Raw genomic sequence first — 68,595 nt, 5'->3', positions numbered from 1 at the left:
ATAAAGAACAATTCCCAACAAGGAGAGAGTTACTAACCTGCAACAGAGAGACTCAGATACTAAACAATGTCTGTCAGTGCTTGGAGAGCCCATGTCGTTTGTTGAAGTACTGCTTGCAGTTCATCCTGAGTGAGTAACCCTTGAGGAATGGAGACAGATCCAAGGTCATGAACAACGAAGCATCTCGGACCAGTCATGTTGCTTGACGTTGGAGCCATCGAGGGCGATGGCACATGAGGGGGCATGCGAGTCGATCGAGATGACATTCTTCCTTCTGCTACCTCCTTCGCCTTACCCTTGGCCTTGGCTACACGTTGCTCGTATATCTCACCAACTTGTTTGTCTTTTATGTAGACAACTGGACCTTGAGCTTTCTCACCCGAATGAAGCATTACACGATGTTATTTCTGGAGAATGCCCATGATTAAGCGAGAAAATATCAACCACCGAGAACCATTCTTCTGAACCACACCAAGATTCATGACTTGCTTGAAGATTAATCTTATCATGTCAACGCGTATTCCACGAGCCATCTTGTAGACTAACCGTGTTCTATAAATAGAGACATGAGTCTTGTGTGTAGACGGGAGCCAGTTGTGTGCAGCGATGATCATGAGAGCGCCATAACGAGGAGAGAGATCAGCCGTAGTAAGATTCTCCCACTCCTATCGAGTCCCTTTAGTGAGAAATTCAGCCAACTCAGACTTGGAGATAGCATCAAGGGCAGTCTCTTCATCCACTTCATCTTCATTGAGTGACTCGAGATTCAGAATATCATTGATCATTGTCGGGGATTATTGATACACATGATCACGAACCTGCACCTCAACTTCCTCTGCATCTGCTTCAACCTTTGTGACAGGAAGACCGGCATAGAACTCAGCAGTGACTTGTTCAACATAGTTGCCAAGAGATGAGATTGTTGTTCCCATAGAGCCATTTTTGATGATCTCAACATAGCCCCACTGATATTTCTCTGTCGTGTCAACCAATCGTTCATCAATGATGTTCCGACGAAGAAATTGATCAATCCTCTTCGTAGCTGGTGAGACTTCAACAACATTACCTTTCTCAGAAGCTTTACGGGATCGTACATGACTGGAGACTGAGGTATTCTGAGTGACGACTTGAGAACCTAAAGCAACATTCGGTTGATCAAGAGAAGATTGTCTTGGGGTTCCTGATTTGCTTGTCTTAGAGCGCTTTGATGTTCCTAATCCCAATCTCTTCATTATTCTCTTCTTTCTTCCTTGTTTTTCAGAGATCTCTCCAGAGGAGGATGCAAGAGAAACTGTGCCATCAATCTGAGCTTCCTCTTGTATCTTCTCAACTGGCTCAGAGTTATCTTCACTCTACTCTTTCCCCTCTCCAGATCTCTCTTTTTCTTCATGACAAAGTAGCAGAAGAGAGTCAGTTATCAGATCTTGAGTTGCAGATCTGTTAGACTCAGACGACATGGTTTTGAGTGGATCGGACAGAGGCTTTGTCGCCGCTGGGTCAGACAATGTCACATTGACCTTGTTGATCTGAACTTCTTCGCGTGCAGAGGATGCGTGCTGGTCATCGCTTTCCTCCGACGGCTCTTTCTCATGAGCAGTGTTCAACGACTGAGTTCCTCAGTGATCTCCGGAAAAAAAGTCGACAACAGCAGCTTGTTCCTCGAAGGAGTTTGCTCAGATCCTCCGTCAGTGAGATGAGGCCTCGATGATTCACCTCCTGCATGTGTCCACGAAGTTACTGCAATGTCGTGTTTAGCCATCTTCTTCGTCCTTACCACCAACTGGGAAGATCCTTGTAGTTCGATTGAGAGAGATAAAGACGATGAAGAGCGTTTTTGAAGTTATACAATAACTGTGTAGGGTTTTTGAACCACTACTTCCCTTAAGGGGGAAAATCAACCAACTGTTCATAAATTGCAACTCTGGTCCGTCCCTTTTAACTCCTCTCCTATTTTGACTTGCACTTTTCAGTTTCTCTCATCCAAACTCATTACCATTCAAGCACATTCGTTAATTAATAGTGTATCATAAGAATCTCATAACAACAATCAAGCACGAATTAAGACTCACAATTGACCAATTTCTTGCTAATAATTTATAGATTTAAACATTCATTCTTTGTACCTTTCGAGAGAAGTACTGCATGACTTGGCTCAGCACTTGATTCAGGTTGCACGTATCACTCTTGTAGATTTTACGATCTGGTGCACCTGATTATCTTTTTATGGCTAACTTTCACATTGGTGTGCCTTCATCAATCCTGAGGGTTTTCAACATTTATCCTGCAAGACGTGTACCCCCTTTTCCCGTTTTTTTCATTGTTGAGCATCTTTTTATGGTTTGCTGGCTCTTAGGAAGAGGTTTATACATTCGTTCAAGCGAAACCTTCACGTCACAGAATTGACGGCACATCAAAAAGCTCTTTTCCACAACGTTCTCAGGCTCCAAACATAATTTGAATTATACGTACATCTTGAACCAGTGCTTGCACTAACATCTGCACAACTTGACTCAATGGTCAAGATTACACACTCCAATTGCATTTCTTAGAGTGATAAATCGATTGTATTCAAGAGATTTAGTGAATATATCAGCCAACTGTGAATCAGTAACTACATGTTTGATTACTACTTGATTGTCTTCAACTAATTCTCTGATGAAGTGGTGCCTGATGTCAGTGTGCTTTGTTCTTGAGTGTTGAACTGGATTCTTAGAGATATCAATAGCACTTTTATTGTCGCAGTGTACAATAAGTGGACCCGAGCGCATTACATAATCAGCCGACATTTATTTCATCCAAATGAGTTGTGAGCAACAGCTACCCATGGCGATGTAAAAGCACAAGTGGATGATGTTTCTTTCTAGGAAACAATCTCATTTCCTGACTGAGAAAGAAACAAAATTATGTATCACTCTCTACGGCAGAAGCCCAGTCTGTGTCGCAGTATCCCACCAAGTTTTTGTTTGAGTTCCTTGAGTAGTACACCCCGAGGTTCTCCGTTCCTTTGACATACTTGGTGATCCTCTTTACAGCGTTCAGGTGAGACACCTTAGGCTTTGCTTGATATCTTGCACAGACACCAACACTGAACGAAAGATCTGGTAGCAGTGAGATACAGTAGACTGCCAATCATTCCTCGATAGAGCTTTGAATCAACATCTTCTCCTGCTTCATCTCGTGCAAGCTTTAAAGCAGAACTCATAGGCGTTCTTGAGACCTTGCTGTTTTCAAATCCAAAAATTTTCACTAGACTGTGTGCATAAGCACTCTGAGATATGAACACTCCTTGATCCGATTGAACAATCTGGAGTCCCAAGAAGTACTTCAGTTCACCGCACATGCTCATCTCAAATTCTTGCGTCATGTTCTCCACAAATTCATCAACTATCGTTTGAGACGTGCTTCCAAAGATTATATCATCCACATAGATTTGAACGATGATAATTTCTTTCTCTTTCTCCATGAAGAACATGGTCTTGTCTACACTTCCTCTAATGTAGCCTCCATCCACAAGAAAACCAGTAAGCCTCTCGTACCAGGCGCGAGGTGCATGCTTCAATCCATACAATGCTTTCTTCAGTCGGTATACATGATCTTGATGAATTGGGTCCTCAAATCTCTTCGACTATTCAACATAAACTTCTTCCTGTAGCACCCCATTCAAAAATGCACTTTTCACATCCATCTGATATACTTTGAAGTTTAATATGCATGTTATCCCCAGGAACAGTCATATAGATTCCAGTCTCGCAACTGGAGCAAAGGTCTCCTCAAAATTAACTCCTTCAATTTGTGAATAACTTTGTGCTACAAGTCTTGCCTTGTTGTGAACCACTTCTCCATGTTTGTCTGTTTTGTTTTTAAAGATCCACTTGGTTCCAACAATGTTGACTCCATCAGGACGAGCCACCAATTCCCATACATTATTTTATGTGAATTGTTCTAGCTCTTCCTCCATAGAAACAATCCAATACTCGTCTCGAAGTGCTTCAACATGTGTCTTAGGCTCGATGACTGAGACAAAGCAGACGAACTGTACCATTTCTCTGAAGTTGATGACTTTTCCACGAGTTTTACGTCCTTCCTAAACTCCTCCAATAACATCTGAAACTGAGTGGTTTCGATGAACTTGCTGACTAACTTGTTAAGGAACTGTATCTTTGGTCTCACTTACTTCAGATGTTGTCTCACTAGCCCTGGGCTCTTCTTTTTCTGTGTCTTCATCTGACTCCCATTGCTCCCATGTGACAGATGACATATCGTCATAAACCACGTTCACAGATTCCATGATGATGGCTGATCGCTTGTTGAAGACCCGGTAGGCTGTACTAGTTCATGAGTAACCCCGAAAGATTCCCTCATCACTCATTGAGTCGAATTTTCTGAGGTAATCCTTGTCATTCAGTATGTAGCACCTGCAGCCAAAGACATGAAAATAACCAAGATTAGGTGTTCTTCCATTCCACATTTCATAAGGAGTTTTTGTGGTTCCTTTTCTAACATACACCCGATTGATTATGTAGCATGCAATACTAAGAGCCTCATCTGCCCAAAACCTCTGAGGTATCTTATTTCCATGAATCATTTCACGAGCCATCTCCTGTAGCGTCCGATTCTTTCACTCGACAACCCCATTCTGCTGCGGCGTCCTAGGTGATGCAAACCGATGAGCAATACCCTTTTGCTCATAGAATTCCATCATAACTCCATTTTCGAACTCTCTACCATGATCACTGCGTATCTTCCTGATTCCTCCTCTTTCATTGATGAGCTGAAGAGCCAAAATCTTAAAGCTTTCAGCAGTCTCAGATTTTTTTCTGATAAAGCGAACCCAGGGGAAACGAGTGAAATCATCTACCAGCACAAACACATACTTCTTGCCTCCAATACTTTCTGTGTGCATGGGATCCATGAGATCCATATGAATCAGATCAAGTGGTGCTGACGTTTGTACATAAGGAACCTTCTTATGTTGTACTTTTACTTGCTTTTCCTGATTGCATGCCCCACACACAAGTTTGTCATCAATCCGAAGCTTTGGCACCCCAACGAACTAAGTCTTTATGCACCAGATTCGTCATATCTCTAACATTCATATGGCCCAACCGTTGGTGCCACAGTTCAACATTCCCTTGAGCTGACATACACTTGATCTTCTTTTCCCACATGTAGCAGTTGTTGCCAACCTGATTCCTTGCAGTATAGTCACACCATACGCATTGATTGCACGACAGTCAGTTGCAGAGAACACCACTGTGAGTCCTTCATCGCATAGTTGACTCACACTTATCAGATTTGCCTTAAGTCCCTTGACGAAGTAAACATTCACTAGTTTAGGTAAGTCTTAATTACATGTAGTGCCTTTGCCTTGATGATTCCATGACCTCCATCTCCAAATGTGACCTTTCCACCATTAACTTTTGACACTCCTTCAAGATACTCAGTGTTTTCTGTCATATGTCTGGAGCATCCGCCGTCAAAGTACCATGGTTCATCCGAATCAGAATCCCCTGTGACCAACGCCATGTTTCACCTAACTCTACCGATGCCACTGGTGACTTGTCTTTGGATACAGATCAGTCTTCTTCATCCATACTTGGTTAGTTTTCCCGATTCGCCATAACTTGTGTTGTTTCCACACTTGCTTAACCCTGTTGAGGTACTTGTAGCAGAACTTCTTGTAATGACCAAACTTCCCACAGAAGAAACACCCAAACGTCTGATGCACTGTTGTTTCAGTCTTGAATTCCTCAGCATGTGCATAGCCTCCTGACACAAAGTTTGTCTTTCTTGTGACTCCACTCTGCCTCCCCGTGTAGCCTGGTCCCAAATGAGAGTTTTCAGTCCTTCCAGCACTCAGAATTTTATCCAGCTTTTTAGTTCAAGTGAGCATCTTGATAATCTTTTACTGTTGATCAATTTTTGCCTAGAGATCTGCTGTCAACTTTCTCCCAGCCACAACTTCCTATCTGAGTTCTTTAGCTTGTTTGGCAAGAATCAGTTTTTCTTTGATCAATCTGACACTCTCCTTAGCCAGTTCAGCTTCTCTCTGAAGTTCAAGTCGAAGGAGAGACAGTTCAGCTTCAAGTCTCTCTTTTTCTTTAGTGAGAGAGAGATTCTCCATGCCGAGTTTGATCAATGTTTCACAAACTTCCTTATAGCTTTCGTCCAGTTCTCTTTCTGGTTCAGCATCGCTTTCAGAACCTGACTCAAAGTCAGTTATCCCAAGAAAAGCCACAAAGTTGTTCAAATCTTCTCCACTGTCACTTTCAGAGTCACTGTCTTTGATTCCAATCATGGATCTCTCATTTTTCCTCTTTCCATCTGCCTCACACTCAGCCTGAGTATGACCAAACCCTTGGCAACCATGACATTGAATTTCCATTCTTTTCACAGTTGGACATTCGGTTCTGAAGTGACCATATCCCTTGCATTCGTAACACTTAACATCTGTCTTCTTGTTATTCTTGTCAGGTTCAGCTGTCTTTCTTCCCGAAACAAACTTCTTATGCCCTTGCTCCACCTTACGTAAGGCTCTGTCAAATCGCCTGACTAGCAGACTCACTAGATCATTATCCACAATTTCATTTTTCTCAACCGATGCTAGAGTGATTCCTTTTGCTTTCTTACCACCAGATACTTCATCATAGGTCATCTCATCAGTGTTCAAAGACACACTCATCGCTGCCTTGTATGGCATGAACTTAGCTAGCAGGCATCTCAAGAACTTCTTCACCAGCTTCCTTTCTTTGTATTTTTTTACCAAGCGTCAGAGCTTCTTGAGCTAGCGAGCTAAGCTTGGAGCTGAAGTCACCAATTGATTTGTGCTCCTCCATCTTAAGTTCCTAAAATCTGGTTTCAAGCATGTCTTTTCTAGAGCTTTGAACTTTCAGTGTTCCTTCAAAGTGTAGCTGAAGAATGTTCCATGCGTCTTTTGTTGCTTCACACCCTTGAATCAACTCAAATTGTTTTCTCACCACATTGCAATGAATGACAGTAAGAGCTCTAGCGTTAAACTTGGCCATTTTATTTTCTTCATCAGTCCAGAGCTCATTTCCCTTTGGTACATCTTTCCCATCATCACCCCTAGCAACTGGTGCTGCCCAACCAGATTCCACAGCTTTCCACGCCAACGGGTCTATACCCTTGATTGTAGCCTTCATCCGCGCCTTCCAAAAGCTGTAGTTCCCAATTTTCAGGATCACCTTTGAGTGCGACAACATCTCACGGTAGCTGTCCATCTTACTCCGCATGATCTTACCTGTTTAAACAAACACATATACCCGCTCTGATACCACTTGTTAATGTAAGATTAATGAGCTACACCAACTAGAACACACAATAACACATGGATAATTCTTTCCAAGAAATACAACTAGATTAATCCTTTTAAAAGCACATACAAGTTCTTCTTAAAAGCACATACAAGTTCATACACAGTCTATGAACCACTCAAGCTCTTAACCCCTAGACGCTTTGGTTCTCTTTATTCGGGCTTGCAAACCTTACTATTGCTAAAAGCTCTCTCTGTGTATTAAACGGCCACACAGTGTCAAGACTCCTCTTTATACTTTTTGAGGAACACCGTTGATCTAAAAATCTATCTAATGGAAACTTTCCATATATGCTCATTCAGCGAATAAACCAATTTTTTTTTTCTCTAAAATCGATTGCTTATTCTTTAATACTTCTTTTAAGATGACTTCCCAGTCAATCTTCCTTTAATGCTCTTTAACCGACTCGAACTACACCCATCTCCTCGTCTGGTATCGTAATTCATGTCGTATTTCATGAACCACTGGAGCTCCATCTTGACCATACATTTTCAAATCATTAACTTTACACGCATCCAGTGATACCATAACTTAGAGCTCGTAGGCTGCCATTCATGGATAAATAAAAGGCAATTTTATTTTTTTATTAATAGTCGGTTATATTGAAATCACGTGTAGATGTAGAGCAACCCAGACTGTATTGGCCAAACAACTTTGGGGCTTGGTAAGAAAGAAAACCATGTCTTCTACCTAAATATGGATATCTTCATTAGCATTTTCGACTGAGTACACATACTCTTCTTTCACCCTTCGTCGTTTTCATTTAATCCTTTTCTTCTTGGTGTTAAGTTAATATTAAACATGAATCATTCAAATATTGCCTTTGTTTTGTTCTATGCGAAGTTACGGACTAATAGGTAGTACTTTTGAATTCTATGTAATTTCAAGATTTGGAGCTTTATTAGAGTTCAAAAGAACACATATAATTGGAAAATCCAGAGTTAGTGTGTTAGACCACCCACGTGGAGGTGATGAAACCAAGTTTTCAACTGTTGACAATGGAGTTGTTGAAATTTTATAATATACTAGTGGTTTGCCGCGCGGAAACCTTATTTGATTGTCAACGATGTGTATTTTTGTTGTGCATGTGGATTGTATTGTTTAATTAGAGAATGTGTGTTGTTATTAGGTTAGTTATGTTCTTTATGGGTGTTTGTAGAATTTGTATGAAGTTGTTTGCCGAGCTGATGGAATAGGTTGTTTGTACGCTGTTGGGTTATATTTTGACTCGGAAAATGATTTATAGTTTGAATGTGTTTTTATCTTGAAGTGGAGTTGGAATGTTTAGTAGGGTGATATTTTTCATTTTAGCTGAAATATATAATTCTGTTGTTGTTATAAGCTTATGAAAATTACAGGCTGTATTTGTCAGGCTATGCTACATATGTGTTATGAACATCAGCTGTTAAAAATTTGGAACATCTTGTGTTTACCGAATGGAACAATGATCATTTTTCAGTCTGTTTTATTTAGTAAGATTATAGTGGAATTTTGTATACTGGACTATTAAATTTTCAAACAAAGGTTTACGGCCTCAAAATCTTTATTTGTGTGATCAGGTGTTCTGAACTTTGAACTTTTTAAAAAGTAAAATATTTGGTACGCTTTCTGCTAATTAAGAATTGCAGATATAATTTAGAATAATTTAATTAATAATGAACTAATCAAAATTTCAAGCATTAAATAGTTTTAAGATAAACTGCTTTTTCTTTATTTTATTATTTTTTTAGCATATATAATTTGAAAGAAAAGTTTTTAAAAAAAAAGCAAGGGTTAAATAACTTGACATGACACAATAATCTCAACTTTAGACAGAGTTAAATTTAAAAGCAACGAAAATAAATTTTAGTGTATCTTCAGGACATCCGTTTCGTATTTCTGTCTCTAGCTCCCTTTGTTTCTTAAGACAAGAAGTCCCACACAAGCATCCTCATCTTATTACTTATGATATTCAACCTAAAGAGATTAACGTGAAACCACAAATGTAATACTCTTAGTTTCTAAATAAGAAATGCCAAATGATATTTTCTTGCCTCTTCATAAATCAATCGAGATTCTTGAGCCATCGCAAGCTTTACTGAAATCCCTTCCCTACCAAAACCAAACATTGCAACAAATAAATAAGATGTACTCCTCTCTTTTTATGTAGGGTTTTTTCGGATAGATAATGTAATTGAGTGTTGTCAACAGTTTTTTACCTTTCAGACCGTTCTTCAAGAAATTCCTTGTCCTTGTGGGTGATCAAACTCGCGAGTCATTCCAACTAAAAGAGCCCTTTTCGTGTTCAAGTCTTTTGGTTGTCTCTACTGTCTACAGAAAACAAAAGTAAGCAAGACATAAACCTTTTTTTTTTTAAATAACACACCTTCAAAGTAAGCAAACCTGCAGGAAACATAAATGAGTGTTGTGGGATCCTTTCTGCAGTCAGTATAAAAGAGAGAATGTGAAAGCATAAGCATAAAGTAAACGTAAAAAATCAAACTTCACTGCAAAAGGATGCATGTATTACCTTATATATTGAATCCAAGATAAGGAGATCCAATTGTGACCACCAGTAACACACACTAAGCACTTTGTTACACTTTACCATACTTAGTGCTTGATGAAGAACGTGATACATGGGAGATATAAGCCACACTGGATTTTTTCTCCAAAAAAAGAAGCCAAGATAGACGTTGTATTCTCCATGCATCACTTAAAACATAAATAAGATTTGAGTCTCCACATAGATCAAGCAGCGAGGTATGATTCACTCTTTCTACAGAGGCTTTGAGAAACTTACTGGAAGTGCCGTGAATGATAAGTATGAAGCTACAATGGCTTCTCGCAATCTTCTTTGATTACGCTCCAATCCAGCTGTGTTCGCTCGCCTAACATCTTGGCCTTCTTTAAGTTTCTTCTGGACAAGATACGGGAACTTCGCCGCAAGGCTGTTTTCAGAAAAGCATGTGATCATTGCAGCTTCAATATCTAAAAAGTTCAAGCTGAATTTCCAAAGATTGCGAAGATACTATTGTTACATATTTATATGTCCATAGAAAATTGGCTTACGAAGATTGGAGTAGAATCTATATCATCAGTAGGACTGAATGGCTGGTACAGAACAAATATAATCCAAGCCATGTACATCACCAGCATGTTCATCAGTCAAAATCATCTGCAGGTTATGAAGAGTAAACCAACGATGATTTAGAATTTGGTTCATCTAAGTTTCGTTCATACATATCTGAAGACATCAAACATGCAGAATGTAGTGAAACAAAACAGAACTTCATCACAACTTACAGAATCAGCTTGAGGAATGTTGTGAAGAGTAAACTAACGAAGGACTTGTTCCTTAAATGTCTTGCCAACGTCGATCTGAATGTATTTATGTTTGCCATTGCTTTGGCAATAATCAATGAGTGAAGTGTTTCTCCTGCCATAAAAAGGACAATATTTACATAATCAAAGATTTTTTTTCGGATAGAAAATTCTGAGTTAAAACATAGAACTTGAAACATGATATGGGAATTTAAATCTAGCTTCAGTATCAGTAAGTGAATACACACCAGAAAAAAAAAGAACTAACCCCATCAAATTGACACAAAGCCGAACAGTAAGCTCGATCGAGAGCTCCAACATTGGACCGGTATCAGCAGCATTCCCTTGCGAATATAGAAGGTTTGTGACCTACATAGGATACATGATGTACATGGCGACAATTTTGGTGCCTTGGCGCTTGAGAAAAAGCTCAGCGTTGTCTCTGATTGTCTTGTAAGTTAACTGATTCGGCGGAAGAGCGCCACCTTCACCGCAGTTGAAGAAGTCACACCCCCATCTCTATCTTAGTAAACTCCATTCTCTCTCTCTCTCTCTCTCTCTCTCTCTATGTTTCTCTCTTTTACTCTGTCTGTACATGTGATTCATATTGGTAAGTGATGGCGTTTCAGAGAAGAAGACGAAACTGGTGATGATTATTGCGAGTTAAATATCAAGTAATGGGACGGCTGTACTGAAACATCTTAATTACATAGATTGAATGCCGAGGAGAAGCGGACGGTGGTCATGGGGAGGCGGTGGAAGATCATACGACAAAGGTAATAGGAATTAGGACAAATCATTGGTAAAGCCCATTCAATAAGTGAAGCCCAAAATGTAGACTCGATTAAACGTGTAATGAACAACAACGTTTCTGAGAAGGACAGTGGCGAAAAATGCCCCCGAGGACATGGAGGAAGGACGAGAGAGCATATCCTATTTTATTGTATAAGATTTAGGTGGTTTCAAGGGTGTGCAGTTTTTCGTAGTCCAACTTAACCATGTGGTGTAAATTGACTAGTTGTGGAGTTTTTTATTTTATTTTTATTTCTACCCGATAATTTGAATTCATTTATTATATAATAAAAGTTAAAAAAATAAAAATTATATCAACATTTATGACTTTTTATGATCTATAAATAGATACTCTCATTTCATTTGGATAAAAAAATATTATTTTTTATTATAATCAACTATATTAGTGTTTTAATTTTTTTTGTTAAATGGATCCTAATAATAATCATTTTAACACCTAAAATTCTTATAATATTCTGTTTAACTACCAAAATTTTAACAATTATCATTTAAAACCAAATTTCCAACCAATAAAAATTATGAAAAGTTATATTATTTTAGTTTTCAAGTTAATTACAATAATTATAAGAATATTATTAATATGTAGTTATTACATTATAAAAGATAAACATATGAATTAAAAATGGTGGGTAGGATGTTGACTTTTTTATAAAAAAATATTATAAAGGTTAAAAATGAAATGAATGTTGAATAAATTAGGTGAAAAGAAAGAAGATAAAGTGGAATGTTAAAAAGACAAAAAAGTGTTGAAAATGAAATGAGTGTTGAAACCATTGTACATGGTCTTTCAAAAGATGGAGATTGTGTCACACACAGTAGATGACATGGCAAACTTGGATTGGAAGAACCATTAGCAGCATCGCTAGCAAGGAAAGGATCTCCATTGGAAGCTTTGGTGTTGTCGATATCTTGTGAATAAATATATCAACGTAACAAGAAAGCTTAAATACTAATTCTAAGGATGTTAGATCATTCTAAGGATGTTAGAGAGGGCTAGAGCTTAAAAGAGAATAAAATCAAAAGTTTGGCACAAGTCTTGTTATGTTCTTTTGATTGTTTTCGGGTTGTGAGCTAGAGTGCAGACTTGCAGTCGATAGATCACGAGATTTGGACATATCAAGAATTGGTTTGTTTTGAGTTGTGTGTAACATTGAGTACTTCAAATTAAACAAATATGTTTAAGATTGAGTACAAGGTTCTTAATAAATAAGATACATGTTCTTAGATTTCTTGAGTGTACAAGTGAATTTGGTTTGCTGTGAACTTTCATTTGGTATTAGAGCAGGTCACCACAAGTAGAAGTTTGTCTACAATCAGGTTTAGGTCCTGCAGAATCACAATGGAAACCAATGAAAAACTCAATACTTTGCAGAAACCCGTCATGATGCTTAACGAGGGAAACTTTGGACTTTGGAAGACACGTAGGATGTACATTATTTGCGGAATAGATGAAGATGCATGGACTGCTGTTGAGTCAGGGTGGACTGCACCTAGTATGATGATGGAAGGTAAGACCTTGGCACCTAAATTAAAAGAGAGGTGGACTGAATTTGATAAGGCTGCCTCAAATTTTAATTCAAAGGACTTAACTACCATCTTCTCAGCAGTTGACTTGGACCAGTTCAAGATTATCCAAGGCTGTAAATCAGCAAATTGGAAGACGAGCTCTGGACTGATTATATGCTTAGAATATGGAGCAGTATGTTCCAATACAAGTCTGGGGTTTGGTTCCAAAACCTGAGAACATGAATGTAATTGGAACCAAGTGGATTTCAAAAATAAAACCGATGAGATGGAAATGTGATCAGAAATAAATCAAGACTAGCTGCTCAAGGTTAATCTCAAATGGAAATCATTGATTTTGATGAAAACTTTTCTCAGTGGCAAGGTTTGAGTCTATTCGTTTATCATTGAAATTGCATGTTAAAATTAATCTCTATCAGATGGATGTGAAGAGTACTTTCTTGACTAGAGTGTTGCAAGAAGAATTATATGTGGCACAACCCAAAAATTTGAACATCCACACCATCCTGACTATATAGACAAGCTTTATAGAGATTTGTATGGATTAAAGTAAGCTCCCAGAGCATGGTATGAGATGCTCATTCAATTCTTTATCAAGGCTTGTTTCAAAATAGGTCGAGTCGATGATACCTTATTCATTCAGGAGCAACAAAAAGAAATTATCATAGTTCAATATTACGTCGATGACATAATATTTAGCAGTACAACTCAGTACATGTTTTGTGAAAACCATAACAAAAGAATTTGATATGATGAGCGGTTGAGTTGCTTTCTTGGGCTGCAATTTAAACAAATGAACGATGAGATTTTTGTTAATCAAAGTACATATATGTCAAGAACTTGGTGAGATGATTCGGGATACAAACCATCAAAAGTGTATACAATCATCAAGCTCTCTTGAGGTGAAAATTGCAAGAAAGTAGATGAGAAGATTTACAGAGAAATGATTGGTAGTCCTTTTACCTTGCAGCAAGTCCACCCGACTTATGCTTAAGCGTAGGAATTTTTGCTCCTTATTCGTCATATCTAAAGTAATCACACTTACTAGCTATGAAGCAAGTGATTAAATATGTGAAAGGTACTTAGGATTTTGGACTGTATTATACGTTTGAGACTAACACAAATCTTGCAGGATATACTATGATGAAGATTGGGTAGGTTGTGTAGATGATCGAAAAAGTACTTCCGGAAGTTGTTTCTACCTTGGAAACAATATGGTTTCATGGCACAATATGAAGCAAAAATGTTTATTTCTATCCATAGCTGAGGCTGAGTTTGTCGAAGTTACTGCACACAGTTTTTATTTATGAAACAAATATTTGTCGACTATGGTATTATCTTTCATTTACAGTTTTTAAACCACATAAAAATTATAAGTATTGGAATAGTAAATAATATATAATTATAGTTTATTATTCATAAATAATTAATATATTATAAAATAAAATCTTATGAAAACAAAATAATATAAATTTTATCATTCGTGAATCAAGAGATTTAATATAAAATATTATACGTTTTAATATATTATTATAATTTATGAATGCTAAATCGTATAACTAATAATCTAATCATTCGATTAATTGTTCTAAACACTAAGCTTGAGTCACTGCCTGCATATCCTAGCACTTTTTTAACCCCGATAAATAAATAAGGGAGAATTTGCAGAATAACTAAATTTAGAATCCAAATTAAGTAAGTAGCACTAATTTGACGTAATGTCATAGATATCATTTACGTCAACTATTATCCTGTTCCACTCCTTCTTTTTGTAATCATCTGGTAACTCTGTGTTGTTGAATATGATGTGGCCAAAATAATATATAGTGAAGATCAAACCAAGACTAGTCCATTTGAACTGTAGCAATTTTATTTACCAAAGAAAGTTTTGCTGTTGGTCAATAATGAATCATTATCACATCACGTTAAAAATCTCATGTCACAGATTTATTTACCACATACTTATTCACTATATGCAATAAAATGAGTGGATAAAAAACAAATGACTTTTTAAATAAAAGTGTATTCAATTTACTGAAGTGTTTCCATTCCATATCACCAAAATATTATAAGACACTAACCCCTTCTCAACCTCTAAATAATAAACCTTATCCTAACCCACCTCCAACCCCTAAATACAATACCTTAAACCCTAATCACTAACCCTAAACCCAAATATAAACTCAAATATAGACACTAAATTCAAATATAAATTATAAACTCAAATAGAATGAAACAAAATAAATAGCATAGTACATATTGGTGAAAATATGAAATATATATAAGATTGCATGGAATAAGTTAATGTTGACCCCAACCTCAACCCATATTGGTGAAAATATGAAATGTATTTGATTGTATGAAATAAATTAATGATAACCCCAACCTCAACCTCCACTTTACAGATACTAAATCCTAAACTTAAATCACTAAACTCTAAGCCCAAATAATAAAATTTATGGAGAAGAAGAAAATGGTGACAATGTGCCTAAGATGGCGCTGATGTTGAAGGTGGAACAACAACAAAACTAATAGATATTTTGTTACATTCCTACTCTATATTTCTGTAATGGAATAGAAATTTATAATTTGAGAAATTGTTTACACATGAAACTACAAGTACATTGATCCATGATAACTATATTTGTATACACTGTATAAATTATCTATGAGGGACATTAATTTCGTCACGGTTGAGACCAATAACAAGGGTGAAGTTTTGTATGACATATTAGATTGACTTTTCTGCTAATAGACACCATATAGTTCGAAGTCCTTTTCGGTTATCAATTGACGGGAGAGAGGTAATGAACAAACATTACAGAGAAAGTATGGGACCTTGTCTGGAAGCATGGTAGAAAAGACTGCATTATATGACTAAAGCGGAGTCTATTCTATTTTAACTAATAAAGTAGTATACTATGTACAACACTTGATTCATAATGAATATTCTACTTTTCCTTCTATTCAACAACAAGAAATATTTTATTTTAACCATACCAGCATGTAGATGGTCGCAAATCTATTCCATTTTATTTGAATAACAAAGCCGATTCGAAAGTTGAATAGAAATCTCACAAAAGTCCAAACAAAAAGTCTCATACCTTTGGTGTAATGCGTTTACACATAGTGAATCTCACATGCAATATAAAAACACTTCTATTTCAGATTGTCCAAATCTTTTCAACTAGTTAATATTGTAACACAAATGATTGGAAAATTTAAGAGAACCGGAGATAATAAGACAATAATCAGAACTCACAGTGTTACATTTTTTCCGCAACTAAGTCGAATCAGCAACCACTATTACTTTAACTCAAAACTCTCATGTTCTTGCATCCTCACGACTGTTGATATCAGAATCCGAGGAACTTCCCCATCCATCACCGAGAGAGGCTTCAAATATAATTTGATGTTCCAAAAAAAAAATCTAAAAATTAGTGGTATCACTGTCTAGAAAATTGGAGAAAGAATCTGGAAAGTTAAAGAATACATGGTTGAAGGATGTAAAGAAAGGTATGTGAATATTATTTTTGTTACAAGTTTTACCTGCTAGATACAATAGTAAAAACGAAATATTATACAAAAAAAAATATATCCTGTATAGGAGTAAATTAGGAAAATTGGTCAGATAGCGAATTATAATATTTTTAAACTAGGAAAATTGGTCAGATAGCGAATTATAATATTTTTAAACGTTATACCGTTCAATTTCCCAATAAATAAATCACCATACCGATAAATAAATAAAGCACCATACGAATATTTGAGTTATTAACACAAATAGGCAATTTATGAGTTTTTATTATACTCTAGAGCACATTGTGCTACACAAACACTTTTCTGTGGTTGAAGACCAAATTATCCTCTAAAAAGAGAAACTATGGAGAGACATTTAAGTAAAATGACATTCTATGCTAGTTGGACTGGTTATAGATTTTCTTTTCTTTTTGATTTTTGAATTTCTCTTATTTTGTACGGTGGACCCGAAGGAAACATTAAACTAAGTTTATTTTTGACTTTTTTTTCTTTTCTTTTACGGTGAAACCTCCTCACCGAGAGCTTTGATTTTGACGACATAGTTGTTGACTAGGGAGATGACGACGAGATAAAAATGACCGGGGAAGAAGAAAGCCAAAGGTGAGTTCTTGTTAATCGTTTTTCATGTTTTAGGTTTAAGTCAGTTATACGAAATCTGAGATATATGTGGTGTAGTGCTTCTTGATGTGGGTTAGTGTGCAGGTTAGGAGATTATTGTTTAAGTATGTGTTTTTGTGTATATCAGGTTAGTGTGCAGCAAACGATGGAGATCGGCGAATCTGAAATCGTTGTGGTAGGGTGTATGGGGATTGAGACAATGTTTTTCTGCAATTATTATGTTTTCTCTAATTATGCTAGTCAGTCACATAAAGTGATGTTGTTTGTTCAAAAATTGTAGAGAAAAAAACATACTAAGTGTTCGACAAAATGTGTGGATATTATCAAAGATGTACATATGGACAACAAAGTATGGACAAGTAATGTAGATATTCTAAGCACACATATGTACAAGCGAGCATATGTACAACACGGAGTGTGTACATGTGTACAAATGCATTATTGTTCTGTTAGAAAGCGTACATATGAACCAAAGTACATATGAATATTATAGGTGTACACATGTACACTAATAAGCATTTTTGTTATAGTTATGTAATGCATTCATCAATGTTTCTTATCAACGCTTTTATATTTAAATATGACATTTGTTACTCGCATTTGCATTTGTTCAACACATACATCAAAATCCCACATGAACACATATTCTATACTATTCACGTGTACACCTTAGAATTGTTATCCACATGTACACCAATTACTCCACATGAATACTTTCACATGATATCCACGTGTACACGGTACACTCACATGTACAATTTTACATGACATCCACATGTAAACATATTTCATGATGGCTAAATCTTTTCACTACAACTCCTTCAGTCCAATGCTTTCAAGTTGTGTAAACTCATTGGACAACTTTAAGCCTGCAACCATGCAACACATTTTCGTCAAGGAAAGGAAAATACATATTGAACAACACTAGTGACTACTCTATTAGCATCATTAATGAACTGAAGTGAATCTTGTGAAAGTACAACGTCACTAGCAACTTTTCTTGTACATTAATAAGATAGTCAAAAAATGGTATGCAAACAAACACACAAACAGTTTAATGTAATTTCAGCCATATAAATTATTCAATAGAAATAAGCATGAAAAAATAAATTTTGAGATGTTATTCCGCATATGGAGTTGCTTCACAATTGGTTGAATGTATGTAAAAATATTCGGGACATATACAATTGTTATTAAATATCCACATGGACACCAACCAACTAGTATTTGATAAACATTTGCAAGTCTTAAAACGGTCAGAAATAGAATTGACATATACACCTACTTCATATGTTTAAAGGTAAATGTTTTGACGATGTCCACATGTACACCGTTGTAACGATATCCACGTGTACACTATATCTGGGAATCTGCCCATGTCACAATTATTTTTGGGAAAGTTATGTTAATATACCAAGCAGCAAAACAAACTTTATTAAAACTTGATTCAAGATCGAATTCTTACGAGAAGTATAAACTCAAAAGATGTGACAAACATCAATAGTATCATCGATCATATAAAAGAGGAATAACTTGATTACAAGATCAAAACTTTACAATCACAGACACCAAAATCTGCAAGCTTGAGCACTCTATCATCAACGCCAGAGAGAATTTGAATCATCCATCTCTTAATTTCCCCTCCATAGAGAATTTATCCCCTATTGATCATTTTTTTTTTTTTTTTTTTTTTCCAATCTCTTGGCATCTCGAATCATCGCGGCTGTTAAAAAAAGAGCCACGCCAGTGGCAACAAAAGAAGCGTTATTGCGGCTGTGAAAGAAGTTTAGTGAGCAGAGACTACAACTCGCCGTATTTGTAATCGTAGATTCATTTTCAATTTAAAATTTAGAAGCAATAATCCAGAGAGTATAGGATTGAAGGTTTTTGGAATTTTCTGGAAAAAAAACGTAGACAGATGAAGATGATGAAGTGGGATTAGTTGATAGAATGAATCTGAGCCATTCAGAGTAAAAGTACATCAGTAAATTCAAGGCCATGAATTAAGACAGATATATGTCTTGTCCAATGTGTCAGATTTAATTTTGGTCGTCAGATAACAGTTAGAATAAAGTGTCTTGGTAGTAGAAACTGACCTGATATAAAAAATTTAGAAAGTCTCTGAATGTAATTATTTCATAATATTTTACATATTAACTTTTGGATTATCTGGGCCTGATTCTCAGGATTGAGAGGTTCGGGCTTGTTCGGTTACATCTTATTAATAATATACTTTAGTTCTTATCACATATCACTATTTACCAAATTAAATTCTATGTATATACAAACTTCTTTTTTTTATATTCAAAATTACTTTCGTCAAACACAACCAAAACGAATGAACACAATCGTTTCCTTTTGTCTAGTTCATTCTTTAACATTCCAACGTACAAAACAGAAGACGAAAAATGAAAAGAGGATGGATAAAGCTCGATAAAGCTCTCATACGTTTTATAGTAAACATGTATCCATAAAATGACCAAGGAACGTAGTCGAAGACATTTTCACATGGAAGCAAGAAGTCCTCTCATTTCAGTAACCCCAGGAACGTTTTCACTAGGGTAAACTTTGGCTACTAGCTGCACGAAGCTCTCGTACTTGTCCAGAAACTCCTTCTGTTTTTTTCAGCAAATATGTGTTTTGATTCAAATTCAAAAAAAGTTTTAGAGCTAATGCAAATACTTTCATCAACTTCTTTTCACAGATTCAGTTTAAATTGGTACCTTGCATTTGTCCCACAAGGACGGTAGCAACTCCTCGGATGCTAGATTCTTCTGCAACTTCTTATACATCTGTGCAATCGATTTATCCACCTATCCAAAGTAGAAAGCTAGATGTTAAAAAGTCCGTAAACAGTTAAATTAATACACTACAAGTCACATTTGTTTTACCCCTGACAAGCTTGACTTTAACATCTTCCGGAGTTCCATTTTCGACAAACCGAGCTGGAATGGTATCTGAAAATGTAGAGAGTATATGTGTATCAGACTTTTAATCCTACTACAGTTTATTTTTCCGATGGAATTTCGTTAAATAAAACGCCAACAGGGAGTTAATGATAATAACTAACCTCTTCAGGGCTGATAGTATACATCAAATCTTCAATCTTTTTAGCAAACTGAAATAGTCTTTCAAATTGCTGCAGGGACAAATAACACATTAAGCAACACACAAACGGCTGTATACCTTTCACAATTAACTCTAAGCTAAGGAAACATAGATAGAAGAAGAGAGTTACGCTATTAGCTGAAACTGGGAAGCACCACTTACGTAGTATATTATCAGGCTAATGTGGCGGGTACAAGCTTGTTCATATGCTTCACTTGCCTGGTGATAGAACTTGGCTAAAGTAGGCACAACATTAGCCAGGTCATACAGGCTACAACACAAACAAAACACAGGGTTAAAACAATCCGAGGGAGAGAGAGGGAGGGAGGGAGGGAGGGAGGGAGATACCTATTCTGAAAGGCAGCATAATTTTCTAAAAGAAGAATATCTGCATATTTGGGATCTTGCTGGGCAATTTTCTCGAGGGTCACAAACATTATGCTTACCTATAAAACACCATTAGTCAGAATCATCAATCAAAGTGAGAAAGAAAACAAATTGACGTGTAAACGAAGAAGCAATCTTGTTGTTATTCAAGTCGAGAACAAACTTATAATTGATTTATACATTGTAAGTGAACTAAGATCAGGTGCAAGTTGAGGTTGTACGTTATTGGGAATGGAAAACATTATTCTTTCATTGCGTGGTTTATGTCACTTTACTGATTCAATAGAATTAGCAGTACTTACGAATTTTGTGTATGCCTGATCAACCAAATCCCTAGATTGCCCTTGTATGTACTGTTCCATACGAGTAGCAAGTGCTGCAAATCTATGAAAATGAGATAATAATGTTAAGATAACCGCAAGTAACACTAGAACGGTTTTTTTGGATCACATAGTCCATCTGACCAACAATCTTATTCGGAAAAATAGTTCAGAACCAAATTGTTTACAAGGTGGAAGGAAATACTATCCGGTTTGTACAGAAAGAAGCGAACACATCGCACTAATCTGTAGTAAAAAAAAAATTGAACTCCTGGTTACCTTGGAATATATGGTAAGACGCCCATCTGTCTTACATTACGCTCGTTTCTTTCAATCTGGTGACAAGCTTCATCCACAAACTGCAATGAAATTTGACTTGAAATGATTAGTAGGAAGAGTATACCAGGTATATAAACCAAACAATCTATGAATAAACATACCCGGCTAAATTGCATTGAAACTCTCGCCTCCAGATCTCCAAGCAAAAGGCGAACAAATCCTGCAGCATCAGCTTTCTGACCAGATAGATACCGTTCAGTTATCCCATGCATTGATATGCAACGTAGTGGATCTATTTTGTATGCCCAGTCAACAACAGCATAGAAATCCTCCTGCAGTGCCAAGAACAGATCTCTCTTTTAGTAAAAAAAAAATGAACTGCTAACCTATAGATACTAACCAAGAAAATTAACAACTGGGTTTTTCATCTAACATGGAAACATTACATCAGGGAACTCTAACCTGAATACCATCAAGTAAATCTTGAAGAGATTCATTCAATGCCGTCAGGTCTGGGGAGGTTTTACCTGCAGAATTGGACAATTGCATTGCTTTCAGAACCGTTAGACCATATAGTTTGAGGATATAGTGAAGGCTTTACAGATGGCAGACAATTTTACGTTACCAGTTTTCTTATCAGACTCATCAATGTCCATGATACCCAAATCATCATCATCATTACCATCGTCATTGTTGGGCCTTTTATCACTGCCAGCACCTCCAGGTGGAGCAAGAGCTGGTACCTCAAAGCACATGAAGTGCGCAAAAAAGGAACTCTGTAGTATTATGAAGCAAAAACGTAACATGAGGTTTGCGTTAGATGTATTTAAAGGTCAAACGGAAAATCAGAGGTTTAATAAATACCTCATCTACAAGAAGCGGGATAAATATTGTTAGCATCTTGGCATAAGCATCTGATACTGCAGAGGTGTCAGTGTTTGCATTCTGACTAGAACCCGTAGATCCTTCTAGCCAAACAGTAGGATTTCGTGATACTTTTGTGCTTGCACGAAGCTCATTTGCGAATTCACGAGCCTGTGTTTTTAAGAAACAAATATTTGGCAACATGAACTGAATATGTAACGCTCCAACAGAATGGAAGAACAGTAGAAAACAAAATGTTTGCTGCGTATCCATGCTTTAAACATTCAGTAGGTTTTAGAAGCCTTAACCAATTCAAGGTTCCAATAAATCAGTGGTCAAAAGTGAATAAGAAAAGCATATTTGTTCCTCACCTCCCGGCGAAGGAGCAAGTTCAGGGAGCTGCAGTATGCTTTTCTCAATGGTCCCAAACAGTTTTTATCAAGACTCTGCAAAAAGAAAGGAGACATCAATCACGGTACTGCATTAAGGTTATTTTTAATGACACCTCATTTCTCGGGTTTACCTTTAAATGTTGCAAAAGACGAGCATACGTTCTGCATTTATACCGCAAATCTGCATGGTCAGGCCGCTTCAGCTGACCTCTCTGTTTTGAGCATGTGTTTAAGTATTCAGAATTATCATCACTAGAGTTAATGCTAGAAAGACGAGAGTTTTACAAAAGTAGTACCTGAGAAAAGTAACTTTTGTCGCTAACCATGAAATCTACCAAACTAGCAAAGTAGTTTCTCAGGAACTCAGAAGCTCTCGTCACAAAGGTAGCTTTCAATATTTTTAGCTCTGCTCGCTTCTCTTTTACCTGAAAAGATATAGCAGAGAGTAGCCAAAATTCAGGTAGTTGTACAAAAATTAGATTCTTATGTTCTTTTCTAGCCCCAACACATTGTAATAAACAAAGCTGACTTAATGGTAAAATTATAATGATACGGAGCGTATAGGAAATATTTAAGTGCATAGACATACAGATCGCATATTAGCATATATGGGGTCTAAGTTCGGCACTTCAAGACCCTTTAAAGCTTTGGCTAACCACTCGCAAGCTTCGATATTTTGGAGCATGTCTGCTTCATCAAATGAGCCTCCTGTGAGAGATGCTGAATACTGCAATCAATAACACTTCTATTAGTGAACCACGTAGACAAATGAGAAGCAAGCACAAAACTTATGGTTAACGAACCTCAGAAGGCACACGCAGTCTCTCAATAACTTTATCAAGCTCTTCAATGAGAGCTTTGTTGTTTACAGACTGCATCTCCAATTTGTTGTTTCGAGTTTCTATCTGCATACCACAAAAAAGTGAGAGTATGTGCTGAAAAAACTAATGATCAGTCCAACACCACAAATACTTGGAATCACTTTCTACTTCTGTTAATGCAGTTATAATATCCTCATAATAAAATAAATGACCAGGAATTGTCATTTATAGGTGGTGCGTCCTTGTGACAAAAAAAAAGGTGGTACGTCCTACCGATTCAATGTCTTCCCTCATGTGTCTAAGTTTCACGTTAAATATCCCTAACCATTCATCCATGTCATCAACAATATTTGTTGCTGCCTCTAGTCCATTCAAAACCTGAAAAATATGAAGATGGCCACATAAGCAAGAAAGTCAAACGCTGATGTTACTGCCCAAATGCAAAGATTATCGTAAAATAATAATTATCAAAAAATAAATACCTCATCCACTAATGGTTCGCTTTCCAGAATTGCATGTACATTTGCCGCTTCAAGAGCTTGGAGCTCTCGCTTCAGCCTTTCAGAAAATGCCTCAGCTTCACCAATGCCCATTACATAACTGTATACGTCAGTGATATAAGTCGACTGAACATTATGATAAAACTAAGTGGAAAAGGTAACTGCATTTCCATTACTTTTTATCCCTAGCAAGCTAGATTTTAGAGAAACAATGCCAATAATTTAAACTAAATACAATCACAAATGTAAAGAAGTGATTCTATAGTTAGCATGGTGGATAGTTATGCAACTCTATGTTAGCATAAAAGTAGTGTCACAAGCTTAAGATTCACGGGGAGGAGACCTCCTTTGTCAAACATATACTGACAGGAACAAAAAGTATATGCGTAAACAAAGAGGATTTAACCGAAATGATAACTAGGTAAGAATAAGACATACGTTCCTAAGAGAGCCTCCATATCCTCTTCCTCGGCCTGAGAGACTAGTTCTTTTTCAACAGTAACTTTCAATTCACTTTCTGTTACAGCTTCAGCAACAGGCTCACCATCTTCTGTACTTCTTTGAGTAGTGACTACTGGAGTGTTATCCTAGACCAATAATACGAAAAGAAAGAAGGCTAAAGCATAACATTATTCTATGAAAAGAACTAGCGAATATGAAAGGTGAGGAAAATGACAAGTACAAGCCCATACAAAAGCCTCTTTGGGAAATAAGAAACTTAGACCAAAATTTGAAGAGAGAAGTTATAAACCGCACCTTAGCCCAAAGGGCCATCTCGACGATATCTATACCAACGACTTTCGGAAGCTTGCCCAATACGTCTTTGCATATGTTCAATATGCAAACTAAAATTCGGTTCCTATAATCACAATGGAGAAAGGTGTATCAAATGAGCAAAACTACCTAGATCAACAAAGCTTAAAATATATCCTCCACATCTTGTTGAAGTTAATATGTATGTTCCTAACTGCAGTACCTGTCATCAGTATTGCGCATGGTCCACTGAGGAGGAGCAACACTTTGACTCCTGAGATTATCAAACCCCTAAAAGACTTTGCATCAGCGAAAGCAGAGGGAACATGGAAAATACTATTTTTACAATTACACAATCAGCTATTGTATTCCATCTCTTACACTGCATGCTATGATTTCTTCAGAAAGCATACACATTTTTTTATTAGAAATCGTACGTATTGATCACTTCATTAATACCATCGAGTGATCTTACCAGGGTAAAAGTGCATCCACTTGGGTCATTAGTTATGACTTCCACTTTCGAAAGATGCTTGAGTTTGTACATTTTAGCAGGCTGGATGAACAAAGAATATGAAAAATAACATCAGTCATCAGGAACTTCAAGGAATCTGCTACCATTGTATGCCTCAATTGGATATAGAAGATTACCTCAAGGACACCTCCACTTGAATACTTCATTACTCGAAGAAATGCTTTCTTACGCTGACCCTTCGATTTAACTGTAGAAAGCAGAACACAATATCTGATGACAAAGCTTGAAACATGGATCCGTTGAAAAAACTAACTAAAAGGAATCTAGAAAACAATTATGCAAATATAATGGATAATTGAAATGTAACACTTGAATCAGAGATTTTCTAGACACAATTCCACTGAGTCCTTTTCGTCCAAGAACAGTGAAACCTTACTAGGCTTATCTCATTCTGTCAAATGATAACCAGTGGATATCGCGGATACAATGGATAATTGTAAACTGCGATCAAAGGCTCGGATCCAGAATTGCTATCAAATCGAGAGGATCGAAAGAGGGAAAAAGGAGAAGGATATGTCACCGGAAAGAGCAAGAACCCTAGGTTTGGCCATTTGGCGACCTAATTTGCCAGACTTTCCCCAGACACCGCGGCTCTTGGCGACGCGGATCGACATGACAATCGATTGCTTGGTTCCTTCGATGGCGGCCTCGCAAGCACGCCGTAGCTCCTCATCGTCCGCGCTTGATTTCGCCATAGCTCCTTCTTCGCTCTTCTTCTTGTTCTTTTAGTCGTGGATCCAGCAAAGAAAGCCTAGGAGAAAAGGAAAAGTCGAATCTGTTGTTATATGATGCAGTAAATACTAAATAACATCTGATTTTAAAAAAAATAGAGCACATATTCTTAGAAAAGTTATGTTAATTTTAGTTCTTATCATTTAAATTTTGGGCTATCAATAATTAGATTTAAACAATAGATGATCCAAATATTTATAGATAGTATAAATTAAATAGATATAATTTAATGTTGTAATACTATACCTCTATATGTTAAATATTTAAATATTTGTCAAAGTTAACTTTTAAAATTATAAAGTTTTTTTTTAAATAACAAAAATCATATTATCTAACAATGATTAATCTTTACTACCTTAAACCAATGAAAACAAATTTTAAACTATATAGTTTATTTTAAAAATTAAACAAAAATTAAATGTTTAATTATTTGCTCGATAATATAAATCTATAAAACGAAAAATTTATTTTTTTAAAAAACTTTCTAAATTTGTGAAATGTTACAATATCTTTGAATATGACAATAAAAAATATTTTACTAATCTTTATATATATAGTTACGATTTTAATAATGAAATAATAATCCAAAAATATATATATATAGAAGAAGATACAAATACATGTGAAAGTTTGAAACAATTTATTCAATGAAAAAAATATACCGTAAACCTAGTATGTTTTAAAAATTGATAGACACATATATTATAATATATACTAATTATAATATATATTATAATATATACTAATTCAGTATTGAACAAAATATTTATATAAAAATAAATGAAAATAAAAGTCTGTGCGGTTGCGCGGATCGAGATCTAGTTATTATTATTATTGTAATTGGAACAAGATGAGAAACGAGATGAGAACCCTTCTAAAATTTTATTTATTTTTATTTATTTTTTTTGGAAATTAAATTTTATTCAACCTATAAACAGGAATAAAGATCCGATTACAATCCCTATTTGAACAAAATTTTGTTCAACGAAAATCTTGGGAAACTGAGATTCTCCTTGTTGTCTCGGATACCGATAGTTTCCAAGTCGTCTCCATAGTAGCTGACTCCCGATGAACTCCTCGAGACTTGTAATCGTCACTTGTCGATGAAGTACTATGCACAAAAGAAGAGGATGTTCCAAGGGACCATTACCAAGAGGAGCTCCGAAGAACCGAGATGTACACCCCTCTAAGCCGCCACAAACCTGCAATAAAAAACGGGCTGGGATTTCCGCCACTCTCTGCCAGCAGTCTCTAACCACCTATACAGAACAACAAGCTACACACACTGCCAAGACCAATCGATCAGACACGGCACCGAGAAGTGAGCTATGAACAAATGTAGAAATCAGGATTACCAATGACTTCGAGAGCCATCCTGACACTGCAACCATCGAGAACCGAGTTACCAGAACTGATTTGTGGAGATTCCATGACATGTGTCAACGGAATGAAACCAAACCAACCCGAGAGACTGAAACTCTAAACCAGAAGCCGTCGTCTCCAGAGAGAGGAGCCGAGACAAAGAGCCGAGTGAGGGGATTCAAAGCGATGAGGCCGAGCACAAAGTAACCAAAGTTAGCCACATAAGACCACCAGATACAACAACGCACTGGACCTACACGAGTCAAACCCAACGAGAGAGAGAGAGAGAGAGAGAGAGAGAGAGAGAGAGAGAGAGAGAGAGAGAGAGAGAGAGAGAGAGAGAGAGAGAGAGAGAGAGAGAGAGAGAGAGAGATAGGCGGGGGGGGGGGGGGGGGGGTAATATGTGTTCAACCCTTCTAAAATTTTATACTACATAACATTTCATCTGGCCATTTAACAAAATCTTTTAGAGGAATCTAAAGAATATGACATTGTTACATGAAAAAGAAAACCTGGATTAAAAGAATGATGACAAATGGGAAAATAAGAGGATATGTTTCCAATGGTCTTTTCCAATGAATTCTTTAAGTCTTATGAGGAATACCATGTTCTAAAAGAATTAGATTGTATTTTTAACTTTTTTGGTAAAGTAAAGTTTACTAAGTACAAATTGAATACTAACCAGAGATATTTAAAACTAGGTGATTTTCCCGTGCTCATACACATATATAAATATTTATACAGTAAATATATTATAATAATTGATTAATAAATTTCCTTCAATTTTAAATTATTTATAATTTATATGTATGGTTTTTATTAATAATATTGTGTTGTTTTTAATCAGACATGTGATTTTGGATACGCAATAATTTTGGGATTGCTATAAGGCCTAGCTATCTTTTTCTCTTCTGTTCGTTGCAATGAAACTGACACAAAGAAATAGATAGTTGTACGATGAGGAGACCTAGAGGAATAATATATCTTTTGTTCTAAATAGACCGCAATTTTGATTAATTTTTTTATTTGCATTAAGATTGGTTGTTCTTTTAGATATGTAAATATATTTTAGTAATATCATGTATAACATTATAAATATTTTTTTGGTAAATAAAATAGAAAAATAAGTTAAATTGTTGATCGATTCAAAATTACATAAATTAATATAACAATAATATTTTGAATTCTTATGCATATATATTTTACAAATTAAATAAATTGTAACAATTAATTACTATTTTAGTTAGTTATTAATATGTTTTCAAGTTTTCCATAATTTATATGTATAAAATAATATGTTTTATTCTTGTTAGACTATTGATTTGTATATAAGAAACTTGATTAGTCCAATTACTTATTTTTGGGTATATTAAATGACATATTCATTCAAATTGAAGTATAGTTATTTTTTTATTCTTATTAAGCCAAATTTGTTGATTTTATTTATCGCTTGAGTTCAGTTTTTTTTTCATTTTAGATATGTGTAAGTATATTTTCATAATATTTATAATAATAATTTGATACAAATGATTCCCCTAATAATATTAGAAAAAATAACGTCATGATCAACAGAAAGTTGTATAAAAGAAAATAAACGGTAAAATTTGAAAGCTCATGAATGAATGTATATCAATATTTAAAATATTTTGTAAACTCTAAATCTCAGATTTTCACATCCCGGGGATCCACCAAGGTCCAGATTGCATGCGAGTTCTAAGTTCGCGAAACAGGATCTATAAGAGAGTCCAATGTAAGCCCTGGGTAAATGTTTTGTTGATTTTTATTTGCTGGTCTCGGGTGAGTGGTTGGGAGCCATGGGTCATTCCATATTGATATGGATGATCCTGATCCCACCCTTTTGATTAGTCATTTGCTTACCAGAGATCTAGTGGAAACAATACTCTGCCAGCTATATGACGGAGAATATGATCGAATCGGCTCCAGGGGTGAGGCATTCCTGTAGTACCGTCCTTTAAAAACGCGAAAAATAAAGTATTTGGCTTTTCTATCAAACGCCATAACTGCTTACCAAGCATCGCCGTATTAAAATCTGTAATATCTTTAAAACCCAAACCTCTTTCATCCTTATTTGCACATACTTTGTCCCATGATTTCCAGTGCATGCCTTTTGTATTCCCTCTAGACTCCACCAGAATTGTGCTACTGCACTCGTCGGTTTCTTTGTAGCCTTTGGTAGACGATAGCAAGACATCACATGATTTGGTAAAGTCGTAACCACTGATTTGATGACCACCTCCTTTCTTCCTTTAGTGAAAAATTTGAATGTCCATCCATTTATTCTAATGTTTAAACGTTCAGGCACAAAATTTAAGACTTGTATTTTGGAACTTCCAAGATTTTTTGGCAGTTCTAAGTAGGACCCCATTCCCCCTAAATTATGTATATCCAAAAATGTCCCTTAATTCTTGTCTGATAGATTCATCAATCTTGTGTCCAAATTGAATTGAAGATTTTTGAAAATTTATGAGTTGACCTTATACCGCCTCATATTCCTTTAAAATCTTGAGAATGGTTTAACACTCCTCCCTTTGTGCCTTGCAGAAGAAAAGACTATCATCTGCAAAGAGAAGATGAGATATCGATGGACATGCTCTGGCTACCTTCATTCATGTTAATTGTTTTTCTCTTTCAGCCTTTTTGATGTTTGCAATTAATGCCTCAGTACACATAATGAATAGATAAGGAGATAAATGATCCCCTTGACGTAAACTCCTATGTGGAATTATGAGACCCTGCGGTTGACCATTTAGTAAAACCTGATATTGAACCGATGATATACACTATATCATTAGTTTAATCCAATGAGGATCGAATCCCAAATTTGGTAGGAGGGCATGGATGAAGTCTCATTCCACCCTATCATATGCTTTACTCATGTCCGTTTTGATTGCCATATACTTTTCTTGGCATGCTTTATTGGTTCGCAAGCCATGAAATATTTCCTGGGCAATAAGAATATTATCTGATATCAATCTTCCTGCCACGAATGCCGATTGAGTTTACGAGATGAGGGAGGGGAGGCATGTTTTCAAACGTCGACACAAAACCTTCGAGATTATCTTGTACTCTACATTGCATAGGCTTATTGGCAGTAGTTCCGTCATCTTTGTAGGCCTCTCCGTTTTTGGTATCACCCAGATGTTAGTAATATTTAACCTTGAATCCATTACTCCTGAAACCAGAAAATTATTCAATATTTCCCCAAAATCTTCCTTAATCATATGCCAAAAATGTTGAAATAAAAGAGTCGTCATCCCATCCAGTCCTTCTCCGGATGCGTTATAAATAAAGATTTCCAAAACTCATCCTTCGTCGCAATCCTCAGCAGCCGTTGATTCATCTGTAAAGTAATACCCAGTGTTACTTCCGCCATAAAGCTATCAAACTCTGATAGGGAAGTAGTAGTAAATAATTCTTTGAAATAGTCTACTGCCACTTTTTCGACACCTTTATCTTACATAATCCAATTGTGGGTATATTGGATTGTATAAATATAAAGAAAGAGAATTAAAAATCAAACTAAAGATTAAGTAAAAAAGAGTTTTTAATAGTAAATATAATATTTTTAGTTCATTAAAATATCTATAGTTATGCTATTTAAAAAGATTTATTTTAATTATTTGATCAAAATATTCTTATAGTAAAATCATTTTAATAAGAATATTAGATAACCTTTTATTTTGGGTATATTGGATTGTATAAATATAAAGAAAGAAAATTAAATATTAAACTAGGTATTAAGTAAAAAATAGTTTTTAATAGTAAATATAATATTTTTTGTTCATTAAAATATCTATAGTTATGCTATTTTAAAATATTTTTTATTATTTGATCAAAATATGCTTATAGTAAAATCATTGTAATAAGAATATTAGATAACATTTTAAAATAAATACCAATTTTTGTGATTTGTTTTTGAGAATTCATGTTTTATAAGAACAGTATTTTTATAGATATTTTCTTTTAGTTTTGTTTAATTATAAAATACTTTTAGTCAACTAAAGATTATACAAAATGAATAAAACACCTCAATAATACTAATTATGAATTATTATTATTCAAGTAAAGATATCTTGGTTTATTTTATTTAAATTATTTTCTGTAACTATTTAAGAAAATAGATATATACAAGGAAAATATGTTTATACTTTGAAAATACTTTCATTTTGTTGCTTGAGATTAAGTTTTAAAGGAAATATTATTTTCTTATTATCAAGATTATTTTTCTTAACTTTTATAAAATCACATTATATATAAATATATATTTTTAATTTTTTTTTAAAAAGATTTATCGATGTTTCCTTTTTCTTATATTTTTAATTTATAAAAGAAAATTTATATTTAATATAAATTAATTATTAAAAAGGAAAATCAAATTTAATAATGGTCATTAGATGTAATATTTTTAATTAATTAAATGTACCTCTTTAATTAACCATCCTGAGAATGAATGTGAGTGCAACGCCTAGTCAACCGACTTCTCAATATTATAGAGATAACTTAGAATAACCAATTCCACTAAAAATATTTTTTTGTTCTTGTAACTTTTTCTCTATTCTTTAATTCATGACACTAGAAAAAAAAATTAAAAATGGTCTTTATCGTTAATGAAAACTATATTTTGATCCGCACACGAATGTTTTTTAATTTTTTTCTAATGAGTAAATATTTGTTTTTTATAATTGGTAATATATATTTTTGACATTTACCTATGTTTAATAACTGTTTAATATGACATTTATAAACACAATAATTTATAGTTTATATTAACTAATTTTATTTTAATATTTTTTGAACCATCAAATTTATCACCCAAATTTCTTATCATTATATGCATGGATCTCAGACCAGGTTCAGAACAACTGAACCTCACTTTGAGTAGGAAAATATTTTAATCATGTATGCTTTGTAATACAAAGCCACATTATAAATTATTATGAATTTATTGTCAAATCCATTTTTAAATTGATTGCATTGTTCTGAGTTACACGAGAATAAATGTATCTAACTTTTTGTTTTCTGGTTGATTAGCTGTTAAGTTATTAAGATAAACATGTTTTAACCGATCTGTTAACCAATAAAAAAAACTCTTTGTTAACCTTTTTTGAACTGTTAACAAATAACAAAACTCTTTGTTAACTTTTCGAATTATTGATATATCTTGAAGATAATACAATCAAATCTTCCGAATTATAATATGATTAACATCTAAATAAACATTTTCGAAATATATGATAATAATTAAATAAAATAGTTAGGATGTGTGAAAAATGGAAAGTAAAAGTTGCAATATTTTTTTTAAAACAGGTAAGTTATGTTTTGTACTTCAATTTTAATAAGATAAATTCAATTCAAAGGTAAACCGGCGAATTTTGGCTAAGATCTAGACAATCGAATTATAGAAAGAGTTAAAAATATAAGAAACTGCTGATTACACATTTTACCCTTATTAGATCATAGTAAAAAAGATTTTCATTTTCTTTAATATTTAGACAATCAAAACCAGTATTTTAAGTCAATGTATGAAATAAAATAAAATAATATATATATCAGAAAATTTGAAAATAAACTAATACAATCACAAATTTTTTTACATGTTTTGCTATACAAAAACTGAGTTAAAAATAGATATGTTGATCTAGATTTGCTAGAATATATATTATAACCCTTTTTACAAAGAGAAATATATGTTATAACTTATCTTCTACATTAAAAATAAAAATTTGTATTGTAAAGTCTTCTCAATAAGCTATATAAATATAAAATATGTCTGCCTCTATTCTAACTAAAACATTTTGTTATTTTTAACACACAATGTATATTGTAGGGTTTTTACTTAATTGCAGAAAAATCTAGAAAATGTAAACTTTTGTTCTATCTTTTACTTTATCGTTTATTTGTAGATAAAACAGCTGGATTTTACATGTATATTATGTTCTAGACAAGTTAGAATTTGTATTCCAACCTTATGTCAGCAGTCCATCTTCTTTATATCATTTTATGTTCTTAAAGCTGGAGCAAATTTGGTAAGCAATCCTAACTAATTTATTTAAACTAATATTGTTCTTGATGTTGAATTACAATGAATTATGTTGCATTCAATAATTTTTTTAATTTAACGAGGTTATATCTGGAAGTCATTGCGAATCGAGGGGAATAGAAGAGGATTCTGACATATGAATCACCGACAAAAGAAGGAAAACGGTTGAAAGATGATGGTGGTTTGGGTTTTCGGGATTTTGGTTGGTTTTACCAAGCTCTTCTTGCAAACCAAATTTTCCGAATTATACAGTAACCATATAGTTCTTTGAAGATGAAGAAGAGATGTCAAAAGGGTTTCTTACTTCCCAAACAGATCCTCCTATCTTATAAACTATCAATTTCATAAGAAAAGACGGAGACAGATCAAATTGAATAATCAAAATGATACAGAAGAATGAAACGAGTGACGATTGGTTTTTGGGTTAATGAGAAGAAGCATCGAACCAATATTTGAAAGAGGGAATAAAAATAATCGACGACATGAGGACAACAAGAATGGTTGGAAATAATTGGTCGAAATCGCCGGAGAGTTGGCCAGAATCACCGATACATGCTCCAAACACATACTATATGCGTTTTATTAATAAATTAAATACTATATGCATATTTAATCATGTAATGTTAATCTAATATTTACTAATAAACAGGAATTGGAGAATAAATTTCGTATTAAAAAAATCAATAGTTTATTGGGACAAAATAATATATTGGAGACAAATCTAATCTGGATACGTTCTAATTAGCCGAAAAGAAAATTTATGTTTAATCCAACCAGGCGCCGGCTTAGGGTAAGGGAGCGTGAGTTCTGGAGTCCAAATATTTTTTAACGAAAAATAATATTTAAAAAGAGCTCAAATTTTTTAAAATTAATTAGAGATAGGAGCTCAAAAATTTTAACCTGTCAATAGATACATGTAAAAAAACTAAAAAAATTTTTTTGCCCAAAAACCCTTTACTACTTTGAGCCGGCACTGAATCCAACCAAGGACGGTAGGAAACACTTCGAAAGTAATATTTTTCTTATTGATATATATATATATATATTATTCAAAATATCCCGATCCTGGTTTTATGTTTTCAATTTTAATTTTTTTAAGAGATTAAATTTTCATCTAAACAATAAAGACAAATTTGAATATCTAGGATGGTGACCAGATATTATCCAACAAAAGTCAAAGATATTGTCCTCGGAATAACAATTTGGTAAACATTGACCAAGAATCCAAAAACAAATGATAGTCGTCCTACTAGAGTTTTTCACTCTCGCGCCGTTCCTCCCCATCTCTGAACCCGACTCTCGGCTTGCTCAGCCTACATAATTCAAAGTTAATGAAATGATCAAACCACGACACAAAGGTGGAACATAAAGAGGATATAGAGACCAGATAAGATACCTCTTTGTTCCAATTAGTGTAGTAGATTATTCCAATCAATATAAGTGTCTGTAAGCAGATTCCAGCTACCATACCTCCCCATATTCCCTACAATTTGACAAATGAATTAGCACCAAAATGAAAAAGAACAATGCAAATACGAACTGCTTAAAAATCGATTAGACCAACCTGAACTCCGAGGTTTAATGTGAATCCCAGAACAAGACCAGCAGGAAGTCCAATAATGTAATAACACGCAAGGTTCACGTATGCCACTAGACTCTGCCACCCAGCTCCAACAGCAACACCTAAAAACACATGTCCCAAAAGTAACCACGACTCATTGTTTCCTGATCCTAATATTGCTTTTTGATTTTCTTATTTAGCTATATTGCCACCACTCATTATGAGGTACCCACCTGACAAGACAGGCTGGAGGCTGTTCAAAAGGACAGTGAAGGCCAACAATACAGCTATTCTCGTGGTTTCTGCTGCCACAGCTTCGCTAGAAGTGAAAAGATGAGGGAAACTATCTTTTGTGGCTAAGACAACAATCATACACACAACCCCGATAAGGGTTGATGTTATGGAGACAACTATCACTGCAAATTTTGCTAGATATGCATTTCCCCCACCCAGTTCATTCGAAACCCTCACACTGTAAACACCGATGAGAGTTTTAATTGTCTTTTCGTAAGGGATTATAAAAAAAAAAATGGTTAGTAATCTTACCTTATGGCAGCGTTAAACCCGATTGAAATCATTGCTGTCCAACCTTCTATGTTCATGCTGTGAAAGACCAAAACATTTTCAAAACATATTTTCATTGGAAAAAAAAAAAAAACAGAGATCATCATCACAAATGGGTTTACCAAATGGAAATGGCATCGACTGGTATCAATGGATTAGGAAGAAGACCCGTGACAACGACCAGAACCATTAGGTACCAAAACTCCAAACTGCAGAATACAACAACAAACCGGTCATACTAATAGAAATCGTGACTTGCATAAACTTTTTAAAAATGGAATGCAAGAAAAGTTGGTACCAGAGCATGACAGCAGAGGCTAAAGATAGTTTGACAAATCCATAGAGGTCACGAAACGCAAGCCAAGAAAATCCACTCCACGCACCGTCTGATTTGGTGATTAAGATATACAAAAGCTGACCGATAACAACAAGCCACCATGAGGTATTGAGGGTGATGGCTGCACCTACAAGCCCCCACTTAAAGTGAATGATGAATAGCCAGCTAAAGACTGCGTGGATAATCAGAACCACCCCGGAGATCCAAGCCATCACAAGCACTTTCCCCTGGGACTGTAAGAATTTCTGTATTGGGAAGTTGGCTGAATATGCAAATAACTGTGGAATCATCCACAGTGCAAATTTCCCTGCAAATTTTAAAATAGGAAATGTTAGCATGCATATTTTTTGAACGTGACATAAGACTTTCTTGGGCAAAAAAGGTGTAATAGAATACCTGCGGCTTTAGAGATGTGAGGAGCCTCGCCGAAGAAGGAAAGAATGGGAGGAGCCCAAATGTAGACGGGAAGTAAACATAAAGCAGTGGTAAAAAGAATGACCCAAGAACGTTGCATATATATTCCAAGCATCCTAAGCTGCCCGGCTCCATATGCTTGTCCGCACAACGTCTCCAATGCACTTCCCATCCCCAACTGCAAACATTTTCCATCACCACAATATATTAAAGTTTCTTATGTTCTTTGCAAGTATTCCTTCATCCTTTAGATATATTCATAGGAAAATTAATATGGGACTATGAAATATCTATCGGAACCTAGAATAAAGATCCCATGCGATTCGCTAGCTTTCTCAAACTGTTTCAGCTCTTGCATTTTGGGTCAACTATGATGTCATTGCTACTGGTTTATAACAGTCAACATGTCACAGGTAGTTTAACTTGGTTTATGTGCTAAAGTTCTAGATTGTTATAACTATTTCTAGAATTTAAAATGAATCACAATTAGTAGTTATTTTAAAGATTGTATTCCAGCCTACGTTAAACCTGATATAGACCCAAACCTATAAAACGTGCCATCTCTAGTTATTTTGACTTTAGGATAGGAAAACAAATTAGGTACAGTTTTTCAGGATTAATCAAGGTTACTTTTAGAGCCACATGTAGCACAAAAGATAGTTTAAAAAAAAAGACACAAAAGTTAGTTTAAAAAAAAGAAAGTTTACATTTTTACACCTTTAGAATTCTGCATTGATATATATCTATTTTATTTTGGATCAAGAACACAGTGTTGAATTCGCAAATAGTATTATATATGCATGGTAATAATTGCAAAAAACAGTCAAATCTGTTTTGGATTTATTTTAATTTGAGAATTGAAAACATAAAAGCTTACACCTCTCTAGTGTTTACTAACCTCGTAACTGTATATAAGTCATTGCTATATTTTACACTCGATATTGTCTTTTCTTTTTAAAAATAATGCTAATATAGTAGAAGAAATAACTAAAAGTATTGAAGTTTAAGTGATATTATATGAAATGATATTGAAAGATATAAAATTATTATATTTTGGTGACAGGCTGCTGCAATATTGGAAGTTTATGTGTAAAGTCAATAAACCAAATAACAAGTGGAAACGAGGAGTGAAACGTGTCTCGTAGTGAGCGAGGGAAAAATTACTGACTAACGTGTCCTACACTCTGTCACTCTTAAATAAGGCTTGGCTGAAGTTTCCGTTTCAATTATGTTTTCGTTTTTAGTTATATATGAATGGAAACTAGTTGACAAAAAAAAATATGAATGGAAACTAAGCAATTGAAATTGTCAAATCTCTTTTGGATTTTTAAAACAAAAATGTTCAATAACACAAAATAAAATGCATTTGAAACATGTTACACTACCTAAACTTTTTTTTTTCAAATCCCATCTACTTTTTTTTCTTTCCCCATCAAATTCCGTTTTATTCTATTTGGAAACCAAATAGGAACAAGTAATTTATCCAGGGAAATTCTTGTTCTTGATTTCTTTTTGTCGTCCGATGGATTAATATCAACTTCAACAAAGGTGTTTGGAACCATAAGCTAGAATGGTGATAGGCACCATCCGGAGACAAAGTTTGATACATCCACTAAAACATACACTAGACTATAAAAGAAGAAGAGATGTTGATAAGGAGCATAGGGAGATAAGCGAATAATTTCAAGAAAGGAAAAGCTAAACGGAGCCGAAAGCATATATGAAAGAGAAAGCGATGCAAGCCTAATTATTTGAGTTGGAAGATGATCTCCTAGAACGTTTTCACCAGTGCAACACGTTCAACCACCACATCTAAGATTGCTTCCTCTACAAGAAGCCACAAATAACCAATCTTCAACTCGAGCAGCCAAAGAAGACGACGGTTGGCAATTAACTACTCAAAGACTGCACGCAATTGAGCTATGGCTCCACAGCTCCTTACCAAGTAATCAGGAAAACCCGTTGGTTTCAAATCAAGGAACTGCATTACTTCTCAGCCCCAGAGCTTCACCAACTGAAGATAACAAAACCAAGACCAGAGGACTAACAACGAAGCCATACCAAGGATAACCACCATTAAGAGCTAGAAACCTAAAAGGAAACATAGCAAAACCAACTTCCATGGCAGAGAAACTCTACCGTATAAAGTAGAAAATGATAACTCCCAACAGAACCATCAGACCAAACACACTCCACAACCCCAATAACAACTGAATCTCCTTCCACAAATCTCTCAAAACAACACACTAAACCTCTAAATCTGAATTCGCTACACTCTCTCAAATTGTCTCCATGAAGAAACCTCAGACTGAAGCTCCACAAGGATGACTCACAAGCCGCGAACTTGACACATAACCGAACTTATATCGAGAAGTTTTGAACTTAGATCTAGGCTAAGACAGAACAAAGCTTAAAACCTATATGAAACAGAGAGCTTTCAATACACACAGACAGTCAAGAAACAATGAAAGGCACGACAGACCACAATAGAAATACTTGAGCTTTGCCTCAACTGAACCGATGGAAGAAGTACCACCCCACATCAGAGCCGGTATAACCTGCACCGCACACCAGAAAAAGCTTCGGATCTAGTCAAACAGCCTAAGCAATCGACAAGAAGAGATCAACATCGAGTCCCTTATCTCCGACTCTCCCGTCTCTTGGAAGCCTCTTCTCAGCCTACAAACGACACTATACTAGACTAAGGACCTTCTCACAGCACCGACGAAGGTCGCGGACCTTCTCAGAGCACCGAAGAAGGTAAAACCACTGAACGCTTTTTTTTTTCTTTTGCGGGGGCTCTAGGGTTTTCTCTCCGTAAAGAATAAAAGTTTTATTTTTTTTCTTGACAAGTATCATTTTTTGGGTAAAAAAGTATTATTTTCATAAATTAACAAAAAAATGAAATGGAGCAAATCTGGATTTTATTCCTGATCTGTTCCGGTTATACTTTTATGGAACATAAATGGTTCGACTGGTGACTGTTCTGGAAAACAAGAGGAATGAATAGAAAATAACGTAAAGGAATAAAATTATAGGAATGAAAAGGAATGGTTGTTCTTTCTCAAATTTAAAAAGGAATACTTTTGTTTAGGGAATGAAAAGAAAAAATTATTCCCTGTGAATGGTGATATTTTTTAGGAACATTACAGAATACATTATTCTTCGTTGTTTCCTGGTCACCATTTATCAATAGTATACTGTGTCCGTCAACTGTCCCTCATTAAAAAAAAAAAAAAATTTCTCTAGTACTAGTTGGTGATCTTCTCAATTAACAGTGCAAAATCATGTGTAATTGCAATGTATGAGCCTACGAGGAGATCTATTTTGTAATTATTGTACGTAAGAATTCTTTTTAAATACAAAAAAGTATGTTGAGATGATCAACAATGTTCTCAATGAACCTAGTTGTGACTAGTTTCTTTTAATGTTAAATTTGGATTAACTTACTCCCAGTATCAATGGTTTAATTGGCCAAATCACTTTAAATGTTCCTTTCGCTCACTATCAATGGTTTACTTGGCCAAATCACTTTAAATGTTTCTTTTTGCGACTCACTTAATTCGGCATCAATATGGCTAATTTGGCCGGAACAAACTTTCTTTACTCGACAAACTGACATTTATTTTCATGCAGAATCATGTGACTGATTATATAATATTAAAATGTATGGGGGATATCTACTTTGTATCTAACGAACATTAAATAAAATCCCTAAGAATAATGGTTTTTCATTGCGTGGCCTTTATTGGAACACAACATATAACTCAAAAATAGACACGTGTGAAAGATGACGCACCATGACACCGAAGGCGAGACCGGATATAACGGAATTCTCCACGGAGACGGCGGCGAGCTCTAGTTCACCGATGCGGCCGGAGAAAGTCTGAGTGAGTGCACCGAGAGAGTATTGACTTATGGCTGTGAAGATGGCCGGTCCGGCTAGCTCCCAGAGCCGCTTCGACTCTTGGCGGAACTCTTTGGCCCATACTTTCGACGCCGGTTTGGTTTCAGTGAGTTCCGGTGGCTCACGAGGATCAAGCAACGGCAAAGTCTTATCTTTTCCCATTTTTGATTTGCGAGAAGTTTTGCCTTAATTGCTCTCTCTCTCTCTCTCTCTCTCTCTCTCTCTCTCTCTGTGTTCGGGTATGAGTTTAAATATAGAGAAGGGAGACGGTGGTAGGTACCAAAATGAATAAGATAAATTAATGATATATGTGGGATTTGCAAAGAAAAGTAATAAAATAACCACCAAAAATGACCAAAATTTAGCAATGAAACGCTGAAGACCTTGTTTCTTTTTATAAATTAGTTCATTCCTCCCCCACCCTGTTTACATTCTTTGCTTTAAAATTTGGGAAGATTACTCAAATAACACTAAATCATGTTTTTATTACTAGGTTAACTTATAATTTTTCAATTAATACTAGACTGTTTTTTTTCATACTCATGATATCATTCTTTTCTTTGTTAACAGAAAACTTATTTACAAAAAAACATTATTATTTTCTTGCCACATCACAAAAAGATAAAAATATTTACGAAATTGCCATAAAAAATTAATAAGTATCTATATTGTTAAAAGAGAAGTACAAAAACAACATATTCCTTAGATTTTTTAACTTATTTACAATGATATGCCACTGAAATTATTAATTAACTTATTTTTTAGAACTTTGTGTTTTTTCCTCTTTAATTAATACATTTCCAAAGTCAAATTCTAACTAAAAATTATGGTAACAATAATTAATAGACCTAGGTTTTAGTATTCTTTGTCTTTTCCTATTTTATTATATATATGTATGTTTGAAAATAATTAATTCCATATATACATTTCGTAATTAAATACATACATTATATGGTAATTATTTTACTAATTCCACATATACGTAATAAATAGTATACAATAATTTTATTATACATAATCATAAAATTTTGATCCATAAAAACAGTATATACAACAATTTTATTATATATTGTCATAAAAATTTGATTCATAAAAAATAAAAATACATTTGTGCAAATTTACAGGTCATATTCTAAATAAATGGATGATATAATTAAGAGTTTACATGATAAAATAAAACTATTCAGTATAAATATAAAATTATTGTATTTAGAAATTTCATATTAAACAATTTTTTAAACGGATAAATTTTAAAATATATATTATCACTTATACTAATAAATATTCATTTATAAAAAAAAATTAACAGCCGCGCAGGTGCGCGGATCAAACTCTGGTGCCTAATTGATTGAACCGGAGATGAGGTTGTAAGAGTAACGAAATCAACAAGATTAAGTGATTAAGGCCTTCAATTCAACATAACTGAGAATCGAGAGTTGAGGAATATAAAGATTTAGGGTTCATGGGTTACGGGAAAGGGATTTAGTGGGAGTGTTTTTTTTTGTCTTCGACCGGGAATGGTTTTTTATTTTAATTGTTAGCTTTTCTAATGTTTAAAATGAAATTTTTATTTTAAAAATAATTTTATTTTTAATTCATTTATCTATGGGTTATTTTAGACTTTTGGTAGCGTTTTTTTTTTTTTTTTTTTTTTGCAAGTTATTCTACTCATTACACTAGAAATGTGAGTTATTCTAGGTAATTTCTCTTAAAATTTTATAGTCATTTAACTATACACTTTAAATTGTTTATCGTCTAGAAATATTATAAATATCTAGTAATGGATTTACAAACATTGAAATAGAAAAATGAAAATAACATACATAGTATTTTGGAAAGCACTTCTCAAAACAGAAAAATTGGCTGAAAAAGCCAAGGTATCAAAGTTTTGGATGTGGAAACACTACTGAAATATAAAGACATAGCAAACAGACTTCACAAATTCAAAATCTGCGAGGGTGCAATAGGCTTTACTGAACAAAATATATGATATCACAGGAAACATAGAGTACATCAACTTGGGACTCTATGAAAATATGAATGTACAAATGGCTGCAACAGATAATCGAAGAAGACAACACCGAGCTGTGCATCTAAACAACATTAAGATAGAAATAGCTAAAGTCAGAGCTGATCATCGAGAGAGGGGATATATCTCTATATGGCAAATAAACTGCGAATAAATTAAAAAAATAAATCCTCAAAAAAGGAGAGATATAATCAGATAAGACCATCCCATCCTACAACTACCTGATACAAAGTTGTATGGTTTGAAGATGAATATCAGAAGCTTTTGTTTTGCTTGTTTGGCATGTCTAAATCGGCTATCCACATAAGATAATATGAAAAGTTGAAACTCATTTGAAAAAAAAAAACAGTTTGAACCAAAAATACTGCTGAATTTTTACTGTTCTTAAGTACATTAAAATTATTGTATTTGAAGGGTGTTATGTAACATCTGATTTATCTTAATGGGTACTCTCCTTAGGAGGACTCAAGGGATGTCCTCTTCTTTATTATTCCTTCCTCGAATGAGGTATTGATATATCATGGTTCTTATGAGTTTTGACCATGATATAAGTCCAGTTTTAGAGTATATATTAATATGTTTGGAGTCATTTTTATAGTCTTACAAGTCTAAAAACGTTTAGGAGTAGTTTGGAGATTCTGGAACAGTTTGGATGATCAAGAGATGTGCAGCTGAAAAGATCAACTTGGAGTCGTGATTTATACCTGGTGTCGATTGACAGCATGGATGGTGTCGGTCGACACCCACTCTTTCAAGAGAAGCCGACGTGATTTATCAAATTTTCAAGAATTGCAAAAGGCCTAAAAGTTCTCAGTATTTACAAAGAAACTCACAACATGTTTTATCTCTCTCTATATTATGTATTCTAAGCCATTGTTTAGTTTTGTTTTGGAAAGAAGATCATAACTCCTTCAGCGATCAATTGGAATCCTATTGATTATTATTTACGCAGTTTATTTAGACTATGATTTGTGTTGTGCTTCCATGTCTAAGTCGATTCATTGTTAGAGTTAAGGTTATCTAGGGTTTGATAAATTGATATAATGAATATTTAGGGTTTATCTTTTATTCTTCATCTTGATTGTTCTTAATGCTAGATTTGGATTGACAACCTTAATAATCTATATCATAGGATAATTTGTAGACATGGGAGTGTTATTGATTACCTGAATTAATATTGGATGAGCTAGAGATTTTATTTAGGGATTTAGTGAAAATATCAAACTTGACCTTAATGTTTGTTTGAACTGATTGAATTCACGAAGAAATTTGGAATTTTAAGAATTAGACATAGATAGTTTTGTAGCAAAAGCTGATTGACTTGATTACTATGATTTAAGTCTAGACTGTTCCTCGTAAACCATGATATTTGTTTGACTCCAATTCTGATTTCATGTTTGAATTCCCTGGATTTAGTGTTTTTCTTCCATAAGTTACAACTCAATTTTATATACTGTTTTGTTTATTGCATTACAATCATTACTGCCTAAATTAATCTGAATAAATTTAAGCATACTAAATGTTGGCGCCTTTGTCGGGGATTATGATCACCATCAGACTAGATATAAGAATTATATTATGTTTTTTAGTTATTTGTTATCTTTTCTTGTCTTTCAGGTGCATGCATTGCAGTAACAGGACCAACAAAGATACAAAGCTTCTGGATCTATCAATCCAAGAGTTGTTTGCGTTGGAAAGTATAAACAGTGCGTGCAAGAGACTATTGTCTATCGACCATCAACACCAATTCCGTAGCGATCGATACCACTTAAAACCAAGTGTCGATCGACATATAATGCAGTTGGGCAGAGGCTTGATGAACTAGCAAACATGGTTGATCAAATTGTGGTAGTGGCTGATGAAAAAAGAGTCTTACGAGACCAAGAGAGTCTTGCATATAATGCAGTTGGGCAGAGGCTTGATGATGTTGGGAATGTAATTCCTTATGAAATAGTGGTTGCTGAGAAAGTTAAAGCGGTTCGACAGAGAACACTGGGAGACTACAACATGCCTGATCAGTTCTATGCCAAGAGGTATGCGATTCGACCTCCATAATTCCAGAGGGATGACTTTGAGCTGAAACTCGTGTATTACACTCTTGTGGGTCAACATCGTTTTCATGGTCTTCCCCTTGAGAACCCTATGGACAATCTTGAGTGGTTCAAGGATCTAACATCAAGCATAAAGTGCAATGACGTCTCTGAAGACTATTGATACCACTCAAATTACCCTAAGGAGTGATTTATACTCTCTCAAATAAGAGGTCGAGTTGTAGTACTTAGGGATCGAATTCACAGGGAGCTAGGAAACCTAAGAAATCTAATATGATTTGTTAAGCTAGATGGTTTCAGAGATTTAAATGTAAATTGCAGTTTAATATTGAACAAGTATTTGTTCAATAGGTTGATTGAGGTTTTGGTGCTTAAAAAGGAAATAGTTAGACTTAGGGTTTTTATTCAGGAAACTTGGGATTATAATCCTATAGATGCCTAATGAGTTGCATGCATGATAATGCAAAGCTCAACTACTTAGTGAACAAGTCCATCAGCGTTCGCAATGTTTGGACTTGTCTATTAACTAGATCTAATGATCTCAACTATCGTATATCGATCAATAGAAAGTGTCGATCGATGATTCTATAGGGATATCGATCGATACACCTTTCGCTCCGTCGATCGATTATTCAATAATGATATCTATCGACGCGCTTCTAGTTAAGCTTTATGCGTAGGTTGAATGAATGCTTACTAAGCTCACTAGATCAGCTCTCGCCTTACTCATAGCAAGAAACTTAGCTCAGTTAGAATGTTTTCAGGATGAGAATGAAGCTCTCGCTTTTATCTATCAATCCTAGGGCAGGTTCTAGGTAGCTAATCTAGAGACATGCATTAATGAACAATCCTAATGACAATTACCACAACTCAGCAATCTATAGTTGGGCTAATCCCTCCTAACCTATTTAAACCCTAAAATCTAACAGTGGAACTACTCAGACATGGCTAAGCAATTCATAACAACAATTAGGTAAGAAAACTTCATAAGAATAGTAAATAGATATTAATGGAGTTCCAATCACAAATTATACCTTTGGATTTTCTCTCCAATCTATCAAAATCCTAGAAAATCTTGTTGTGAAAATAATAAACTAGAAAAACATACTTTGCCTCTAACATGGTGGCAAAGGTTATATAATTAGGTTAAAACTCGCCAGGGACAATCTTGTAAATTGGTGAAGACTTGGGCTTCAAGTCGGCTGTGACCAAACGGGCTTTCTGCCCGCTTTGCTGTCGATCGATGTCAAGATATGAACATCGATCGATTATTCCTCTCCAATATCGACCGATGGTCGAGCTCGATGGTCATCTCGGGTGCTTACTCCAAATATCTCCAAAATGCTCCAAAATCATCACTTATCTCCAAATCACTCCTGATCTTATAAATATAATAAATAGACTCTATAATATAATAATTATTAGTAAAAACACCTATAAACCATGGATGAAAATGGGTCAAATCCATGGTCTATCAACTATTTTGTTTTGTAACCTCTTTCAACACTCTTTATCTAGGGATGCAACTTACTGGCTGAAGTAGCTGCCACCAAGATCTCTCAACACCTGTAATGACACCAAGACTGCATTTCTGACACACTTCTTTGATGATGTAAGGTCTGAGTAACTGATAAATAAAATTTCAACATTCTCTTAGGGACTTACAGAGACACTGCCCGCACCATGGGTTCAACGAAGTTCGGCTGCTGGTATTTTCTCCTAGGGTACTGATGGGAGATATCAGATCGCTTTGGATGCTGTACGTGAAGGGAATTTCAAAACCAAATGTACAAAAGAAGCTAGAAACTAATTGAAAACCTGATTTCTTGTAATAGTACCTAGACAAAAAAAAGATCGGCTGGAATATTGGATGGTATGGAGATCGGTGAAGTCAAAGTCAAGCTTGATTCTTTTCAAACCTCTTGATGGTGGAAAAAACGGAAGAGAAGAACCTGAATTACATGGAGCTGGTTATCATGGCTACAATCACATATTCACATGTCAGTATCAGAATCCTCCTACAACAGTTTAGAAAGCAGAATGTAAGCCATGCTCTTGGAGGGTCAATGGAAGATGAGTGAAGAGTTCAATAAGAAGTTGAATTCTCTCGACACTGAGCTGAATGGAAATTTTGAAGCTCTAAACACTCATGTCAAGAAGATTGATATTCAGGTTCAACAGATTGCTGAGACTGGGAAAAGACATGAGAGATTTCTCCATGGAACTCCGAATACTGCCTAAAAACACTTTATCAACACCATTATGGTAGAAGATAATGAGCAACATGGATCTGAAAGGTCAAAAGAGTTAAACTAAGATGACTACTGATATACCATGGATTTGACCCATTTTCATCCATGGTATATAAGTGTTTTACTATCTACATATTATATATTTTATCCTATTATGTATGTTTTCAGGTTCAGCAGTATCTTGGAGTAAAGTGATGATTATGGAGCATTTAGGAGCTTAAAAGAGATTTCATCCGAGCTGACCATTAGCGGTCGATACGAAGAAGAAGAAATTGTTCGATGCACATCCAGTGCCGTCGATCGATACAAAAGAGAAGCCTCGACGATTGAAAATTATGATCGATGGATGTACATCCTGTACCATCGATCGATGTCGAGACGCGAGATGTGCGACTTGGTTCCAGCCGACTTTAAACCCAAGGCTTCACCAACTTACAAGATTACCCCTGACGAGTTTTTAACCTAATAGTTATATACTTGTCTAAGTGTTAGGTGGCAAGGGGAGCTTTTAGCCACCATTGTGTTCTTACTTTCAGCAAGAGAGAGAGAGAGAGTTTTAGGAGAGAAAATCATAGAGAGATTTGTGATTGGAACTCCATTGATTCATCTATTCTATTCTATGCAGTTTTTATCTATATTTTGTGTCATGAATTGCTTAGCTATGTCTGAGTAGTTTACTTGTTAGATTCAGGGTTCAAATAGGTTAGAGGGATTAGCCCCAACTTTAGATTTGCTGAGTTGTGATATTCATTGATTGATTGTTCTTAATGTTTGTTTTAGCCTTGCTAACTAGAACATGAACCTAGGAATTTGCATGTGTCAAGCATCCTTGATCATCCTGTCCTGAATCTAATCTGTCATGCTAGGACTGCTAGAGAGAGCTAACCGCTGATCTAGGAGACTAGTGAGCATTATCAACTCGCGCCTAGGGCTTAGCTAGAAGCGATCGATCGATATTGTCTTCTGACAATCGATCGGTATTACGAAAGGTGTATCGATCGATATCCATCTAGGATCATCGATCGACACTTTCTTGTGATCAAAAGACGACAGTTGAGATCCAAGATCTAGTTAGTTAACCAGTGAAACATTGCCATCGCTGATCACTGTGATTAAGGAGTTGAGCTCTAATATATCATGCATGCAACTGTTAGGCATCTATAGGATTATAATCTCTAACACCTGGATAGAAACCATGTATCTAATATCTTCCAATAAAGTTACACCCCCAATCATCCTGTTACTCGAGCAATAGACTTGCTCAATTAGGATTGCTATTTACTTTTAAACCATAAAACAAGAAACACCTAGAATTAATAACCTGACTAGATTTAATAGGTTCCCCAGCTCCTTGTGGACTCGATCCCTATGTACTGCAACTGAACCTCTTATTTGAGAGAGTAATTCACTCCTTAGGGTAATTTGAGTGGTATCAAATTTGGCGCCGTTGCCGGGGAGATTTGATCGCCATTAGATTTAGTGTTATTGATTCTTATTCTTTTCTCTACCCCCATTCTGACACAAAAGTTTTTTCTTGTCTTTTCAGGTGCATGCCCAACAGTACCAGAAGCAACAAGGACAAACACCTGCTATTCTCAGAAGATCCTTCTCACCTGGAACGCACGATCTGCAAAGATTAACGTTCCACATCGCTCGACGTAGCAGCTTTCATGTCAACTTTTTTTTGCACCCAACCGTCGACCGACATCCGACCTTCATCGTTGACCGATCTACATCGTTCGAAATCGATCGATACTACACCGCGTACATCGATCGATCATCAGTCGCGAAACATGGTTGCGATTGTTATTCTCAGACAGGACGAGAATGGAAACCTGTATGACCAGGATGGTCATCTGCGTAATGCAACAGGTCAGAAATTAGATGCTCAGGGGAATGTAATCCTTGATACTGATGCTACAGGAGCTGCTCAACCTGTAGAAGAGGCTGCTCGACCAAGGGCACTGGCTTACTACAATCGTCTAGATGAGTACTACGCTAACAAATCAGCTATTCGACTTCCAGAGATTCAGAAGCAGAATTTCGAGCTGAAGCCTCAGTACTACACACTCATGTCGCAGATACCCTACTCTGGGTTACCGCACGAGCATCCTATGGACCATCTGGAGAGGTTCGAGGATCTTATCGCTGCTATTCGTATGGATGGAGTCCCCGAGGACTACCTATTGTGCAAGCTCTTCAAGTATTCTCTGACTGGAGAAGCGATGCACTGGCTTAAGCAGCTACCCACAGGATTTCTAACATCGTAGGCCGACATCAAGAATGCTTTCTTGCGAAACTTCTTCGATGAGGCACGCGCTGAAGACTTGAGGAGCAAAATCGCTACATTCGCGCAGGAGACTGGAGAGTCTTTCAAAGATGCGTGGATCAGATTCAAGTTCTTCCAGCGAGACTGTCTACACCATAGATTCAACGAAGTGCAACTGATGAGCACTTTCTTCAGAGGTATCGCCTTGAGGTATCAGATGGCTCTTGATACAGCTAGCGAGGGAAACTTCAACACCAGGAATCCGGTGGAGGCTGTGAGATTGATAGAAAATCTAGCAAAAAACAGCAGCACCAAGAACACTGACTTTGAGAGGAAGAAGTCTGTTGCATCCCTAGGGAAGGAGCAGATGGACGAAGTTAGAGAAAAGTTAGATGTGGTTCATGAGCTTCTTAGGAAGCAGGTCAGCTCAGCTGAAGGAGAAGAAGCTGTAGACATGGAAGGAGAAGAAGATGTGAACTACATTGGAGGCACTGGATTTCAGAGGTCTGGAAAATAGGGTGGAAACAAAAACTTCTATGGCAATGGTTAGAGGAGTAACCAGAGTTCACAGTTCCAGAAACCTTTCAGCAACAACAACAGAGGCTATGGAAACTCATTCTACCAGAATCCACCACAACATACTCAGGAAAGCCAGATTGAAGCAATGCTTGACAGAGTTCTGGAAGGACATCAACAACTCACTGTGGATTTCAATGGGAAGATAGATTCCGCCTACAACAGTCTGAACACAAGAATTGAGACCTTAGGGACTCAGGTGAGGAAGCTTGAAATGCAAGTAGTTCAGACTGGTGTGGGAACCGAAATTCGCACTGTCGATTTCCGTTTAAATAAGGAAACTAGGAAAACCCTAATTTCCCAGAGGTCCCGGATATCTGCTAATACCACACGCCAAGCAACCAGAACACAAGAATAACAACGATAAAGTATAAGAAATCGAAAAGAGAGCAAAGTATATCTCATTCCGAATTCGCGTTTGGGCGTTACAACAAGGTAAGAGCCTGGGCTACGAGAGCTGTCGGCGAGATTCCTAGTTCTAAAACCCTAAGACGGCAATAACCTAGTTGAGTCGCAGCTCGAATAACAAAAAACGGAAATATGCCTAATTTCTCTAAGTGCAAAGTTTTCTTTGAGAAAAGTCCTCCCCATGCTTCTCGCTTAGGACTCCTTATATACTGGCTCCTAGGTCGGTTTACGCTTTTCCTCTTCTGCCCTTGAGCCGTCATAGCGTAAAAATGTAGATATTCCATTTTTTCCGATCTTCGTAATTATCTTCAAAATTTCGTATTTATCCGCGGAAACTTGACATTTATCTTTCCTTGCAAACCAAATGTAAACCGTCATGCGGCTTACGGGCTGTTGGTTAAGAAATTGTAAGTTGGGCCTCGAGTCATGTCTTAGGTCCCTTTGGGCCGTCTTCTGACTCGAAGCGTTTATTACGGCTTCTCTCGATAAAGAACGAACTTTCCGCGGCTTTTACGGTAAAGTTTGATCGATGACTTAGAATGGCGGGAAACGTGAAATGGGTTCGCTACGGTCTTCGGGAGATAGCATCGAAGGGTAGACGATAATGCATGGACTAATGTTGTATTGACGTTTCGGAAGAGCTCGGTCGCTGCGTAGCGATCGAGCGGAACGGACGCTCGGTCGCTATGTAGCGACCAAGCGGAACGAACGCTCGAGCTCGGTCGCTACATAGCGACCGAGCGGAATGGACGCTCGGTCGCTACGTAGCGATCAAGCGGAACACGCGTTCGGTCGCTGCGTAGTGACCCCTTTTCGAGCTCTTGTCCGATGTCTCGTGTTTTCTCCGCAAAGCTTTTTGTAAGGAAAAATCTATTTCGAAAAAGTATTTGTCGAAGAAGGTTTTTCGTTTTCTTCTTCGGACGGTTTGAATGTTAACTTTGTCTTAACCGTTTTTGACCCCAACAACTGGAGACACTGTAAAGAGGCAAGAAGCCTTGGCTAGAGAGGCATCAGTTGAGAAAGCAAAACACCACGTAAATGCCATCATAGATGATGATTTCTGGCAAGTGGTGAAGTATGAGAAGCTTGGAGAAGGAGACTTCGAAGTTGAAAGCTCCATGAGTTTCGGCGGATCACATTGGTGTCAACCGATGTCAATGGATACACATCGCTCGACAGACCATGAAGAAGATCGATCAACAGATTACTCTAAACATCGATCGACGTCATCTGCTGAATCGACTGCGGAGTGTAGTGCAGTTCGAATCATGAGTCATGAGGAATTCGCAGAAAAATATAATCACCCACCCTCGCCTTTCTACGTCAAAATCGATCGACCGCATGAGCCAGCAGTCGACTGACAGAGAGAGACCGATATCGATCGACCCCCCTCACCTCTCATTGATCGACGGGCACCTCTCACCTACTGAGTGCGGTTAACATCTATTGATAATAATCGAATCAACGCACTCAGACCACCACCTAAACCTTTAGCAAACCCACCAGAACCTACAACCAACCCTTCAGACACTACACTAGAGCCTATGCAAGTTGATGAGGCAACTGAAGGAAGACAGTTAAGGAAAAGGAAGGAGAAGATTCCTAAGACCCTTAAGAGGGAAGCTAATGAGAAGGAGATGGATGGTTTCACTAAGAGAGTCCTCAGAATCCTAGTGGAGAAACCTTTTGATGAAGTTTATTTCACACACCGGTTGTGGATGTTCTTCAGAGAGACTAAGGAGACTGAGGAGGTCATTAGGAGAATGTTTTATCATGTCAGGGATAGGATGAAACTAAGGATCACATTGAAGAAGAAGAGTGATCCTGGGAAGTTTGCAATACCATGTGTGGTGAAGGGTATTGAATTTTCCCATGCACTTTGTGACATAGGAGCATCAGTCAGCATACTACCTAAGGTTATGGCAGACCAGCTGGATCTGAAAATAGAGCCCTCATCAGAATCTTTCACATTCGTGGACCTTTCAGAAAGAAGCTCATGAGGCATCATAAGAGACCTTAAGGTACAAATTGGTAATGCCCTTGTCTCAGTAGATTTTCATGTCCTAAACATCAAGCTTTACTGGAACTCTTCAGTTCTGCTTGGAAGAGCTTTCCTGGCTACAGTAGGAGCTGTATGTGACATGAACACCAAAATATTGTGTCTGACACTGATAGATCCAGACGTCCACTATGACCCAGTTCGAGTTGTGAGACAACAGGCCAACCTCGTGGAGCTTGGAAATGATCTTCGCTACATTGCAGCATGCCATTGTGGAGCAGAGTACGAAATAGAGTACTCAGAATTGATCGACACTCACACTGCGTCATCTATCAATTCCAATGAGTCACCGACAACCGATGAACACTATCCCACGTCGCTCGATGGGAAGCATCCGGTTGACCACTTCACGTTACTAGATCAGTGTTATCCAAACTTTGCATTTCAACAACCCAACAAAAGAGGACGTGATGACTATTCCACAGGCAGTTGGGCAGACAGTGGATTCCATGAAAGTTTTGCAGTAGAGACTGTAATTCCTTCATCCAATGAGGATCCTATTGAGGAGCATGATGAGGATTACTGGAAGGAAAGAGCTATAGAGATTGCTATTCAGGATGATAGATATTCAAGCCATTCCTTCAACAACACGTCTCCACCATCGATCGATAGAGTCTACTCAGCATCGGTTGATACCCACCCTCATCCAGCAAAACGATCTTATGCATCGATCGATACCACACCTGGTACATCGATCGATATTAAAGCTGCCGCCTTAAAAAAGGAGAAAGGGAATATTCCAATCCCAAGTAGGTTTACCAACACCTATATAAGGAGTTTTTCACCCCAGATAACCTATCATGACACCGAAGCAGAAAAGATGAATGCTCTCACTAACCAATCAGAAGGAACATCAAGGAAGAGCATTCGATCCAAAAACCCTAATTCAGCAGACAAACGTCTACCATCGATCAATACTCTAGTATCAACATCGATCAACTCTCATTCTAAACCTAAACTTTCTTTATTTACTAAGAAGAATATGAGTATTGATTACGGTTTTCTATCTCCTGATGAATTTGGTATTTTCAGGGACCCAGATGGCCATGCAAGAGCTATGGATGGAAGGATTCTACAAGTATCTAGAGAGGACATAGCATACATTCTTCAAGTGGCCAATGGACCAGACAACTTGTTTATGCAGCAACACAACATTCCATACAACATTCCGGCTGTTCGAGACGAATATCCAAGGGCCGACACAACAGAAATTGGTTGACACCAATCGTGCCAACCAGTTGGCCAAGCATCGATCGACAAGGTTGCTCCTACATCGTTCGACAGGGTAACACCAATGTCGCTCGACAAGGCACCTTCGCCATCGATCGACAGACGTTACGAATTTGGACATCGCGCTTATGACATCTATGGAGCCAGAAAGTTCAGATGGGAACAGAAGGACGAATATGGTGTCTACAGAGATGAGTCTGGATATGCAAGGAGCGTAGCTGGTGAGCTGATCCCTGTTACGAAGGACAACATCAAAAATATTATGGGGAGAGCATCCCTATTTGAAGAGAGTCACTTATGTCTTCCAGAACATGCCACTTCTTTCACACCTACAAAACTGGCACCAGAGATCTACACCAAGGATGAGATTAATGAGATGGTGACTGGTATTTGTAGAGCTCAGGAAAGGCTAGGAGATGAACTCAAGACATTGGTAGATGACACTTATCAGCCTTTGGACAGAGGTTACAATGAGCTTTTCAAAAGTATGGCAGAGATGAGGACAGAGATTGAGAGCATGCAGCACAACCTTGAGAGAGAAGCTACAACATCACCATCGATCGACGCCAACAAAGCAACATCGATCGACGTCAAGCCACAGACATCCCAGATTCCTGCAGAACCAGAAAGTTTGGCAGAGAAGAAGGATGAATGGGAGATCGCATACATCAACACGGGGATTAACGACGTATACAACCCTCTCAAAAACAACGTGGACTGGTTAAGCACGAGAATTGTTCTGTTACAGCAAGATTTGGACACCATTCGCAAGAAGGATCCACAACCAGCCACATCGATCGATATCTGCACCATCACATCGATCGACAGCAAGTTCGCAGCCATGGAAGATAGGTTACAAACCTACGAGGATATGCATGACCGTTTCACCTCACCTATCATGCGACACTTGGACACCTTGTCTACACAGATGATGAATGTCCAGAGGGACATTGGCAAGCTTAATGATCAACATGATTTTCAGGAAGAAGGTTCAACATCGATCGATAGGTTCCGTAGGTCATCGCTCAACGACAAGAAACCTATAGAACATCTTCCCTACACAACAGCAGAAGTTGATCAGATCACATCAAAGCTTTACACAGCTCTAGACACCATGGAGGAACGACTTGAGAAGCGGTGTGATGACATCTACTTTCCATTCGACGTCAGACTCGGTGGACTGGATAGCCAAGTAGAGTGGTTACAGAAGGAAGTTAAAGCCATTCAGAGGCAACTCGCATCTCAACACCAGATATCAGCATCGATCACCAGAAAACGCTCCAAATCAATCGACAGTAAGGCACCAGCATCGACCGATAAACACTTGGTCGCATCGATCTATACCACGTCTACACCAGACGACGAGCAGCTGATACAAAACAAAATGGAGTCAATGCATGAGGAACTGAACGAGCTATCAGCATACGCCTACGACAAGATAGGATGACATCAGTTCAGCATTGAAAACATCCTAGAAAGGCTACAGAACATCTCAAATGCAATACAGAAGATGGATGAGAGATGGACCAAAAATGATGAGGCCACAAGAAGTTTCATTGCAGCTTGGTCCAGAATGTGCAGAGATGAGGTGGATGCTTGTTTCCCAACAAGTAGCTGTCTTTCCACCAATTAGCCACATACCTCCACAAATGACTATAACAAAGCGCTGAGTGGGAGGAAACCCACTATTAGGTAATTTTAATTGGTTTTCTTAGTTACTAGTATTTACTTTCGTTTTCATTCTTTCAGATTTATTGCAAGACCCAAGTAGGATGATCACCAACATATCGACCGTGGACGAGACGTCGACATCGATCGACCTACAATCACATACGAGGATCGATGCATACCGATGCACATCGATCGATTCCCACTCCGGTCAGGTTTATCTTCCTAACTTGTTACATTGAGTACTTATGATTTATTTCCACCATAACTCCGACTGTGTTACACTGGGACAATGTAATTTAAGTCTGGGGAAAGTTTACTGATATTATTTATTCTGATTCTTATAAAAGGAATTTAATAAAGTTATGCTTAACTATGTGAAAGGGACTATGATCTTATTATTGATTTATACTTGAATGTCTAACCACTCTTTAGCACCATTCTAGATTTACTGATTATAGATAGTACTAAAGATGCTAAAGTGGATCAACATGTCAACTATACACACTTGCCTTGATTGTTTGAAGGAACCAAAGCTGACCTCCAACACTAAACCTGACATAATAGCTTGTCTTGGGGCTTGGTATACATGAGATAGGATTCTTCAGACAAGTCTGGAAGGTAAGGCCTTGTGTATATTCATTTATTACATTTCCTGTCTCTATTTTCGACCCTAGAGTAGTTAGTGATATTATCTAAAAAAAAAAATCCGAAATTTATTACTTAATTAGGACTTATGATCTAGTTAGGAGAAGTCTGAACATGACTTGGTGACTAAAATCATTAAGGCTTGATTCATAAAGATTCCAATAAAAGAATTCGAACGGGACTTGGAGGCGGCAATCTTCAAGGCTCGCTTCACAAAGAATTCTTGGATATAGGTCAAACAGAAGTGAACAGAGCTTGGTGGCAACCACAATTAAGTCTTGATTCATGGAAGCCTGTCCAATCTTGGTCACTGGTCCTGCAATGGAAGCAGACTTTGACTCAAGAGAGAAATTAGAGAGAGAGAAATTAGGAACTAACTTTTACCTGCAGTTCCAGATACTTGTTTGAAAATCCTTGCATTTTGTGATCGATACTCCCAAGGTAAAGCATGCACTTTTATATTTATGCTAAGAAATGAGGTTAGTAGAGGGGAATGTTAGACAAGATTTGCTGAGTTGTAGACTAGTTGAATTTGGTTGCTAAGCTAGGATATTGCATAATGTGCTTTTGTTATTAGAACTTTTTAGATGTGGTTTGCGAAATCGTAGAGGTGATGATTTCTATGTTTTAAATCTGTGAGTCCCTGCTATTTTCAAACCTCTTTCAGAGAGACTGCCTGTTTGTTTTGTTTGAGGACAAGCAAAAGGTTAAGTCTGGGGGAGTTGATATACCATGGATTTGACCTATTTTCATCCATGGTATATAAGTGTTTTACTATCTATATATTATATATTCTATCCTATTATGTATATTTTCAGGTTCAGTAGTATCGTGGAGTAAAGTGATGATTATGGAGCATTTAGGAGCTTAAAAGAGATTTTATCCGAGCTGACCATTAGAGGTCGATACGAAGAAGAAGCAATCGGTCGATGCACATCCAGTGCCGTCGATCGATACAGAAGAGAACTCTCGACGATTGAAAATTATGATCGATCGATGTACATCCTGTACCATCGATCGATGTCGAGACGCGAGATGCGCGACTTGGTTCCAGCCGACTTTAAACCCAAGGCTTCACCAAATTACAAGATTACCCCTGGCGAGTTTTTAACCTAATAGTTATATACTTGCCTAAGTGTTAGGAGGCAAGGAGAGCTTTTAGCCACCATTGTATTCTTATTTTCAGCAAGAGAGAGAGAGAGAGTTTTAGGAGAGAAAATCATAGAGAGATTTGTGATTGGAACTCCATTGATTCATCTATTCTATTCTATGCAGTTTTTATCTATATTTTGTGTCATGAATTGCTTAGCTATGTCTGAGTAGTTTACTTGTTAGATTCAGGGTTCAAATAGGTTTGAGGGATTAGCCCCAACTATAGATTTGCTGAGTTGTGATATTTATTAATTGATTGTTCTTAATGCTTGTTTTAGGCTTGCTAACTAGAACATGAACCTAGGAATTTGCATGTGTCTAGCATCCTTGATCATCCTGTCCTGAATCTAATCTATCATGCTAGGACTGCTAGAGAGAGCTAACCGCTGATCTAGGAGACTAGTGAGCATTTTCAACCCGCGCCTAGGGCTTAGCTAGAAGCTATCGATCGATATTGTCTTCTAACAATCGATCGATATTGCGAAAGGTGTATCGATCGATATCCATATAGGATCATCGATCGACACTTTTTGTGATCAAAAGACGATAGTTGAGATCCACGATCTAGTTAGTTAACCAGTGAAACATTGCCATCGCTGATCACTGTGATTAAGGAGTTGAGCTCTAATATATCATGCATGCAACTGTTAGGCATCTATAGGATTATAATCTTTAACACCTGAATAGAAACCCTGCATCTAATATCTTCCAATAAAGTTACACCCCAATCATCTTGTTAGTCGAGCAATAGACTTGCTCAATTAGGATTGCTATTTACTTTTAAACCATAAAATAACAAACACCACCTGACTAGATTTAATAGGTTCCCTAGCTCTTTGTGGATTCGATCCCTAAGTACTGCAACTGAACCTCTTATTTGAGAGAGTAATTCACTCCTTAGGGTAATTTGAGTGGTATCAACTACGGAGTCACAGAGGCCAGTGTCGATCAACACCACCATGGTGTTGGTTGAGACACATCAGGCAGCGACAAAATAATTTTCTCAAGACGGACTAAAGCACAATGTCAATTGCACTCTTTTAGTGTCTATTGACACCCCTCGGGGAAAGATATCGAGATTTTAACAAAGGCTACTGACCATTTTCACACATCTAGTGTCGGTCAACATTGGTTGCTGAATCCATTGCATGTTTGTGTAATTACGCGGAAACCAATTAAGAAGAAGTTTTACAAGCCTGAAATCCTTATCCTAAGGTATCAAAGCATTTGAAAGAACCTATTAACGCGCTAGAACTGGCTGGTTTCCGCAAGGGAGTGAAAAAGATATCTGAAGGTGTTCCCTTTGAAGATGCTTATGAAGGATTTCAGTCGACTTAGTTCTTCATGAACTCTAGAGAAGCTGTGGAAGAGGTTAAATCACTATTTGATGAAGTTAAAAGTACACTTACAAAGGTCAATAAACTGACAAGGCTCATAGACCCTGTGAAGTTTATGGTTCCATGCATTATTTCATGAGTTGAATTTCATGATGCTCTTCTACGATACTGAATCTTCATTTAGAATATTGTCTAAGGACATCTCTGAGAGATTAGGTCTTACTATAGAAGCTTCTAAGATTACTATGACTTCTGCAAACCAATTCACCAAGTTTCAAAAGGTGTTGTAAAAGATCTAGGAGTGAGAGTTGGAAATTGCATTGTCCATGAAGACTTTCAAGTGTTGGATTTCGGCAGTGGTTCAAACAGGCTTCTCATTCTGAGAAAAGTTTAAATTTTGCGGTTTTGGCGGAAAATCAATTTTTTGCGGTTGTGGCGGGGAAAATCGATTTTTCGGTTTTAGCAAAAAAAAACCAGATTTTTTGATTTTGGCAAGAAACCCCGATTTTGAGGTTTTAACGGGAAAGCTCGATTTTTGCGGTTTTAACGGAAAAACTCGATTTTACGATTTTGGCGGGAAAACTCGATTTTGCGGTTTTGGCGGAAAAACTCGATTTTGCAGTTTTGGCGGGAAAACTCGATTTTGCGGTTTTGGCGGGAAAACTCGATTTTGCGGTTTTGGCGGGAAAACTCGATTTTGCGGTTTTGGCAGGAAAACTCGATTTTGCGGTTTTGGCGGAAAACCTTGATTTCTGGTTTTGGCGGAAAAAAATCAATTTTTGGTTTTGGCGGGAAAACTCGATTTTACGATTTTGGCAAGAAACCTCGATTTTGCGGTTTTGGCAAAAAAATTGATTTTGCGGTTTTAGCTGGAATACTTGATTTTATGGTTTTGACAAAAAACTTAATATTAAGATTTTAGCGGAAAAAATCAATTTTTCGATTTTGGCGGGAAAACTCGAATTTTAGAAACATTAGCTTTTTGTGACCATTGGACCGTCCATGTCCACATAGTCCAAATCCATTAACGCCCATTACCTATTGGTCATGTGATTCTTGTCCATTTATAATCCACAGGGACAAATGTGTGTCACCAAATTAGACCCATTTATATTTGGACATGGGCAACCAATGGTCAGCCCGCCCATTTGATACTGATTACACAGAGCTTCTAAGAGGGTGTCATTGAGTACAAGTTACAAAACATAGGCTTTACAGAGCCATTTGTGAAGGTTTGAGCAGTCTTTCACTGCTGAGTTCATAGACAAAGGATAAGATGAAATGAAAAGTTTCATGTGCAGTGTGCTGAAGCTGAAGATATTGAACATTGGGAATTATTTTGGAGGAAGTTCCCAATCTCTTCTGGGATGAATCTTGTCTCCAAAGTCGAGCTAATGATTGTAAACAAGCACCGAGTGGAATGCAACCCACTGTTTAGTAAGTTTTTCTATATTTCTATTAAAAGAAGATGTGTCCTAGAGTACCTAGTGTCGGTCGAGACCATCTCAGTGTCGGTCGACACCCCAGCCATCCAGAGTAAAGATCGACACCCATCAATGTTGGTTGACACTCTCCATTCTCAGGTACGTCTTCTATATTTTTCACTTTTAAACGTTTTTATTTTATTGTTTTTCCAAATTTTTGATCGTATAACACTAGATATACTGTTGTTTATGTATAGGGGAGGTGTATATTGACATTGGGTTATGTTTTGAATGTCAGCTGTGTGTGTTTTATTGAGTCAAAATATAGTAAGTTGGGGACTGTAAACTTTTTCTTAGAACTACCCACCTAACCATTACCTTAGCACCATTCTTTGAGTTACTGATTGATTGCAGGTTGTATTACATGGAAAAAACCTGAGCAGATCGATCTGCTAGTAACATCCACGCTTACTATGAGTGTCTGAAAGAACCAAAGCTGATTTCCAATCTAATCAAATCAATTCTCTTGTTTTGGGACTTGGTATGCACTGGATTGGATTCCTCACTTAGGTATGGAAGGCATGTTTATGTGTGTCTTGTTTCACCTTCTGTTCTCTTCAACATCAAAAAGAAAAGATCAAGAGGATTTCCTGAGTAGTAAATGGATATGAAAATTTCATATGACCCTATTATTTTGCTGCAATGGATTTTGATCTCTTAAAGTTGGAAGCGAGGGGTGGAAGAGTATCCTGTGACCCCATTATTCACCTACACTTTAGAGCATGCAAAAGAAAGAAAAAAGAAGAGGAAATGATTTAGAGAAGTGAGAAAAGATAGAGGAAAAGAACCAGAGAAGTTTGTCTGTGTGGCAGAAACCTGAATGGGTAAGAGTCCATGTGTCCTTTGATCAATACCCCTGAGATGAGACTGCGCATTAAACTCTTAGATAGGATCAATAGAGGGGATGTCAGATGGTATCTGGTGAGCTGTGGGCTGGATGGTCAGGTTGCTAAGTTGAGGTCAATACATGAAAGTACCTTCTAAGATTTGTATTATGTGATGTGACTTGCAACATTTAGAAGTGACAGTGGTGGTCCTAAAGATTAAGTGCGTTCCTACGTTTTCAAATATCTTCCAAATATTTAGACTCAGTTTTGCTTAAGGGCAAGCAAAGGATAAGCTCGAAAAAGTAGATATATCATGTTTTATGAGTTTTGACCATGATGTAAATCATGTTTTAGAGTTTATATTATATGTTTGAAGTCTTGTTTAGATTCTTTTACAGATTTAGGTATGTTTGGAGTTCTTTGGAGATTTTGGATGATCAAGAGATGAATGTGTCAGTCGTAACTCAATATTTCCAGAGAAGCCGGTGTGATTTATCAAGTCTTCAAGAGTTACCAAAAGGCCAAGAAGTTCCCAATATTTATAAAGAAGCATATAACGTGTTTTATCTTTATATTATGTTCTAAGCCATTGTCTTGACTAAGCTTTATTTTAATTTTGAGAGATCATAATTCCTTCGGATATCGATTAAAACTCCTATTGATTATTATTTATGCAGTTTAGTAAGACTATGATTTTTGTTATTTCTTTCATGTCTAAGTAGATCCATTGTTAGAGTCATAGTAGCTTCATTTGAATCGAATTAATTTGCAACTGGAGGAAGCGGGCCAATCGGCTTGATCACTGATCTAAGCATAGGAGAAAGCACCAAGTTATTCTCAGTGATAATAGTACCTTCGAGTACGACGAGTTCTATTTTGATCTTAATCTCGTCCGCCTTGAGCTGATCCACCACATACTGAGGAATATGCACACCTTTAGAAATATGTTTCTGGAGACACCGCCTCGTGCCTGATGCATGACTCAAAAGTGACATCCTGGTTTTCAGTGTTGCTTATTCCTCGAGATATCTACCAAATTTCTCCAAGTGATTGTTACACTTTATACACATCTCGGCCTCTACTCGGGACGCATATTTTATGGGGACCATCCTTATCCCTCTCCACCCGACTCCTCGACCTCTTTAGTAGCTAACACCACTTTATTTTTGAAGTTTTGAAGCCATTTAAATGTTTTTTAGGTATGCAAGCTTTTCAGACCTGAGTCATACTTCGGAAGACTTCCAAGAAAGTCTTCTCAGAAGTCTTCTAACATATAATGCACTAGAAGACTTTCCTGACAGAGTCTTCTCCCATGTCTCCTCTTACATAACAGATCTGAGCGTTTTGGAAAGTCTCCATGTCTGATTTTTTTCTTTTTGGTAACTTTTTGTTGATTAAAGCTCTTACCTTTTGAAACTTTTTTTTATTGCTTACAGATCTTACTTTATTTTTGAAGTTTTTTTCTGTTTTGAAGCCATTTTAATGCTTTTGGATATGCATGGTTTTCATATCTGAGTCAATCTTTGGTAGACTTCCCTGGAAGTCTTCTCGGAAGACTTCTAACATATAATGTACTAGAAGACTTCGTGGAAATATTCTGACATAGTCTTCTGCCATTTCTCATTTTCCATAACATATCTGAGCATTTTGGTAAGTCTCCATGTCTGATATTTCTTCCTTTGGTAACCTTTTGTTGCTTAAAGCTCTTACCCTTTTCCCAAATTAAATTATGTACGTTGTGAATCTTTGATTTAGTTTCAGATCTGGAGCTATCAAAGTGGAGGAGCTGTCCGATCATCCGGTAAACAGATCAGAGTGTGTTGAAGGTGATGGAAGTTCCAAGTTTGAGGAAGACTTCATGGAAGACTTCCCGGAACACTTGCATGTGAAGTCTTCGTGGAAGTCTTCAAAACCTGAAACATAAATATGAGGACTATCAAGTTTATGATGTGTATGTCAAGTAGAGTCCAAACTTATATATATGGAGAAATGATCTCTAACTTCAAGTGTAATAGTTTTGTTTATGGTTTGTTTTGTAATTTGTAAGTGTACTCTTTTAGTTGTGAATTCTTTTATAAATTTGAAGAGATGTTAATAAAAAGTTGGTAAACATGTTCATGTGTGTGCAGTATTATCTTTGCCAAAATACTTGTCATTATTGATGTTATATAAAACTTCAATAGCAAAACACAATGACACAAAAATTTAGTCAAATTTACTAAAACTAAGGGAGAAGACTTCTAAAGAAACATAGTTAAATTCACAAAAGATCAAAGATTATATAAGAGAAGAACATATAAAACTTTCACTAAAAGTCTTTTGGGAAGTCAAGTCTCCTCGGAAGACTTAAATTTTAAGCGGGAATTGAAAATATAAGCTGAAAATTTAAGTTGAAAATTAAAATTTAAGCGGAAAACTAAAATTTTAAGTGAAAACTAAAATTTTAAATCTCATGAAAGTTAAAAGTTATATTTTATATTCTAAGAAGACACATTAAACCACATGACTTGATATTTTGTAAATTACTAAACATTTTTGAAAGTTAAAAAACATATGTTAGAGTTACTTAACATTCTTAAAAATACAAGTTTACAAAAACTTGCGTAGAAGACTTCTTAAACTCTAACTTTTAAGTTATGAAATTCATTTAGACGTCCCAATATCGACTAATATATATGAATTAACAAAAAATATATTAAAAGTGATTTTAATTTTAGAGAAAATGAAAGTTTATTACACATTGACTTAGAAGACTTGTGGGAGCCAAAATTGGCACCATCGATTTCTGTAATCGGAGGAAAGTCGAGAAACTCTAACTTGTCCTGAGGTCCCAAATTCTTTGTGAGAACCAATGACAAGTGACAAAATAAATGCGGAAAATATGAAATGACCACAAAATGAATTTATCAAGAAATTAGATTTTTATTTCGAATCCGCGGAAGAGCGTTGCGATTATTAAAAAAGATTATAAAAGTTTCGGCCGCAAGAGCTGTCAGTTAATTACCAATTTCTAGCCACCTAAAGCCTTAAACCTAGTTGAGTCGCAGCTTGATAATAAAAGACGAATAAGGTTTTGTTGATTTTCGGACAGAAATTTATGAAAGGCTGCCTACCTACCCCTTTCGAGGATCAATCCAAACGTATTTCAATTAAAAGAGTGGAACAATAGATCGAACAGCCTGTGCGAGCTCGTCTAGTAATTGAGTGCAAGACATAGGAATTGAGCATGTCGAGTATAATGCCTAAACTTTCTAAGCGCAGAGAGTTCTAAGAGTCTAAATTTTTTTTGTCCGTGCTCCTTGCCTTGGCTCTCCTTATATATGCCTCCAAGGTCGGCCAATTTTCCTTTTCTGCCTTTCATTCGAGTTTATCTATTCGCGGAAATATTCTATTTTCTCTCGATCTACATGATTATCATTGAAACTTGACATTTATCTTCTCCTGCGAATACTAGATAGACCGTCAACATAATTTGGGCTTATCCTCTTTAAAAATCATAAGTGGGCTTTGGTCGCGTCACCTGCTGGCGCCCTGGTCGAGCTTGCTCCCAGTCGCCTTCTGGCGACATGGTTGAGCTTGCTCCCGGTCGCCTGCTGGCGACCTGGTTGAGCTTGCTCTAGGTCTCCTGCTGGCGACCTCGTCAAGCTTGCTCTTGCTCGCCTGTTGGCGATCTGGTCGAGCTTGCTCCCTGTCGCCTGCTTGAGACCTGATCGAGCTTCCTCTCGGTCGCCTACAGGCGACCTAGTCAAGCTTGCTCTCGATCTCCAGCTGGCGACCTGGTCGAGCTTGCTCTCGGTCGCCTGCTGGAGACCTGGTCGAGCTTGCTCCCGGTCGCCTGCTGGAGACCTGGTCGAGCTTCCTCCCGGTCGCCTGCTGGCGACCTGGCCGAGCTTCCTCCTGGTCGCCTGCTGGCGACCTGGCCGAGCTTCCTCCCGGTCGCCTGCTGGCGACCTTGTCGAGCTTGCTCCCGGTCGCTTGCTGGCGACCTTGTCGAGCTTTCTCCCGGTCGCCTGCTGGCGACCTGGTCGAGCTTGCTCCCGGTCGCCTGCTGGCGACCTGGTCGAGATTGCTCCTGGTCAACTGCTGGCGACCTGGTGGGGACCGTCTCGCTTGGACAGTGACACGGTGTTTCCGTTGTTCCGAATATTTCTACTCAGGATTCTTTCTGAAATTATTTCGAGAAAGTTCCTTGTAGCAATCTTGGACGTTCATTTCGAGATTACTATCTTGGTCGACGCCAATGAAGATTTCTCGGTAGCTTTCAGGCATTGATCTGTCGTGACCGATTTTGACCCTAACAAGACTTCTACGCGAACAAATCTGGAAAACTATTCAAAGGTCATTCTTAAATCCGGTAATGTTCATATTTAGCTTCTCCAAGCACTTATAAATTCTTAATTAAAGTTACCCAGTTGTTCTTGACCAAGAATCATGAAGTTGAGTAACTCTAATAAGCTTATAATTTTTTTAATAAAAACTTAGGATTTTGGGATGAAGTAAGAGATGAAGTGAAAGGAAAATGGTTTGTGTATGTATGTAAGAAATAAGAATATAAAAGATGTATATGTATATGTTGATTTTAGGTGCATTTATAACTTGAAATTGGTTATTCATGGTGGTTGGTGTATTGATGACAATGACACTGTTGTAAATAGAAGAGAAAGATGAGGATGATTGAGTCAAACAAGCATTTAAAAAAAAATATTAATGGCATTTTTCTAATAATCCGTACTTCTGGGGTGAATCAGGCAAATGAAAATTTCAAAAAAATCATGGATTATTTTGCGTTTGATTTTTTGTTTTGAACCATTTTTGAAAAAAAAACCCAAAGAATATTATATAGCTAACTGAATAAAATTTACATACATTTTAATCAATTAAAAATCTTAACTTTATGTAATAATTGAAATATATAGAACACAAGAATATTTATCTGAAGTGTAGTTAATACGATATATATGAATACAAAAATGTATTCATATTTCTATATGTTAGCAACATTAGTTATTTTTGTATGCACTAGTCTACAATACAATAAAACATTTTATAATTTATTTAAGTAACATAATAATTCAATAATAGCCATTACATAAAAACATAAATATATATATATATATATATATAAACATTATACATTGATGATAACTACATTATACAATAAATATAGTAAGAAAAATTATGAAAATGTTCAAAATATATATTATCTGAAGATAAATGGTTAACACTAATTATAAACAATAAATTTAAACTGATTATAATATAAACTAAATTATTAGCAAGAATAAGTTATAATGATATTAGTTAAGGCACATAAAATAAATATTATACAACTTCATTTTTTTTAACACTAAACAAACATTTAATTAATTTATATAATTTTTTAATCAAATTTTATATAATCGGCGCTGTATTGCTGGTCATGACCTAGTTTTCTACTAAGTTGTATATCTATATTTATACGGATTTCATAAGATTAATAATAAAGATCTTCCAGGGATTAACTTAGGGTATGACTGGTTTCCCCGTTACCACCCACAAACACAGCTTTTGCGGTTGGTAGCGGTTGTTGGCATTTTGCAACAATCACTCAAACTGGTCTAAACCGCTTTAAACTGCTCTAAACCTCACAAATTCAAAAGCTGGTTCTATTTAGCGTTTGCGGTTACGGACGGTTGCAGGAGGATAATTTTTTTCTTAAAAAAAAAAATAATACAAATGCAAAAATAAAATATTCAATAAAAATTTTAAACTGGAATTATAAAAATACTAAAATATAGAGAAATTCCCTAGGATAGACCTAAAAAAGTTTTTGACAAAAATTAGACCTTAAAAATAAAAATGACCAAAATAGACTTAAATGTTTTATCAAAAGAAGTAATATATACACTTATACCCCTAGGGTTAATTAATCTAGACATTAGGGCTTAGAGTTAAGGGGTGGTGTTTAGGGTTTAGGGTTTAAGGTTTAGGGTTTATAATTTAGGGTTTAGGGTTTAGAGTTGAGGACTGGGGTTTAGTGATAGGATTTCAAATTTTTAAAATTAAAAAAATTTAAAATTTTCAAAATAAAAAATGCTATTTTTGTCATTTTATTTTGATGTCCATTTTTGTGACAAAAACTTAAAAAGTATATTTGAGAGAAATGCCCTAAAATATATCTAATAATAGATATATTTTAATTAATATTATAAAATTTTAAAATAAAAATATTTTCTATAATTTTAAAAAATTTAAAACTATAACTTTCTAAAAATGATTTTTATATTTATTACAATATTATGATTTTTGATATTTTTATAATTATGTAAAATGTAAATATTGTTAATTTATTATTTAACCGCTGATGTATTTATTAGTTAACCAGTCATAAGTATTCCGCAAACGCACCGATTTCTAACCGCATAGCCAGTCATACAAATCTCTTAAAACCGCCAGAAACCGCAACCATCCGCATCCACAAATTCCTGCTATCGCAACCGCAACCGCTGCGTTTCAACCAGCTAGGCCTTTAATCTCTAAGAAAAATTAGGCTAAAAGGAAGTAACCCTTTTTGGTTCATATCACACTGTTTCCAATTTCCAGTGTCTTCGCCCAACAATGACCAAATACTTTTTCAGAATCTTTGTCACTTTCAATAATCTATCAATCGCCGTGAAAAAATTTGGCAAAGAAACATAATGATGTGTCATTAGTGTAATATAAAAAACGTTTTCATTTGTATTTAGTTAGAGAAGAAGGATGCATAGTTTTTGTATACCATCTCTCATTTGCTAGATTTAATCTACCGTCCATGTTAACTTCCACAAGATTGTAGAGTGCCCCAACAGCTGCAGCTCATGCATCAACAAATGGTATGCTCAAGAGATCAACTAGTCTCTTGTGTACCTGCATGAGGTTGGTCAGTTAAGTAACCACAAACCATAACATGATTATATTATAAAAGAAGTGTAGCAAACCTGACGAATCAAGGGACTATATAAAGAAAGGTTTCGTTGTCTTGACTGATTATCAAACGCCCCACTAATTCAGCAGAAAGCAGCAGCACAGTTCCAAGCTTTGACATAAGAATTGAGAATTCCTACTGCAATGATATCCCTCAAATTATCCTAAGGAGTGATTTATACTCTCTTAAAAAAGAGGTCGAGTTATAGTACTTAGGGATCGAATCCACATGGAGCTAGGAAACATAATAGAGCTAATAGTTATATGATTAAGCTACGCTAATAGATTATAAATCAATAAATATAATAAATTGCAAGGGCGAACAAGGTAGTTGTTCTTATGGGACTCAGAGTTATTTGATGGAAGGATGGTTACTAGACTTAAGGTTTCTATTCAGGTAATCATGATTATAATTCTACAAATGCTTAACAGTTGTATGCATGATATTATAGAGCTCAATCACTTGAGAACAAACCGATCGGCGTTCGCTTTCTAGGTTTGTCTATTGACCAGATCTCATGGTCTCAACAGTAGGTCGGACCAATTAAAAAGTGTCGATCGATGATTCTAGAGGAATATCGATCGATACATCTTTTGCACCGTCGATCGATTATTCTATAGTAATATCGATCAACATGCTCTTAGTCAAGCTTTGCGCGTGGGTTGAATAATGCTCACTAGGCTTACTAGATCAGCTTCCGCCTTACTCTAACAATCCTGGCTCAATTATGACGAATTCAGGGTGAGATTCAAGTGATAACTTGTGCGTACAACTATTAGGTCAAGGTTCTAGTTAGCTAAACTAGAAACATGCATTAATGACAATCCTATTGATGAATATCACAACTAGAAATTCTATAGTTCGGGCTAATCCCTCATAATCTATCTGAACCCTAAACCTAACAGGTGGATCTATTCAAGCATGAAGTTTGTCACAGAAATCATAGATGAATAAATATAAAATTGCAATAGATATAAGAACCAAAGGAGTTCCAGGAGGACTCTGAAGGAGTTCCTCCCTTCTCTCCTAACTAAGAGAAACAATGAATAGAAAGCTTAGCCGTTAACAATGGTTTAGAAAATACATAAATAGAGTTTTAGGTCGTCAAAGGGTATTCTGGTAATTTGTGGTTGCTTCTGGGCTTCAGTCGGTCATAAAATATGCTTGGCCCATATTCTGGCATCACCGTCGATCGACACCAAGGGTGCACCGTCGATTGACAGTCTTTTATCTCCTCGACAGCTTCTTCTCGCGAGGCAGACTGACCACTCTTCAGTAAAACGGGCATAACGTCTGCTACATGATGCTGATTGATCTCCAACCGGCGGCATTGGAAAGATAACTCAAATATATATCTTTTGGTAAAATATGGGCTCAATCTAACGGTGGGAAGGTCTCAATGCATAGCTAAACATTTAACGCATCTGTGCAGCTCTGCACTCAAAAAGCTCTAAAAGATACCAAAATCACCACTTTCCTCCAAATCGTCCATGAACCTGTAAACACTCTAAATATACTCTATATTGTAGTAATTAGTTATTAAAATACTTATAAACCATATCTAAAAGTGGGTAAAATCCATGGCCTATCAAGTCCCCAGACTTACCCTTTTGATTGTCTTCAAGCAAACCAC

The 68,595-nt window shown here is 36.2% G+C and overlaps 2 protein-coding genes and 2 long non-coding RNA genes across 7 annotated transcripts; 1 reads left to right on the top strand and 3 right to left on the bottom strand.

Annotated features, from left to right (window-relative positions):
• Nucleotides 1–9,086: 9,086 nt before the first annotated feature.
• Nucleotides 9,087–11,844, bottom strand: LOC106403082. Of its 4 annotated transcripts, none has more exons than XR_002659227.2 (8): nucleotides 10,906–11,840; nucleotides 10,620–10,752; nucleotides 10,386–10,491; nucleotides 10,117–10,264; nucleotides 9,844–10,028; nucleotides 9,700–9,752; nucleotides 9,533–9,644; nucleotides 9,087–9,425 (listed from the first exon to the last, which is right to left on the bottom strand). It is a non-coding gene; the product is annotated as an uncharacterized LOC106403082 (long non-coding RNA). The 4 variants fall into 4 exon arrangements; XR_002659229.2 differs by having other exon boundaries at nucleotides 9,533–9,640; nucleotides 9,717–9,752; nucleotides 10,906–11,839; XR_002659225.2 differs by having other exon boundaries at nucleotides 9,717–9,752; nucleotides 10,906–11,832.
• A 3,948-nt stretch (nucleotides 11,845–15,792) lies between these two features.
• LOC106405277 lies at nucleotides 15,793–17,512 on the top strand. The gene is made up of 2 exons (XR_001281313.3): nucleotides 15,793–17,114; nucleotides 17,260–17,512. It is a non-coding gene; the product is annotated as an uncharacterized LOC106405277 (long non-coding RNA).
• Nucleotides 17,513–19,412: 1,900 nt separating this feature from the next.
• LOC106406023 (exocyst complex component SEC3A) lies at nucleotides 19,413–25,873 on the bottom strand. Its single transcript, XM_013846608.3, has 25 exons — nucleotides 25,612–25,873; nucleotides 25,208–25,278; nucleotides 25,032–25,112; nucleotides 24,780–24,847; nucleotides 24,560–24,662; nucleotides 24,242–24,390; nucleotides 23,786–23,903; nucleotides 23,577–23,681; nucleotides 23,286–23,387; nucleotides 23,072–23,209; nucleotides 22,779–22,907; nucleotides 22,614–22,694; nucleotides 22,462–22,536; nucleotides 22,091–22,261; nucleotides 21,852–22,002; nucleotides 21,689–21,753; nucleotides 21,388–21,558; nucleotides 21,227–21,306; nucleotides 20,930–21,011; nucleotides 20,589–20,686; nucleotides 20,403–20,511; nucleotides 20,203–20,271; nucleotides 20,024–20,089; nucleotides 19,856–19,945; nucleotides 19,413–19,747 (listed from the first exon to the last, which is right to left on the bottom strand). The coding sequence occupies exons 1-25, from the start codon at nucleotides 25,784–25,786 to the stop codon at nucleotides 19,637–19,639; spliced, it is 2,658 nt and encodes an 885-aa protein (XP_013702062.1). The 5' UTR covers nucleotides 25,787–25,873; the 3' UTR covers nucleotides 19,413–19,636.
• Nucleotides 25,874–34,361: 8,488 nt separating this feature from the next.
• LOC106406489 (protein DETOXIFICATION 33) lies at nucleotides 34,362–40,420 on the bottom strand. The gene is made up of 9 exons (XM_013847167.3): nucleotides 39,922–40,420; nucleotides 36,105–36,300; nucleotides 35,670–36,015; nucleotides 35,494–35,580; nucleotides 35,354–35,410; nucleotides 35,041–35,279; nucleotides 34,811–34,929; nucleotides 34,643–34,729; nucleotides 34,362–34,559 (listed from the first exon to the last, which is right to left on the bottom strand). Exons 1-9 carry the CDS (start codon nucleotides 40,189–40,191, stop codon nucleotides 34,506–34,508), a joined length of 1,455 nt encoding a protein of 484 aa, XP_013702621.1. The 5' UTR covers nucleotides 40,192–40,420; the 3' UTR covers nucleotides 34,362–34,505.
• Nucleotides 40,421–68,595: the final 28,175 nt, after the last annotated feature.

This window comes from Brassica napus, chromosome C6, assembly GCF_020379485.1.
Source record: "Brassica napus cultivar Da-Ae chromosome C6, Da-Ae, whole genome shotgun sequence".
NCBI lineage: Eukaryota > Viridiplantae > Streptophyta > Magnoliopsida > Brassicales > Brassicaceae > Brassica > Brassica napus.
The sequence above is the reverse complement of the archived record's forward strand: the minus strand, read 5'-3'. Positions and strand labels throughout refer to the sequence as shown.

Bases quoted from the DNA above. Each gene is read 5' to 3' on its own strand.
- LOC106406023 (XM_013846608.3), bottom strand. From the start codon at position 25,786: ATGGCGAAATCAAGCGCGGACGATGAGGAGCTACGGCGTGCTTGCGAG. The intron at 23,682-23,785 runs GTATTTATTTTT...CATATTTTTCAG, and splicing joins GCGAACCATTAGTGGATGAG to GTTTTGAATGGACTAGAGGC. The intron at 22,262-22,461 runs GTGAGGAACAAA...TTAAAAACACAG, and splicing joins ACTTGCTCCTTCGCCGGGAG to GCTCGTGAATTCGCAAATGA.
- LOC106406489 (XM_013847167.3), bottom strand. From the start codon at position 40,191: ATGGGAAAAGATAAGACTTTGCCGTTGCTTGATCCTCGTGAGCCACCG. The intron at 35,581-35,669 runs GTACCAACTTTT...TGTATTCTGCAG, and splicing joins GCCTCTGCTGTCATGCTCTG to TTTGGAGTTTTGGTACCTAA. The intron at 34,730-34,810 runs GTTGGTCTAATC...GTCAAATTGTAG, and splicing joins CATTAAACCTCGGAGTTCAG to GGAATATGGGGAGGTATGGT.